We start from the raw sequence: 63,390 nt of genomic DNA on the forward strand, positions 1-63,390 counted from the left end.
CTCTTTCCCATTAGTTATTAGTTTCAGAATAAAAAGTTGATGTAATATTTACCTCCAAGGATGATAAATCAGGTTCTCTCCAATTCTTTTCCTCTGGTCTTCTTTAGATGTCTCTCCTCCATAGTCACATGGCACCCTATGTAGAGCTCTGTCACTGAACTCCAAGTGTTGCACTGTATTCATGTGTCTATCCTGTTAACTGGACTGTAAGTTTCATTTTTTTTCTTTTCTGGCTGCGCCATGTGGCATGTGGGATCTTAGTTCCCCGACCGGGGATCGAACCCAGGGCCCCTGAAGTGGAAGTGGGGAGCCCTAACCACTGGACTGCCAGGGAATTCCCTGGACTGTAAGTTTCTTGAGGGCAGGAACATTGGAGGCTCAGACTCAAATACACACAAAGTTCTCAGTGAAACTAGATTTCTGTTTTTTTCTTCATGCATATATCTTGCATAGTTTAGATAATAATTTATAATTTTTTTATCCTGCAACTGTTTTTGTCTTGGTTATCTTGATTTATTGACCTTAGACATGATTCTGTTTCCTATTTGATAGATGAACACTTTGCTCACTTACATTAACCCTTCTCTTCTCCTTCCCAATTTTTGATAGTAAATATCACCATTTAGAATTCTTTTATTGGTTACATTTGAAACTTTTACTATTTTAAAACCACTATTTCTTCATCAATTTTTGAAACCTTGCATTACTACCCATTTTTTAAGATTAAGCTTATATAATGTCTGCATCCTTTTTTAAAAAGGATTTAAGATATGGGGATATATGTATATGTATAGCTGATTCACTTTGTTATAAAGCAGAAAGTAATACCATTGTAAAGCAATTATACTCCAATAAAGATGTTTAAAAAAAAGGATTTAGCTTTTATTTTAAAAAAATATTTTATTTTATTGTTATTTTTTTGGCCGCCCCACGCAGCTTGTGGGATCTTAGCTCCCCACCACGGATTGAACCCGGGCCCTCAGCAGTGAAAGTGAGGAGTCCTAACCAGTGGATCACCAGGAAATTCCTGTCTATATCCTTTTTAACATACCTCTTTCAATACTCAACGATCTCAGATGCATCTTAATGAACTATTAGGCAAACAGAAGAACATATAAATATGTAGGCCCTGATACTCTCTAAAGCTCACTTTTCTGCACTGTCCTTCCTGAGGAGTTAAATGGGTCCCTGGTAGATAACACCACACAGCATCTTCCATATTCTGAAAAGTGGCACAAATTGGTGTGATTTCTCCTAGGTTTCTAAATACCACTTTACTGTTTTTTCAGGAGGGGGTCGTTCCAGGGGCCCTCCTTTTCCCATTAACCTTCACTCCTTGGGCCAGGGAACTGCTGTGGTGACTCTGACCACTGCTGAGGATACTTGTGCAGAGTTCCACTGGGCCTGCTGTGGTGCAGACTCCAGTCAAAACTCCACCCCACTTATCACTTGCCTCCCATAGATGCTCTCTTGAATAGCGGACCACAATGACTTTCTCATTCTCTGGTAAAGAATATTAGCTCAGGCACCTCCCTGGCGGTCCAGTGGTTAAGACTCTGTGCTTCCAATGCAGGGGGCGTGGGTTCGATCCCTGGTCGGGGAACTAAGATCCCACATGCCGCATGGCACATCCAAAAAAAAAAAACCACAAAAAACAAAGAATATTAGTTCAGAGCTAGTGTCCAATAATCCTGTGAGTATTCCCTTTCTTTATTTCACAGTAGCCTTAAGCAGCATCAGACCCTTTGGGGAAAGCTGAAGGGAAGCTCCCAGTGCACCCGAGATGTTCCTGTAGGATCCTTCCTCAACAATACAGAGTCTCCACTTCTTTCAAGTGGTGTAGAGTCTATGACCGGATTGTGGTCTGGAAATTGAGTGGGGTGCTCCATCATGATGGGCAGACCTCTGCTTACCAGCTTTTTGGTTATACCAACACAGCAGCCCTTAGTGATGATCCTAAGGACCCTGCCACCCTTGAATCACTGGTCAAGATCTCTGCAGGAAAGACCACCCTGGTTATCACGCCAGCCCTGCAGCCTAATGTGGTGACCAAGTCCACCTGGCTTGTGCTGGCTAATTGCCACTACTTGGCTTCTGCAACCAAAAGATCGTTTCCAGCTCCAATGAAATCAAGGACCCAAAAAACACTCTGAAATGCCTTCCTTTCATCTATCAGTCCCTTGGTTAAGGGGCTGGGTTCTGGGTCTTCTCCAGGAACTTGTGGCTTTGTGAGTGATTCTCATGTGATAAATCCACTCCAGCATTTCTCCTCCTAGATACTGGGTTCTTTCTTTCACATCACCTTAACTGGAGTTCAGAGTGGTCGACTGTCAAGTTCAGTTTCTTCAACCAGTAAAGCGAACAATTAAAATCACTCTTGGCTGCTCAAACCAAAATTCTAAATTCAGAATCTGTGCTGACTGAACCCATACTGATAGATTCAATCAGATCTGAAATCAGACTCTTTTCTTGGCTGATCACTGACATAATCCATTCCCACACATAGTTCTCAAGATACTGCCTGATACTCAGAATCCTCCAACCTCTCACAAATATACATATTTCGATAGTATGGATCCTACTCTACTAAATTTCCTTACCTTCACATAAAATAATCTTGGTGAATCTGTGAATTCCACTGATACAATTTGGCAACCTGCAGGATCAAATACTGAGTTTTGCTTTTGATTACTTTAGTACTGTGAATACAACAAATGTTTCTTTTAGCACAGTCATGGAGGATCCCTGGGTTTCCAATTAGCAGTCCTTGAAGTTCTCACGCCTTCGTTTTGTTGTACAGCAGCTGCAAAGTAGTTCCCCAATGTCTTGTTCTCACTGGACACTTCATTCCATGAGACCACAGACAATAATGTAATTAGCTGTTTCACCATCCAGTTAGCTGCTATTGATGCTGCTGCGATCCTGTTTTTTTTTTTTTTTTTTTAATTTTTGCTGTATGCGGGCCTCTCACTGTTGTGGCCTCTCCCGTTGCGGAGCACAGGCTCCGGATGCGCAGGCCCAGCGGCCATGGCTCACGGGCCCAGCCGCTCCGCGGCATATGGGATCCTCCCAGACCGGGGCACGAACCCGTATCCCCTGCATCGGCAGGCGGACTCTTAACCACTGCGCCACCAGGGAGGCCCTGCGATCCTGTTTTTAATGTCATCTTTGTGGTGCTCAAGATTGAAGGACCTGGGTGGCAGCAGCTGATAAACCAAGGCTAGTCAAGGGCCCACATGACGTCTGCCACCTAATGAAGAAAAGTAGCATCTCCCCACTTCGGTTCCTATAGCAGGAAGCCAGGGCCAGTCCCAAAACCAGGGAGGTGATTTAGATGAACATTCCTCCAAAGAACATTTGTTTGATGAATATCTTTTCTGTTCTTCTTCTTTTTTTTTTTTTTTTTTTGCGGTACGCGGGCCTCTCACTATTGTGGTCTCTCCCGTTGCGAAGCACAGGCTCCGGACGCGCAGGCTCAATGGCCATGGCTCACGGGCCCAGCCGCTCCACGGCATGTGGGATCCTCCCGGACCGGGGCACGAACCCGTGTCCCCTGCATCGGCAGGCGGACTCTCAACCACTGCGCCACCAGGGAAGCCCTGTTCTTTTTTGACAGGGGAATAGGATTTACCGGCGGGCAGGAGTAAGGAGGGCACGGTGCCAAGGCGCTCAGGAGCGCAGGGGCCGCCGTGTGTCCAGGGCCACGACTAGGGCTGCGTTCGACCCCACAGTCTTCCAGGGTCATGAGCTGCTTTTCAGCCACCATGTTTTCAAATTCATCCACATTAACCTTAGTATATCCCCGCTTCTTGGAGATGTGGATCTTCTGGTGGCCAGGGAACTTGAACTTGGCCCTGTGGAGGGCCTCAATCACATGCTCCTTGTTCTGTAGCTTGGTGCAGATGCACATTATGACTTGGCCAATGTGGCCCCTGGCCCCTGTGCCCTGGGGCTTTCCAAAGGCCCCGTGCATACCTGTCTGGAGCCTAGATTGGGGACAGCATGCCAGTCATGAATGTCCACTGGAAAGGGCTGTCTTCAAGGTACCTTAGGGTAACCTGTACAGGAAACAGGCCGCACATACTACAGAGGAGGCTGCTGTTTGAAGCTACTGCACGCTGGGCCCCCATGGGGAAAAGAGCACAGTCGGCTGAATTGGCTGCAAATACTGTCCTTTTTTCTTCTTTCTCTTCTTAAAGCCTTTTCTGTTATTTCATAGAGTTCCAGAGGAGACAAATTCCTGTGATCAGCTGTCAAGCTGACTGCAATTCTTACTTAAAGACTTTTACTTTAATTTTTGGAAATTAAAGTATTTAAAGATAAAAACAAAGAAAAAAGTAAGTATCCATATTTCTATCATGCAGATTTAGCCACTGTTAATTTCTTGATGTATCTGTCTTCATTTCTAATTTTCTTTTCTTCTAAAAGAAATAAAAATTGCAGGGTAACAGGGAGAGAGGCAAAAACTATACAAGATCATTGTAAAGTATTCAGACTTGGAAAAAATACAAAGACTCATTCACTCAATAAATATTTATTGAGCACCCATCAGGCACCAATACTGTTCCAGACAATGAAGGTACAGGAGTCAATAAAACAGACAAGAAAATCCCAGCTTTCATGGGATATACATGTTAGAAGGAAAAATTACAAATAAGAAAAGTAGTAAATTATATAGCATGTTGGACGATGATAAGTGCTACAGAGAAAAATAAAGCAGGGATTGGGGTATAAGGAGAGTCAGGACGAATTGCCATTTTAAATAGGATGACCAGGAAAGGTCTCAGTGGAATCCGAAAATAAACTTAAAGGACCTGAAAGAGGTGAAGAAAGGAAAAAAATCAAGCCAAATCTCACTACCCGTAAATAACATAATAAACGTAAGGTGAAAGTAATTCCAGATATCTTTCTATATATATGTACAGATATCTGAATGGTTATGATGAATGTACAAAAGATACAGCTGGGAGAAATATACTGTTATAAAAAATGAATTCACACTATAAAATATTTCTTTTCAATCATCAATAATCTGTTTATTAAGCACCTATTTTTGTTTCTGGAGACATACATATATACATACATATATCTGTATCACCCAGATGTGGGTTTGGGATTGCATTAAATGTAGAATCAATTTGATTAGAAATGATATATATATTTTAAAAATTGTTTATGGCCTGCGGGACCTTAGTTCCCCAACCAGGGACTGAACCCAGGCCCCTGGCAGTGGAAACATGGAGTCTTAACCACTGGACTACCAGGGAAGTCCCAGAAATGATATTTTTCACAAGTCTTCCAACTCATGAATGGGTCCCACCACTCCATTTATTCAGGTCTTCTTTAGTTTCTTGTGTTAATGTTTCGTAATTTTCTATGCTGAGGTCTTACACATCTTTCAGATTTGAAGGTATTTGATGCTTTCTGATGTTACTGCAATCAGTACTGTGGTTTTTTTTAATCAGTACTGTTTTAATTTCAATTTCTAATTGTTGCTAGAATATAGAAATACAATTATTTTTATTTATTAGCCTGTATCCTGTAATCTTCTTAAATTCAGATTCTTTCTAAGTTTATTAATTTGGATTTTCTACATACACAATCATGTCACCTGAGAATGACAATTTTGTTTCTTCCTTTTTAACACTGGCTAGAATCTCCTGCACAAAACTGAAAAGGAGTGGTGACAGCAGGCACCTTTGTCTTCTTCCTGATCTCTGGGGAGTTAAAGTTGTCAATAATTCACAATGAAGTATGATGTTTGCTAGAATTTTTTTGTTTCTTTAGTGGATGCTCTTTATTAAATTCAGAAGCTCTCTTCAATTCCTAGTTTGAGTTAAAAAAAAATCACAAACGGGTGCTGGATTTTATTAAATGCTTTTTATGCCTCTACGAAGATAACTTTTTCCCTTTATTCCTGTAAATGTGGTAAATATTAATTTTTCAATGCTAAACTACAGTCCTTGCTTTGTGTTGCAGCATGTAAACGGAAACTTGCTGGTTTCTGTGGCGTAAATCACTTCCACCATGGCAGGTGTCAAGTTACCAATGAGGTGACTGAACAGGTGGGCAGCAATGTGTAAACATGGTTCTTGTGAGCCAGTATCAGCCAGCTCTGGCACACTTGTGACTTCAGGTCCCAGGGATGAAAAGGTACCACAACTTCACTAGACCAGCAGGAACAAAGCAACCTCAAATTACCTAGTTTATTAAAAGTCTCACAGACAATCTAGGAAGTAGATAAAATATGGATATAACTCCCTTAACTTTTTCAAGCCTTTGTTAAGTACCTAATAAACAGTGTCTAGCACTATGCTAATACAAAGGAAAATATAACTGTTTGAAGAGCTTACAATCTAAACGATCTAAACAAAATTAACAGAGTGTGCTTGACACTTGGAGAAAAATCTTAAGATAGTCACAACAACTCAGTGCTAAAGAAATCCAAAGGTTGGATGGGGTAGTTTAGGAATTCTTCCTGGAAGAGATTATATGGGTCATGAGCTAGGTCTTAATGGAAATCATGGGATTTGGACTAGCAGAGGAAAGAAGAAAGGAGGCAGGAAAGCACCCGGTACCCGTGAGAGCGCACAAAGCTGGGCAACATTTCCAGCACTGTGTTGGGGAGGTGTGCCTCCATTTCCTACCTGTGCAGCTGCAAGTGGCTAAATGATACTTCACATTAGTAATCAAATACAATCATTCTGTCTTTCTGCATGTTGATGACAGTAAACTCAAAAACCGATTTTCTACTGAAATACTTTTATAATTAAGGTCCCTAGAGAGTTTTCAGACTGAGACCAAAAAATGTTCTTAAACATCCAGGGAATAGCTAGCTCATAGAGTTGCTCAAGTAGGGTTTACTTGGTGGCTCAGAAAACATCTACCCAAAATCATAATGGCCAAGGTGCAGACAGAGCCTGAACATTGTTTCCTCTTGAGTATTTATCTGCCCATAAAGAACACATGGAAGGGCTTCCCTGGTGGCGCAGTGGTTGAGAGTCCGCCTGCCGATGCAGGGGACGCAGGTTCGTGCCCCGGTCCGGGGAGATCCCAGGTGCCGCGGAGCGGCTGGGCCCGTGAGCCATGGCCGCTGAGCCTGCGCATCCGGGGCCTGTGCTCCACAACGGGAGAGGCCGCGATAGTGAGAGGTCCACGTACTGCAAAAAAAAAAAAAAAAAAAAAAAAAAACACATGGAAATGACCTATGCTCTACCATTCTAAAATAAGTCTAAAATTATTAGATTCTAGAAACAGTTTTAAAACCAGAAATGTGGAAAATGGAGCTATGGCTAGAAGTGACATGGATACTGAGGCACGGTTCTCAGAGCACATGTAAGAATTGAGTGATAAAGTATCCACTTATCATCAACACTGCACTTACACACTACTTGGCCAATTTAAGTAAAATACTTCCTCAAAACAAATTTTGGATTCACAAAAAAATCTGGATTTCAGCTATTATATAGTTATAATAATATAGTTATGTTAATTCTCCTAATGATATGATTCATAGCAATACTGTATGATTCTGAGGTGGATAAAGTAAAATGTCTCGTAAGACATCTGCAAAGAACTCGGTGTTGGTGTGCCAAGTTAATTCCCAACCCTCACACAGAAGTTACTGAAAAATAGAATTTTCATGCATACATCCTTAATTAATAGTTTTTAATGATTTCTTTGTATCTAATCAATTTAGATAATATTTTCTCCTATACGTAAGATCCCAAAATAAAGAAGCACACACAGAATATAGCCAATAGTAGGTTGTATCAATTTACTTCACGTAAGAACAGCAAATTTCAGGCCTACGACTTCCATTTAATATCAACGAAAACAATCTGTACAGAAAACCCAGACAACCATATAGCACAATATGTAAAATGTGCAAATATACTTTAAAATGCAAGTTATTCTATAGCATTTTCAAGGCAGAACTTTATAGTAAATTAAGGAATCTACTTCATTCTAGCTGACTTAATAATCCTTTGCATGTAGAGCCAATGCAAATGTACAAGGCACAACTTAGTGTTGCTGCTCAAGTATATAACACACACCCTCAGATTATTTATTTGAAGATATTAAAATGATACAATATCATGTTTGTATTTTATTATTTAAGGAGACATCAGCTCATTTCTAAAGCTTCATGAAACATTACACTGATAACATACGTGTGGCCAGGACGAGCTGTTCCCTGAACTTTAAAGGTGAAAGACAAGATTCTCGCTAACCTATATTAAAAAAAATTTATATATATGTACACACACACCGCCCCCATCACACACAAGAAACTTCCCATAATCCAAAGGGAGGCTGTTCCTTTTAGCAAAGGTTCCCATTACAGTATTTCATGGCAGAATTATTTAAAAAGTACACATTTATGAACCACCTGTTTTGGTCAATCTTGCTACAAAAAGACACTGAAATAGACAATTTTCTTCTTCAAGATAGAGACAATGCCTAATTTAGAGAGTCTTTCTCTTGAGATTGCACAGTAAAAGGTATTATTTAGTTAATATAAAAAAGCTTGCGGCTTTTATAGAAATTATTTAAATCTACATGGAGAAAAAAGCCAACCTACCAAAAAACCAATAAGAGCCTTGGCTAGAACACAATTCAAAACCTTTCAAACCCAATCAGTGCTCTTTGCTGTTTTACTGCCCATCCCTGAGAGTAAATAAATCATTTTTAATATTTTTAATAAAGTAAATAAATTTTACATTGACAAGAATGATGCTTAAGTTTTTTTTCAAAATATGAAATAAGCCCCACTTCATTTTAGTTAAAAAAAAAAAGAATGCTCTTTGCAAAGACCACTATTTATAACAATTTTAAATATTTGTATCTCAATTTTAATCTTCTTTTTACTAGGTAATTTCTGTGTTTTTGCTATTTATGTCACTCATTTGCTTATAACCCATTATTTTATAATTTTTGTTAACAGGAGGATTTAATTGGTAACGGAGCAAAAGTACATATAAAACTTAAAAGAATGCTGAAGCGAGATCTCTGTTTTCCTGCAGTAAAAGAGTTTTACTGGAAAGAATCTGACTGCCATCCAAGAAAGGCAAAAATACCTATGAAAGAGAGAACACACATGGTAAACGTCTTCCTTGTTGTCTTTGGTCTAGCCTTCTTGGCCAAAATCTTCTGTAAACTTCTTTAATTTCAACAAGTCATGTTCATTGACTGTGGGCTTTGTGCTAGATAGTGACCGTAACATATCCGACTGTCAGGAAAAAGAAGTGGGGGGAGTATTAGTAATAGATTTAATGGAATAAAAAACATTTCATTATCAACATTCCTAACTTTTGCCTACGGTTAAATCTGAAAATCTGCATCGTGCCATAAACTACTGACAATAAACTCTCTTGTTTTCCTGAAGGACATCTTTGACCAAGTTATTCCTTTGCTTAGAAACTTTCAGTTGCTTGCCTTGTCCCGACCACAACTTTCAAAGGCTCCTCAGCACCCTAAGGAAGTACAGTCCTCTTAGCCTGATGATCAAGGCCTCCAGAATTAAGTCCCCGATCGCTTTTCTGGCCGTATCTGTTTATTCCTAAACAAGAGAGCAGTTGTCCAAGTGCAACTCAAAAGGAATACAGTCATTCACTTATACTTATGTGAAACAGAATAATACCATTTAATCAAAATCAACTAATCAAAAATTTTAACTGTTAGTTAAAATTACAATCAAAGTGGTAAGAAAATATACAAATATCAAGGATTCATTAAAAAATTAACTTCTAGGCCATGTCTCCTATAAAACAGTATGGAAAACAGTCAAAAGAAAACTTTAAAAAATAAACTAAGGATTGCAACAAAAAAGGATTTCTGAATAATTTCTCAGATAAGCATTGTGGTTGATTAACACATAAATATATCTATGTTTACAGATATATTTCTCTATATATATGCATACAAACTTATATACATATATGTACATATTTGTCTATATATCTAGGTCTACACATCATGTGAAAGTTTCCCCTTTGAAAGTTACTGTTAATTTTGACATATAGATTTGAAAATCTATAACTAAAGCAGAAGATTTTAAAAAGTGACTGTTCATCAATAAGAAAACATAAACATAATAAATGTACCTTTTCAATCGCAGTAAGTTCCCTAAAATTAATATGGCTTACAAAATAATAAAGTCTTATGAATTATTTTATTTCTTCCAATAGAAACTACAGAAATGTAAATTTTATGAATAGTTTAATTCCTCTAATATAAACAGAAATGTAATTTTTTATAATAAAAATTTTGTTTTCAGAACTTTTTAAAAGAGTAGTGCATTATTTAAACTTTCTATGAAGCTTTGAGAATAAAACAGAAAAATAATATTATGAATACTATGATTCACACATTAGCGTTTCTGGATATTTTACAAAATCTGAGATTCAGGGAAAAAAATTTTAACCAATCCCACCATTTTGGTGATAATATCCCAGCTATAAAACCTATAATGTCAGAAGCCTGTATGTTTTTAAAAATAGCTTATTCACTTAAAATTTCCTTGAAGCCCAAGAAAACATTTTAAAGATAATTATTTTGTATATTTTACATTCAACTAATCTTTAAAACTTTTTAAGTAGTTAGTATTAACTTTTTTGAACTAATTTTAAAAAACTGAAAATTTTATCTGACAAATTATAAAATATAATTTTTTTTGGCTGCATGGTGCAGCATGCGGGAGGTTTAGTTCCCCAACCAGGACTCGAACCCGTGCCCCCTTCACTGGAAGCATGGAGTCTTAACCATTGGACTGCCAGGGAAGTCCCCACAAAATATAATGTTTTAAGATTTTTCTTAAAAGCAAACAAAATGTCAGACCATGCAAACAACTGGCTCCAAAAGTTTATCCCCAGGGACATCCATCCACGTCATCTCAATGGCACCAGGATCACCTGGAGAACAGGGTGTTAGCAGATCATCTACTATATTGTTAGGATCAGCTTGTGAAGGTCCGCGAACCTGGAATAAACAGTACAACAACAGAACAAATTAAATAAACATTAAGATTTAGACCATTATCAGGAAATCTGAAAATGTACTATTATTTTATGTTTTGTTAAAATGCTTACTTCTGAAAATAAACAGAAGGGTATACAACAAAAAGTGCAATTAGCTCTGGGTGATGGGATAGATTTTGCTTGATTTTAATTTTTTTCTTGGATGATTTTTTATACTTGAAATTTCCTACAATAACTTACTTAGATGATCATAGGGAGAAAATAAGTTAAAATAAAGAAACAATTACCTGTAGCTAAAATTTTCTTTTTTTTTTCTAATGATTATTAAGTGGTCATAACCCTAGAGACCAAAAATACACACTGCTATATTTAAAATAGATAACCAACAAGGACCTACTGTATAACACAGGGAACTCCGCTCAATACTCTGTAATAACCTAAATAGGAAAAGAATTCGAAAAAGAACAGATACATGTATAACAATCACTTTGCTGTACGAAACTACCACAGCAACGTTAATCAACTATACGCCAATAAAAAAAAAAAAAAAGACCTACTTAAAAATTCCTTTAAGTTACTCTGTTTTCCATAGCCGAGAAATTTCTGTGATCTTTGGGAGGTTTATTATTGTGAAATTACTGAATCTTTCTGTCTTTCCCCACAAAAACTCCTTCTTCAAATATAAGTACAAAATGAAATGCCGAATGTAATTTCAGTGCTATCTTACAATTCATAACTGATTTAAAAGAAAAAGTTTTAATAACATCCAGAAAAAGAACCTTTGTGACATACAGTCACATATAATATTTAGAAGGCAACACACTTGTATCAAACCAGGGACTGCTTTCATACTTAATACTTGTTTTACAATGATCAATCTTAAATACTGTCTCAGGATTGGGGCGGGGTAGAGAAATAAATATTTTCACTTTACTATGTGTATTTTAGTGTCTGTCTTTGCTCACAACAATTTCAGTGGCAGGGGTTTTGTGTTTTTTAACTATTGTACTCTGACCTACCTCTGGGCCCAGATTAGTACTTATACATTTAATAAATAAAATACACAGGCAAACTTGTTCTTGCTAACTGAAAAATGGAGAAGAGGGAGCCACAGAAAGATCTACTATAGTTGGTGATACAAAAGGCCTGATGTTAAAAGAGATTTGCCTGGGAACTCCCCAGCGGTCCAGTGGTTAGGACTCGCTGCTTTCATTGCCGGGTTCAATCCCTGGTCTGGGAACTAAGATCCTGCAAGCTGTGCAAGCTGTGCAGCAGAGCCAAAAAACAAAAAGAGAAAGAAAGAAAGAAAGAAAAACGAAATTTGGCTGCTTCACCTTTATCCTCCTAACAAGGGCCTGGCTTTAGGGTCATACAAGCCATCCCTAGTAGTTATACAGAGAACTGAATGGAAAGTTCTGAGTATGGAAGGACTGAGTTCCTTCTAAATGGCCAAGAGAATTTAAGAAAAAACACAATGGTTGTGGCATAAACTTGATTCTGAGCTAACTATATTTCTCTCAGTAATGAAATGGCTGAAGAGGAGATGAGTAATATTTACTGGGCTATTCAGGTACCATGACAGCTGTTTTATGAATATTCCTTCATTTCATTTTCATAAGAGCATTTCAAAGTAGTATTATCATCCTTACTTAAGAGATGATAAAAATTGAGACTTAAAAAGGTAATGCAACTTGGTCAAAGAGATAAAACAAGTAAATTGTAGAGTCAGGCTTCAAATCCAGGTTTTAATTCAAGCTCCTCATTTAAAAAAAATTTTACTGTGGTATATAACAGACATATATGTGTATCAGAGTCATGACATATTAGTCTGTCATATACTAATGGATTAGGTTTGCTAACAGTGTTTCAGGATTTTCACATCTACGTTCATGAGCATACTGGAGACTGCTGCCCTCAGCAGGAGAGCTGGTCCAAATTACCTAGTCTACTGTTACTTAAATTGAATATCCCAAGACCACGGTCTTTTCACAAAATTCTCTCTCAAACCATATACACTCAAGTCATTCACGCAGACCAAACAGTGCATGGGAGGAGCAGGAGAGGAGAATGGTTGAGGCTTCTGAAGTACACCTTACCTAGAGAAAAACCACACCTCCAATCCTCTCTAGCTGTACCTTGGCAAACTGTGTTAAAAACATCCAAGTCCCAGTTTAATCATGTTAGTCTAGGACTAACCATCAACAGGTGGCTATATGTACCTTTTGTAGAGCTTCTGTGAGGACCAAATAAAACAGGAAGATGATGGAGCAAACACAGTGCTGGGCACGTGAATATTTAAACAATATTAGCTATTATTATTTTTACTTTATTAATGAGGTGTAAACGTACCAGATTCTGCTCGAGGATATTCTAGTTACATCAGAGACAATCATAGATTTAAGTTTCTATATTTACATCAAAATAATAAATACTTCAAAAATCCCTGCATACAAAGTTTTAAAACACTTTGGGAGAACTTATTTTCAATGAAATGGAAACATAATCTTTTATGTAAATCTACTTATTATACAAAACTGAAATCTTCCTAAAATTCTTCAAAGACAAGTCAATCATGGTCTCAAAACTTGATTTTAAAAATATATGAAAAGATGGATAAAAGTTCCTTACCTTTTTAAAATGAGTGGCTGACTGTACTTTCCTAACTGGCTGCATAAGTGCATCACGTACAATGATACTTATGTCTGCCCCTGAATAGCCTTCAGTTTTCTTCCCAAGTTCCCGGACATCTGCTTCTGTCAGACTGTTCTGAGTGGTCCCCAAGTGCAGTCTAAACATTGCTGCTCGGGCATGGGCCTCAGGCAAAGGAATATAAATTCGTTTCTCAAATCTTAAAATGAAAAAAAAAATTACATCAAGAATATTACTATATAATACTATTTAATTTCTATTAAAAATTAGTTTTCCAAGAAGAAACAAGATATTTAGATATTCTCATTTATACAAAGTTAAGCTGAATAAATTAAATGGGCCCATATCCATCAGAGTTAAACAGATACAAATTCAGGTTAATAAAGGGAAAATATCCAGAACACATTAACAAAAAACAAATAAAACCAAAATAGCCAGGGAACCAGTCTGGAGTGCTTTAGTTTTTCTCACATGATTTTTGAATTATTTTAGCCAGAGTGTTCACATGTCTGGAATTCATGACACAACATGTCCTACAGGATTACAATTTCCTGTAGAATGACACTCTGAACTCCTGATCAAGGGATTAATATGATTAAAAGTGTGAAATAAGAGATGACAAAAGAAATTACCTAAATTCTAAAGAGTTAAATTACTCGAAATCTTATAATTTTGCTTGCCTTCTTAGAATTTCAGCATTTGGAGATAAGGTGGAAGCAATGAGGGACAATTTAAATGGGTCTGTGGAGGGGGCACTTCCCTGGTGGTCCAGTGGTTAAGACTTTGCCTTCCAATGCAGGGGGTGTGGGTTCGATCCTTCATCAGGGAGGTAAGACCCCGCATACCTCAGGGCCAATAAAACCAAAAAAACATAAATGGGTCTGTGGAGACATTTTCTTCTCCAGGTAATTATTCTCTGTGGCAATAAGAGGAATTTTTAAAGTTTCCACCATCTCTAGAGATGGGTTTAGAATTAGGCCGTTTTTCAAAAATAACCAGCACATTTCCTTTCTTGATACTGGATGGTAATCTAACATTCTGGCAAACCATCAAGTGAACGGGGTAAAAGCAGCAAAAACTGAAGTGTTCATTTTTACCATGCACAATTAAATCAATGGGATAGGGAACTGTGAAGCAGTGAAAAGTAAGAAGTCTGTATACCTTTCCTGTAGCTCAAGTTTCATATTCAGTTTAAAAATTATAGACAGAATTTTTTTAACTGAAACTATATCTTTCTTAGCATACTTTAACTTGTAGAATTGTCATTTTGCTAAAATTTTATATTTAGCAAAATGGAAAAACCTTCAATGGAAGGTTTTTCCATTGAAATATCAAACTATATATGTAAATTTCTGAAGCATCAGTGCACCTACTAAGCTTAATTAGAACTAAAGTAAGCATTAGGTAACATACTTTCTGATGTGAAAGATTCCAGTAGGTGTAAATCTTGGATCTTGAACACAGCAGGCAAACAAATGCCTGCCTCTCTTCCCCAAGGCAGGGGTCAATAGGGTTCGAGCACATTAAAAAACATTCTGAAGTTATCAGAATGCCTCCTCAACTAGACAGAATGGGAATTAACATTCACTTGTTATATTGTAATTAGAAATAAGATATTTACTGTCTCCTCATACCTTCGCCTAATGGCAGAATCCAGAACCCAGGGTATATTTGTAGCTCCCAGAACCAAAATTCCATCGTTGTCCACACCAACCCCTGCATCAAAATAGGTAATGTTTTAAATAATTTGTCATTTCAAGTGTTCTTTGAACATCATCTGTGTGTTCTCTTATGAACGTGGTACTTTAATGTTAAAATGCCTCATCTTGACACTTTCTCTCTGAAAAAAACTGTATTTAACCACATTTCTTATTACTAGAATATGATGCAAATATTCCCTAGAATCTCCTAAACTGTGGAAAAATACTATTAATATTCTTTTCAAAATATTTCTTGAAAGATTTAATTTGAAGTTTACATATTCCTTTTATTGATATTGTTTCTGGCATGTTATAAGTGAATATATTAATCTCTTCACTATTTATACCAACGAGATGATTACAACTGGGTAAAAATTATGTATGCATGTGGATCAGAATGAGACATGGCATAAGACTTGGCCTATAAGAACGGAGAAATTCTGCTTGAAATTTTTTCCATTACTATCATAATAATGGTTATACAATAAAGAGAAACTATTTTAAAAAATCAGTAACACTACCTTGCATTTGAACTAGGAACTCTGTCTTAATTCTACGTGCAGCTTCACTTTCATTTTCACTTCTTGAACCACACAGAGAATCAATTTCATCAATGAAGATAATGGAAGGTTTATTCTCTCTGGCAAGTTGGAATAAGTACTTAACTTGCCTAAAAATAAATAAAGGTTTCAATTTCTAAAAAAAAATAGTAAATGACACATGACAATGAAAAAACTAAAACAAAACTATATACCAATATTATAGGAACTCTACAGACCAAAAAGTCTCATCACGTTTTGATCTTTAAAATAAGATTACTACATTTGGATAATTCACTTTATGATTTACTAAACCATGCACATATCATATATGCTATCTTCTCCCTATGAAATAAATTCCAAACTAGGGACTAATCTAACAGAAATGAATACCACCTGTATTTATAATAGCACTTTTTTTGAATGTCTATTAATGATATAAGAAACCTATTACTTTATAGACTGAAATAGTGACTACCAGGCAAAGAAAAATTAAAAAAAAAAATCAATTTACTACTTACTTTTCACTTTCACCTAGCCACTTAGAAACAAGGTCAGAGGAAGATATTGAGAAAAATGTTGAGTTGTTTGCTTCTGTTGCTACAGCTTTGGCTAAATAGGATTTTCCTGTTCCAGGTGGCCCAAATAACAGGATTCCCCTCCAAGGTGTTCTCTTGCCTAAAATTTGCATTAGAAAAATAACATGAGATTTTCAAGACTGTTGACTTCAGTTACCAGAGACATCATCCACAGTGAAGAGTACCGTGAAGAGGTTTCCACTCTAAAGCTAGCCGTAGAATAAAACAAAATTTAAATAAATCCATCTAAGGTAAGTATGTCCCAAGTGTACTTTGCTTTTTCTAGAGACCACTTTGTCAAACTGTGTTTATATAGCTATAATCCTTCTAAGAGGAAGTTCATCTGCTTGCTCACTCATTCAACCACTACGTATTGAAACCACGACATGTAGGCAGAGAACTATGAATACAAGGATCTCTGCCTTCCAAGGCCTTCCAGTCTATTAAAGAGAAAAGAATTCAGTTAGAAGGTACTTCCTGATCATCTACTATGTGCACTGCTCAACATCAGAATATTGTAGGAGGAACTATACTCACAGGGGAAGGGCATCTAGAAATAGATTTTTTAAGTATTTATGACCTTTGGAGGAGTGAAACTAACACAGTTTGGATGACTCGTGAAGTTCTACTCAATTCCTGATTCCACAAGGAAGCACAGGTTATTTCAGGTGGCAGATTCCCATTCCAGTGCTTGGGTAATGATAAGCGGACTCTACCTTAAGTACTAGTTTTGCCAAAATATAATAGCAAGTGAACAAGTAAATTCTTTGTATCTCAATTCTGCTAATGAGAAATTATAATGCTGCCTTAAATAAACCAGGCTGGGTTACAACTGGCAATAAAGTATCAAACACACATTAAAAAAAACTACTAGGTGTAAACTGTGGGTGGACACACGGTGTCTGTAAAAGAATGATAAACAGATGACTGATGGCAAAACTAAATATCATGTTTATTGTTATGAAAGCCTCAACTTTTACTTGAATTCTATTTGCCTATTTTAAATGTCTGCAATTATAAATCAGTGTGCCCTTAAGTGTGGTACATATACCATTGGTGGCAATGAGATGCTTTTAGGTGGTATACAAATACTTTTCAATTAAGTAATTTTTAAGATGCATTCTATAAAAACACTACTTTTTCCATTTACAGAGATACAAAGAAGTCTTCTAAAATAAAGTTACTAAGTAAAAACAAGTGAGCAAAACAATCTATGGTATTAGAAGTCAAATATGGGCAAAACAATCTATGGTATTAGAAGTCAAAAGAGTGATTACCTCTGGGAAGGAAAGAGGCAGAGAGGGAGTTCTAGGTTACCAGCAGTACTTTTTTATCTGAGTGATGATTATACAGGTGTACTCTGATAATTTATGAAGCTGAACAATTATGGGTTCCTGCATGTCTTTGTACATTATGTTACAGTTTAATAAAAAGTCTGCTCTAAAAGTGAGTGATTTAAAGAAAAATATTTAAAAAATAATGGTACACATATATGGAAAAATTCATGAAGATGATACATATAGGACTCACGTTTGGGAAACACTGGTATAAGTAACACAACATAAAATGAGTTCAACCGTATTTTTGTACCTTTATAGGGTTATGATGTCAACTTTTACACTGTTAGTTTCATATTCCTGAAGTGAGGTTGTGAGTCGTACCTCGAAGCTAGGTGGACAATGGGTGGCCCACGGGTTCTCGCTCTTCATCACTGCTCTATACGACATCACTGTCTGGACCTGTTCAGTTTGAGGCCAATATCACAGATTTGCTCTCTACATAAACCAGCTTGTTTTTAAAAGGAAAAACCTCTGTTTCACTGTTAGACTGTGGGTATAGCCATATCACAAACACAGGCTATCAGTCACAAAAAGGACAATGTGAAGGAACGGTTCAGCACAGACAAACCACCTACTGCTAGAGCTGTAACTTCAACTGTACCCAGATGGTGGGTTAGCAATATTCTCCTTGCAGTGATAAAGAGCTACTAGAGGATATGCGCTTCCTATGAAACTGTTAAATAATTTTAACTCCTCTGTTTAAGAAATGGAAATACTCTATAAGACTAGTACATGTCCACTGCAAAAAAATTCAGATGAAAGTCAAAGGAGAAAGTAAAAATCACCCATAATCTCATCTCCTAGACATACATTAACATTTTTATGTCAATCTTTCTACACCTATTTCTCAGCACACACATTTATTTAACAACGTGGAATCATACTATACATACTATGTAACTTGCTTTTTGATCTTTACAATATAGGTGGACATTCTTCTATGCCAATTATAATGTAGATCTAAATTTCTTAATGTAGATGGTATCCTATACTCTAATGAGTGCACAGTATCCTACTGTATGTCCATGATTTACCCTATGCCCTACTGCTTGACATTTAGGTTTTTTTGCAATAAATATATTACAAGTATGTATATGCATATGAAATAAGTATCTGTGTAAAGGTATATCACTGCCTTACAACAGAATTAAGGTAACAACTCGTGATATAATGACAAGAATTCACAATACTTTACTTCAGTCATCAACACATTAAAAAAAAATCATCAAAAATAATTATTTAAAAGTTATCTCACCCGTAAAGAGATGAGGAAATTTAATAGGCAATATCACAGCCTCTTTCAGTGCTTCTTTGGCTCCTTCGAGACCGGCAACATCGCTCCATTTCACATTTGGTCGCTCTATAACAATGGCGCCTACAAAAAATTAGGTCATCTTTAAAGAGGACTATTCCATCAAATTTAGAAGACAACATGAAATAATGATGAAATACAGAAATGCATTATAACTTTGTCTGGAAAAGTTCTATGTATTAAAAACATTTCTGGAAGTGTGTGATGAGCACGAAGTTGTTAGGGAGCAGTGAGGGGGAGTCGGGACCTGGGGAGGGGAGCCAGGTAACCTGCGGTAAAGTCACTTAACTTTCCTATCTCCACTTCCTCATGGTGAAGTAAAAACAATACCATCTGCCCAAACTACTTAGACAGGTTAGTATAAAGATCAAATGATGTAATGAACAGGAAAAGCACCAAACGTTACAAAAACTAGTTGTAATGTTTGAGTATGCTGATTCTGGAACATCTCCTATTTCTCCTTTTAACCAAAAGAAACGGTGATCTAATGCTCTCCTTAACTACAGAAAGAAAATATACTTAACGACTTTAACTGAAGATAGACAGGCAGATGGATGGATGGACAGATAGAGGGAGAGGGGAAGGGAGGGGTGAGGAAGGGACGGGGATGATGGAGAGGAGAAGGTGTACTCTTACAGACTTGCAATACTTTCCCAAGATTTGCCAAATTTTCTATTCGGTTTCTAAATAGACCTATTTACAATTTTTGTACATTAACAAAGTCATTCAAATGATTTAGTTTTGGGACACAGTATATTCAAAAGCCATAGCAAACTGTTGCAGTAAGGAGAAGTAAAAATCAGTAAGAGTCCACAAAGATTTCTCTTACTATAGTGTGCTGGCAAAACTTTCCAGATCTTTCATCAAAATCTTTCCCAATTTTCAGTATATAGAAATTGCTCAACTACAAACTACAAAGTAGCCTGTTCAAAGGTGATGTGTAATTGTTTTAAGTATAATATCACCACTCACACAATCTACTATTATCTATGATATTACTTTTATGGGTATTTTTTTTGTTTTGAAAGATCATCTGTTATTCTAAGAATGCTATACTCTGCAACTTACTTCCCTAAATTATGAAAATCATTAGTTATACATTAAAATGAAACGAGGGACTTCCCTGGTGGCGCAATGGTTAAGAATCCATCTGCCAATGCAGGGGACACGGGTTCGAGCCCTGGTCCGGAAAGATCCCACATGCCGCGGAGCAACTAAGCCCGTGTGCCACAAACTACTGAGCCTGCGCTCTTGAGCCCGTGAGCCACAACTACTGAGCCCACGAGCCACAACTACTGAGCCCGCACACCTAGAGCCCGTGCTCTGGAACAGAAGAAGCCACCGCAATGAGAAGCCCGCGCACAGCAAGGAAGAGTAGACCCCGCTCGCCACAACTAGAGAAAGCCCGTGCACAGCAACAAAGACCCAACACAGACGAAAATAAATAAGTTTATGAAAAAAAAATGAAATGAAACCATAAACACTTTTAGCATTCTAAAAGTTCAGACTAAGTATAAATTAAGAAAAAAAGCCAATTCACTTTTTCTTTTCTATGTCCCATACAGAATAGTAACCCTACATGAGAAAAATATTACATCATCTGATAGGATTTTGTGTCAGTTAAACAAAAGTAAATTTATATATAAGCATTATCTGGTCAACTAAAATTTTTTGTTATGAATTTTCTAAATGTGTCACAATTTATCTTCACATTTAACTAATACTTTTCTCTTTAAAAGTTTAAGCTGGGGCCTCCCTGGTGGCGCAGTGGTTGAGAGTCCGCCTGCCGATGCAGGGGATACGGGTTTGTGCCCCGGTCCGGGAGGATCCCATATGCCGCGGAGCGGCTGGGCCCATGAGCCATGGCCGCTGAGCCTGCACATCCGGAGCCTGTGCTCCACAACGGGAGAGGCCACAACAGTGAGAGGCCCGCGTACCGCAAAAAAGAGAGAAAAAAAAAAGCTTAAGCTGGGTGACTTTGGAATGTTCAGTGATAAAAGACTATTTAGACAAAAGTAGTATCGATTATTAGACATTGATTGATTTTTAAAATTAAAAAGAGGGATTATTAGAAAATAAAAGCCAAATAATTTGATAATTCCCAATTGTATAAATTTATCCATTTTTTGATTATACTATTTATTATACTAATATGTTATTTAACCTCAAAGTCACTGAATATCAAAATTAACAGAAAATTCAAATCATGAACTTTAATTTTAATAATAAAATATTACACTTAATGTCATAACCTAAAACAGAAGTAAAAAGATTTGGAAAATTGTTTCAGGAAAAATGAGGAAAGATTCAAAAAAGGATATTATATGATGAAATCCATCAGCAAACCATAAAACTAAAAGATGGAGAAAAAGGACTCTCAGATACAAAAGGCTAGGACCCCTTCCTATTCCATTTCATCCTGAAATTCCAAATAAATTTCCTCATTTAAATGTTTTAAGCATCTGTATTTTTATACATCCCTGGGCCTTATCAGCACTCATAGGAAATGTAAAAAAAAATTCCTTATTAAAAATTGTACCTTTTTGAAGATTAAAGATACAATCCAATTTTTACTTCAGTGGGGCAGAACCAGAAAGAGGAGGAACAAAACCAAAAGAACAGATGGAAAAAGCTTTTTGCCTTACAAGTAAAATAAAGCCACTTGGCATGGACCACTGGGTTGCCCAAAAATACTTACTGAGGATGAAGCATGACCACACTGCTCGAGGCAGTGGAAACTCAGTTACTGCCCTTGGACTACACCCACCATTGACGCTGGCGTGGAAAAATACCCTCGTTAACTGTAGTGTTTTCAAAATACTATCCTTATAGTATTACCCTATACATCCCAGAGGGGTCGGTAAGACAAATATTACCAAAATGGAGATTAGAATAGCAAGATTAAAGGTCTGGCCAAGCTAGGTAAGTTCACCAATCACTAACTAAGGCTGAGCCTGTATAATGGATATCTTTCCCAGATATGTGTTCTATTCAGCAAGATTCAAATGAATAAAACACATGTTACCAGTGACTGAGCATAAAATTCAACTTGAAAAATCATTAGATAACATATCAAAGAACAATCAAGTCTCAGTAACTAAAGAAGCCAGCAATTAAATAGATGCCTTTTTAGATACACAGAGCTACTATTTATTGAGTCCCTAGTACTGTCAGATGTAATATTAGGCAGTTTTTACATTGTCATTAACCTTTTAATTGCCCTGAAAGTATTCTTAACTTCCATTTTAGAGTTGGGTCTCAGACTCTGAGAGGTTAGGGAACTTGCCCAAGACTAAACAGATTTAAGCAGCAGATCCCAGAGCAGAATCCAGATGTGAATGGAGCTACAATCTATGCCCTCTGGATCATGCCACTTCACTACAGTAGAGGAGAAAGGGCTTTTTATAGGTATGGAAGGTAAAAAACTGAAAGCGGAAAGAGGGAAATGTAAATGGGAATGCTGAAATAGGATAAAAAAGCAGATTAGGAAGAGCAGGTAGGAAACATGAAATAAATAGCATCAATGAATAAGCTACAGCAACAGCAATAAAAGCCAAGTGTGAGTCCTAATGCATTCTGTTCCTCTGACAGGAAATTTCAATACCATCAGATTTTATAGTAAGCTAATAGTATAACTGCTACCCTCTCCAAAAGGGGGCAAATAAGACAAAATGAAAGAGAGTAAGCTTTTTAAGGAAGATATAAAATGAAACTATTTTTACTGCATGGAAAAAAACCAACCCATTAGAGACCCTACAGAGCAAATCTTATAAAAATGGTCTCAACAAAGCCAGCATGTGACCACTGGGAACCAAAGCCAGTTCTTGAACCTCATTTAAATACAGGTGGGAAAAAAAACCCAATTCAAATAGACAATTCACTATGAGCTTTTTACAAATAAAATAGTAAATTTAAAAATGAAATCTAAAGCAACCTTGAAGTTGACTCTGTAGTTTCTTTTTTTCAGGATCATCAGATTCTCCTTCCCCATCACTGTCATTCCTAATAAAAAGAATTTAATATATTCAAATAATCACTCATTGCTATCAAAGTAAGGCAAAAAATAAAGGAAAAGATTAACCTGAAATATCCGTAATTTAAGTGGCAAAGTAAGACATTCACATTAAAAGTTAAGCTTATTTTATTACTTTTCAGAATATACTAAACAAAATAGTAAGCAGGCATATTACCCATCAAAATGGAATCATGAACAGGAAATGGACAAAACGATCAGAATGAAGTCAGGAACTAGCTCCAAATTCCCATGACATACCTATTTATGTACTGGTATTAATTCATAAATGCATGACCCACACCTCATTCCACAAAAGATTTAAGATGAATTACAGGAGTGTTGTAAACAATTAACAATAAAAAAAATCAGGACCAGGCAAACTATATATTAGAACAAGAAGCCATAACTAGGAGGAAAAATATCCCCCAAAACATCAACTATTTAAGGTACAAAGGTGCATAACCCTTAGCCCAGGGGTTCCAAAGGATGGATGAAGCTTTTGATGAAAATGAACCGACCCCAAAGAACAAGGAGATCAATGCACACATTTCATATCTAGGGATTTATTCTGAGGAAACAATTTTAAATGAGTTCAAGGATTTGACTACAAGGAGAATCATGCCCACATTGTTTGCAATAGGGAAAAAATTAGAAATAATGTATATTCAATTATAAGGATTAGCATGTGACAGAATACACTGCAATCTTCAAAGCAAAAAATATGGCATTACATTATTTTTCACATATAAGACATAAAGGGGAATAAAAAGATTGACAGGTTTTATCTCAGAATGGGCTTGCTTGGTTATCACAGGATGGTGGGGTCTATGGGTAAGGTGGAGACTGCAAACTGATTCACCCTGACATTCACCCCAACCTTCTTCTACTGCGCTTTCCTGTACAGTAAAGACTGTACTTGTTATAAAACTGCCCTTCCCAGGCTCCCCTGCAGCTGAGGCTCCACAGGAGACCAAAGTCCTGCTGGAAGGCAGAAGCAAGCAACTGAGGTAGGGGCTGCATGCGAGGAGACGCCTGTATGTGTCTGCTGAGGGCGCTGTGGCAGGGCCTGCTGCCCACTCCCCGGCACCGGAATGCTGGGCAAGGGAGCCGGCAGCAGAGGGATCCCTGCTGGAGCTACCCTGGTGGAGGGGGGCACTTCTCCTAGCCATATGGAATCCAAACTTGACTCCCTGGCCCTCGAATTCTGTAAGGGAATGCACTACAGGGATCCCTGCTTTCCCAAAGTTTGCTTTATGTCACTTTGCTTTTACGGAAGACCTACATTAGTACCTGTCTTCAGTAACTGAACGATATCCAAAGACGATCATCGCTTTAATGAAAGCAAAAAACGAAAATAGCATTTAGCGTTTGTTTTGCAGTGAGCTCTTACGCGGCAGCAAGCACCCTGAGCAGTGAGAGGGGCCCCGCCAAGAGCCTGCCGAGAACCACACTCCACCTCAGCACCAAGCTGCCACAGCTTTGAACTGTGTCTGTGAGCATCTGTGCTTGAGCTCCATTTATTTTTGTGCATCCATTAGCAAGAGGTAATTGCTTCTCTGCTTTACCCCATTTCAGCTTAAAGTGGGTCCCGCCATCCAACACAGAACTGGTATCCCCCTGCTAGGCAGACATCTTAGGAGGGACACTACACGGTCTCCAAGCAAGACCAGGTGAGGCTCAACTCCCAGGAGAGAGGACGTTTCTGCGGGCCAGGGGGTCTCAGCGAGATCTGGGGGTCCAGGTACTTGAGGTCAACTGATTCTTCCCAGCAGCTTTCATTTCATTTTCATCTGGAGTCCCAGTCTTACAATACATGCCCTAACTTTCACATAAGAAACCCAGTGAGGTTCAACTGATTTTGAAATCCAATAAGCTATGAGATCAGCTGGGGTCTAATTTTTGTCACGCCAATGCTAGAGCTGTAAGATACAATATTCTTAGGGTATCAATGGAACTCCCCGGTTCCCCGACCATGTCTTGAACAGAGAATATAAAACCTTGAGCTTTTAAGTTTTTTCAAGCTCTCCCATGTAACTTGAAGCAGGCTGTCAACTCTAGTTCTTAAAATGGCCTTTCGTAGTAGCCACAAAGCCCCCAAAGCACTGCCTTCAGGGCACTCCATGCCTGGTGACCACAGGGATTATCTAAGTTACTTGTACCACTGCTTACCATGAACTGTAAGTATTACATCCTATAATGCTAACCAGAATTTCCTGCCTTCATATCCATCGAGGCCAGATAACCCCACCCCAGAGTCTTGTTTTCTCAGAGTATGTAGTCACTTGGAACCACTTCTGGCACCAATCAATAGAATGATCAGAGGATCTGGGTAGAATATGTTCCCACTGTTCAGCACAGAGCCTGACATGCACACATTAGGTGCTGAATATATAAATTCTGAATCTGTAAGTGATATATCCCCCATCTAGGAAGACATTTCAAAAATGAGTTTTGATGTTTATAAATTATGCTGTGTCGCTTTCTTTACAATGATAAAGTAAAGCAAATCTGATGCAAATCCACATCAAAAAACTTATATATCCAAAATTTGTTTTACATTACCAGAGTTGTTTTTCATTTTGTCCGTGTGCTTAGTACTAAGTCAATACTACTAGTCAAAGATTCAATTCACAGATTACTCCTACAATTTTAAACTTCATTACATAATGGCCAGAGCGTAAAGAAGCGAGTAGCATTCCTACCAAATGTTTTTTCTACTACTACCAGGCAGTCAAGGAGAGCAATTTGAGGTATATTACCCCCGAAGCTTGGTAAACTAGGGGTCCACAAACTTTTTCTGTAAAGGACAAGACAGTAAATATTTTAGATTTTGTAGGCCATACGGTTCCTTGTCACAACTACTCAGCTTTGCTGGTACAGCACAAAAACAGCCACAGACAACAAGTAAGTGAAGGCATGAGGCCGTGTTCCAATAAAACTTTAGTTACAAAAGCAGGCAGCAGGTCAGATTTGGCCCATGAGTCACGGTTTGCCAACACCTAATTTAAACAAAAGAAATTTACTTCACAAATTAAATTAAATTTTATCCTGTAATTCGAAACAATACAATCTCACTCTAAAATACATACCCCTTCTCATCAGCTGGACTTGGCTGTCCCTCTTTCACTGGCTTCTGCGGTTTTTTCTCCTTCTTCTTCAGGTACTCCTTCAGTTTTTCTGCTCTATCAAGATACTCTGTACACTTTGCCCTGATGCTTTGCTTGGCTTTATCACCCTGTGCTTCATCTATTGAAGGGAAACGAGAGAGATTTTTCCTTTAGTACTCTTTACAGACAGGTCTAAAACCCCTAGACATACTTTTCCAACAAGGAAAATCTATTTTGGAGGAGAGAGAAAAGATCATCTCTAGCTCATCATAATCCATGATTATCAATCTTTTCTACTCCTTCCTCCAGCAGGGTTGGGGGCCAACAGTGAGTGTGAGTCAGAAAGAGTTCTGAGCAAGACACTAGGATATCTTAAGTTAATGTTAAAGAATAGTAAGAAATTATTTAATATTCTGTGGGCGTCATACTGTTCGCTTACATTCTGTGCAGACAGCTGAAAGCTGCTTATCTCATACAAAACCAATTATAAGACAAATATAAGTAAAGCAATATTAACCATTTCCATCAACGTCTACATAAGCTTTATTTCAGAGTATAAAAAGCGACAGAAATCCCATATATTATGAGTACCACCAGTACAGTAATTTTACTAAAGGCCCCTGTGAGAGCTATTTGAAAAGGAGACTTCAGCAATATACGCAGTGTATGGGATTAGCCCCACCTATCTTATATGTTATGATTCATTCTTAGTTTCACTTTAATGTGACAGAAAAACCTCAAAATTAAATAGGGAAGCTCAAAAGAAAATCCTAAATTATCCAACTGCTAAAATTTTAATTTAAAAAAAAAAACTATGTTTGCCAGAAAGACACTTTTTCAATGTTTTATTTCACATATGTTCAGCATTAGGTTTAAGATCCATGAAGGCAGGGGTCTTTATCCATTTCTTCCTCACTGCTGTATCTCAGTGCCTAGAACAGTAGCTGGCAGGTGGTAAATACTGAATACATATTTGGAAATACACAAAATGTCTCCCAACCTATTTTTGTTTGTTTCTGTTTTGGCTGTACCGCACAGCACGTGGGATCTTAGTTTCCCCACCAGGGATCGAACCCGCACCCCCTGCAGTGGAAGCGTGGAGTCTTAACCACTAGACTGCCAGGAAAGTCCCCCAACCTATTTTTAAAACATCTATTTCCAAAGAGATGTTTAGAAAATGAATAGGTCCAGATTACATAATCTGGGTACATAACCACTAAAATGAAAACTTTTTCCCACTGACTATATGGCATTTTAATATTTTTAGGTGTACAAAGTAATAACTATGACAGCTGTGCACATTTGTTGGCTGAGTACTTAAAAACTACTAAGAAGCTTTTTTGCAAATTGATGGTTTATAATTTTCTGGCATTGTACTTCAATTTTTATAAATGAAATAGAATAATCTTTTCTTTTAGTGTTTTTAAATAAAAAAACAAATGATGACCTTACATTTAACTACATGGAGAAAATACTGTACAGCGTGTTGGTAGAGTTGAAGGGCTTCCTCGTAGTTCCCAGCTTTGTCTTCCTGGGCTGCTTTGCTAGCAAGATCTATCGCCTTCTGTTTGAAGGAAGGCAAAACCATACCATCAAAATCAAAGCATAGCATAAGTTTGAAATAAATAATCACGCTGAACGTTTTCTTTAAAAATGAAAGCAACCTTAAAACAAATCTATCTTTTTTTTTCCTAAATCACAACTGCATTGTATTATAAATTATAATTATTTATAAAATGCAAATTACATTTCTTCTAAAAGGTAAATGCTATCTGAACACCTCTTTATCTAGTACCAATCACTGAGATTCTCACATAATTGTTCACTCAACAAAAGTCAAGCTCAGGGCTAGTAAGGAATAATCAAGTAACATGAAAATTCAAGTTAAAAGCATTTATGGAAATTCTCAAAAATCAAATGTCTAAAGCATATGACAACAGTAAAATTTAAATGGGGTAAAACCCCTGCAGAAGCAATAGGGCAATGAAATCCCAAGAGTCTGAAAAATACCCAAATCTTTTAACTCAGTAATTAACTAAAAGGTTCACTGAGCAAAGACAAACCAGAGAGGTCTTTTGAAAAAACAAAAACAAAACTTGAAAACTTAAATTTTAAATAGCAAAAAGATGCCACACAATATAAAAAGTAGAATTGTTAAATATTAAGCAATATTCGTAATAATATGGAAAAATGAATAATGGAAGTTTTTGAAAAGCATTATACAATTTTTACATATAGCATGAGATCAAGTATTGGCAACAACAGCAAACAAACAAATAAATAAACTTTTAGAAAGCACAGAAGAAAGATGGGAAGGAAATTTCACAGGGCTTATCTTTGATAAGGCTCAAGTATTTTCATTTCCTACTTCTTCACATCTTCCAGAAATTCCAGAATGAAATGGGCAGCTTTTGTAGTACTTTTTTTTTTAACTTTTTATTTTATATTGGAATAGAGTTGATGAGCAATGCTGTGTTAGTTTCAGGCGTGCAGCAAAGTGATGCAGTTGTACATATACACGTATCTATTCTTTTTCAAGTTCTTTGCCCATTTAGGTTGTTACATAATATTGAGCAGAGTTCCCTGTGCTATACAGTAGGTCCTGGTTGGTTATCCATTTTATTTCACTTTATTAAAACTTATTTTATTTGTTTAATTTTGGCTGCGTTGGGTCTTTGTTGCCGCGTGTGGGCTTTCTCTAGTTGTGGCGAGCGGGGGCTGCTCTGTGTTGCGGTGCGCGGGCTTCTCACTGTGGTGTCTTCTCTTGTTGTGGAGCGCAGGCTCTAGGCTTGGAGGCTTCAGTAGTTGTGGTGCGTGCGGGCTCAGTAATTGTGGCATGCGGGCTTCAGTAGTTGTGGCTCACGGGCTCTAGAGCGCAGGCTCAGTAGTTGTGGCGCATGGGGCTCAGATGCTCTGCAGCATGTGGGATCTTCCCGGACCAGGGCTGGAACCCGCGTCCCCTGCACTGGCAGGCGGATTCTTAAGCACTGCGCCACCAGGGAAGCCCAGATCCATTTTAAATACAGCAGTGTGGACATGTCATCCCAGACTTCCTAACTGTCCCTCCCCCACCCCCACAACCATAAGTTCGTTCTCTAAGTCTGTGAGTCTGTTTCTGTTTTGTAAGTTCAAAAGTTGTAAATAACTTTAAAAAAAAACAACACACACACAACTACCAGAAATAGATCCATACAGCTATGTCCAACTGAATTTTTTTTTTTTTTTTTTTTTTTGCGGTATGCGGGCCTCTCACTGTTGTGGCCTCCCCCGTTGCGGAGCACAGGCTCCGGACGCGCAGGCTCCGGACGCGCAGGCTCAGCGGCCATGGCTCACGGGCCCAGCCGCTCCGCGGCATATGGGATCCTCCCAGACCGGGGCACGAACCCGTATCCCCTGCATCGGCAGGCGGACTCTCAACCACTTGCGCCACCAGGGAGGCCCGTCCAACTGAATTTTGACAAAGATATAGAAAGGGAAGTTAATGGCAGAAAGATAGGCTTTTAAAGAAATAGTTCCATAGCAAATGAACATCCATAAGCCAAAAAAAAAAAAGAGAGAGGGAGAACACCTCAAACTAAATCTTGTACTCTGTACAAAAATTAACTTGAAATGGATCATGGACTTAAATATAAAATGTAAAACTATAAAATCCTTAGAAAAAACAAAGAGTATCTTCACCATCTAGGGCTAGGCAAAGGGTTCTTAGACTTGACACCAAAAGCACAATATATAAAAAGAAAAAATAAAAACAGTATATGGGCATTAAAAAAAGATACATAGATCAATGGAACAGAAGAAAGAGCCCAGGAATAAACCAACACATATGTTCTCAATTAATTTACCACAAAGGAGCAAAGAACGTATGATGGGGAAAGAACAGTCTCTTCAATGAATGATGCTGGGAAAACTGGACAGCCAAATGCAAAAGAATGAAAATGAATACTATCTTATACAATACACAAAAATAACTCAAAATGGATTAAAGATTTGAACATAAGACCTGAAACCATAAAACTCCTAGAAGAAAACACAGATGATAAGCTCCTTGACGTTGGTCTTGGTGATAATTTTTTGGATTTGATATCGCAAAGGCAACAAAAGCAAAAATAAGTGTGACTACATCAAACAAAAAAGCTTCTGCACAGCAAAGGAAATCATCAACAGAATGAAAAGGTAACCTACTGAATGGGAGAGAATACTTGCAAATCATATATATCTGATAAGGGGTTAATATCAAAAAATATAAAATACTCATACAAATCAAGAGCAAAAACCAAAACAATCTGATCAAAAAATGGGCAGTGGATCTGAATAAACATTTTTCCAAAGAAGACACACAGATGGCCAACAGGTACATGAAAAGGTGCTCAACATCATTAATCATCAGGGAAATGCAGATCAAAACAACAATGCGTTATCACCTCACACTCATCACAATGGCTATTATCAAAGAGACAAGAAATAAAAAGTGCTAGTGAGGACGGAGAGAACAGGGAGCTCTAGTGTACTGTTGATGGAAGTATAAATTGGTGCAGTTACTATGGAAAACAGTACGGAGGTTCCTCAAAAAATTAAAAACAGAACTACCATATGATCCAGCAATTCCACTCCTGGGTATTTATCTGAAGAAAATGAAAATATTAACTTGAAAAGATATGTGCACCCCCATGTTCACTGCAGCATTATTTACAACAGCCAAGATATGGAAACAACCTAAGTGTCCACCAATGGATGACTGGATAAAGAAAAAATATATATATCAAATATTATTCAGCCATAAAAAAGGAAATCTTGCCATTTGCAAAAACATGGATGGAACCTGAGGGCATTATGCTAAGTGAAATAAGTCAGACAGAGAAAGACAAATACCATATGATCTTACTTATATGGGGAATCTAAAAAAAAAACCCCAAAAAACAAAAACAAAAAATGAGCTCACAGACAGAGAACAGACTGGTGGTTGCCACAGGTGGGGGGTGGACGAAACGGGTGAAGGGGGTCCAAAGGTACAAACTTCCAGCATAAAGTAAATCAGTCATGGGGATGTCATGTGTAGCATGGTGACTATAATTAATAATACTCTCTTACTTATTTTTGAAAGTTGCCATGAGAAAAAAATTTTGTAACTATGTATGGTGACAGATGTTAACCAGATGTACTGTGGTGATCACCTCACGATATAAACAAATATCGAACCACGTTGCACACCTGAAACTAATATAACATTATATATCAATTACACCTCAAAGGAAAAAAATAATGATAAATTGGACCTCATCAAACTTAAAAATTTTGGGTCTGTAAAAGAGCCTGTTAAAAGGATGAAAAGACAAGCCAAAGAGTGGGAGAAATGTTTGCAAACCACATGTTTGGGAAAGGACTAGCACTTAGAATACAGAAAGAACTCTCAAAAATCAAGTTTAAAAACAACTGAAGTAGAAAATAAGCTAAAGACATAAATAGACATTTCACCAAAGAGGATATACAGATGGCAAATAAGCACATGAAAAGATGTTCAACATCACTAGCCGTTATGGAAATGCAAATTAAAACCACAGTGAGATATCACTAAACACGTATCAGAATGGCTAAAATAAAAAATAGCGACAATGCCAAACAGTGGTGAGGATACAGAGAACTGGATCACTTATACATTGCTGAGATGTAAAATGGTACAGTCACTCTGGGAAACAGGTTTGTTTTTTTTACAAATCTAAACATGCAACCACCCCATGAATCAGCAACTGCACTCTTGGGCATTTATCTCAGAGAAATAAAGACTACGTTCACACAAAAACTTGTACTTGAACATTCCACATGCCCTTCATGGTTAAACCATGGTACACGCAGACCAGGGAGTACTACTCAGTAACAAAAAAGAATGAACTACTGATATACACAACTTGGATGAATCTTGAGGGAACTAAGCTAGGTGAAAAGAACCAATCCCAAAAGGTTCCATACTGCATGATTCCATTCACATAACCTCAAATGACAAAACCAGAGGTGAAGAACCGTTTAGTATTGTCAGGAGACAGAAATGCAGGGGGAAGAGAAAGGGAAGTAACTGTGCTTATAAAAGGGCAACGAGAGGGATCCTTTGGGAGAGAACTCTTCTGTACCATGACTACGGCAGGGGATACAGGGATTAACTCGACGGAACTCTGTGCACAGACACACACACACACACTTAAGACTGGGGAAATCTGAATAAGACAGTAGAATGTATCAATGTCAACATCGGGGTTGTGATACTGTACTATATAGTTTTACAAGATGCTGCCACTGGGGACAACTGGGTGAAGGGTACACAGGCTCTCTCTGTATTATTTCTCCCAACTGCATGTGAATCTACAATCATCTCAAAATAAAATTTTCATTAAGAAAACTATCTTTAATATTTTAAAACATGCATACACATACAAATTAAGAACAAGCATGGTTTACTGAAACATTCCACCTGGATTAATTTAGGTAGTAAAACTATCCAACAGAAATAAGAGCCAGTAGAAAAAAGTAATCATGGTTATGCTATGTTAAAAATAAGCATACAATGAAGATAAGAAATTATTCAAATAATCCAAAAACTAATCATATGTTGAAAATACTATATTTTGAAGCAGTTGCTCATGGACGGCATACAGATGGGATAAATGGGAGGAACAGGCCTTCCCTCTGCTGTGGCAGGAGGGAAGAAAAATAAATGGTGTGTCTCAGAACTGATAAAATGTAGCAGTACATGTTTCACAGTTCAAACAGCCTGAACTTGGAGCTAAATTTCCAAGTTTGGTAAACTCAGCAGGATATAAAGGGCGGAGTCACAGCACCTGGTCAACTGGTGGTTTGCTGTACCTGGTCTTATAAAAATGCATCCAGAAGGCTCAGAGGCTAAGTCACGTAGCAGAAGTAAGTTCTTCCTTTTTCTGGCTATCATTTCCTTCTTACGCTATTTTGAATTGCTGTGTCACTCACCTCTTCAGCTATGCATTCCCCTCATTTGCTGTCAGCCCTCTTTTAGGAACCAAAATGACATTTGTTAAAACTCGTGCAGTCAGTATGTAAAAATCTAGCTCCAAATATGGTACCAATCACTCTAAAGCAGCCTTTCTCTGATGATGGATGCATCTGTATTTGCACTGTCCAATACGGGAGCATATGGCTTTTGAAACTTCTGGCTAATGTGACTGCAGAGTTTTAAGTTTTATTTAAGTAAAATTTAAATTTAAATTGCCATATGTGGCTACCATACTGGACAGCACATGTTAAACCTTTAATCAAAGATGATGATTGGGGCCTCCCTGGTGGCGCAAGTGGTTGAGAGTCCGCCTGCCGATGCAGGGGATACGGGTTCGTGCCCCGGTCTGGGAGGATCCCATATGCCGCGGAGCGGCTGGGCCCGTGAGCCATGGCCGCTGAGCCTGCGCGTCCGGAGCCTGCGCGTCCGGAGGCTGTGCTCCGCAACGGGGGAGGCCACAACAGTGAGAGACCCGCATACCGCAAAAAAAAAAAAAAAAAAAAAAAAAAAAAAAGATGATGATTGGAGGATATGCATCTGTTTTTCCCCTGATGAATGCTCCACTTCACCCTTGTTTCTGTTAGCATTTTTCGTTTGAAACAAAATTAACTGTGTCTTGCATGGTTTGGGAGTGCCAATTATTCCTTCAGAATATAATCCTGACCGTCTCCATCGCTACCACCCCAGCTCAATCCACTATCACATTTGTCAAACCTAACGCCTAGCCTCCTCTAAGCGGTCAGCCTGCTTCCACAGTTGATACGGAAGCCCACACAGCACCAGTGAAGGGCACCCTTTGACGGCTTCCCGCTGCAAACAATAAATCCCAAATGCTGGGTCGTGATCTACCTGGGCCCTGGCTCGGTCTGGGTCTCACCTGAAACCCTGTAGCCCTCCTTCACTCAGGCAGCCTGTGGACTAGCACCCCTCTGCCCACAACACTCTCCCCTGCTCTTTCCCCAGATGGATGCACAAGGGTCTCGTTTTCAGTCACAGTTCACGTGCCAAGTCCCCAGAGAGGCCCTCCCTCATCTCCTATTTCAAAGGCTGCACCCCTCCCCTGATCTCAGCTCTCCCCTCACCCTGCACTTCTATCCCATTGCTGTGTTTATCACTGTTCCCGTGTACTCACTTATTGGCCATCTCCTTGAATATACAGGGAAGGCCATCTCCCTTACAGGAAGGCCATCTCCTTGAATGTACAGGGAAGCTCCACAAGGAAGGGGACTGCCACCGCTGGCGTGCAAACAGCCCTCCTTTAGCTGTCCCTGACACTAAAACCCCCTTCGGCTTGGTCCTGTGTCTCTGCGACCTTCAGAACCCAAACCTCACCAGAGCGGTCTCTCCTCTTTCCAGTTCCTTTTTTTCTACTTACCCTTCAGCTGCCAATCTGGGCTGCTGTCCCTTATCTTATCAATAAAACTGCTCATATCAAGGTTCTCTGTGGTGCCAGATCCCAAGACCAGCTCTGTGTCCACCTTGATCTCTCGACAGTATTCTGCTACAGCATCACTCCCTTCTGGAGCGCTGCCCTCTGCCGAGCTCCCAAGCGCCACTTTGCCCGTTTTCCTCCCGCTGCTGACAGCTCCTGCTCAGTTTCCTTTGCTGACTCTTCTTCTTGAACCTGACCCTGAAATATCAGGGCTCCTCAGGGCTCGGGCTTCCTTCTGTTTACTCCCTCCCTATGTGAGCTGTTCTCAATGACTGAAGCTGATTATCTTCAGGCTGATGATTCCCAAATTTATTCAATTTTAAAACACTCCACTCTTCTGTTTAAAATCCTTCCAGTGGCTTGTTTCTGTGCATGTGGGTTTTGTTTTGTTTTGGCCTGTCCTCTCCCACTAGAATATAAGCTCCATGAGGACAGGAGTCATGCCTGCTGTACTGGCTTTTTTATATTCTGGAGTCTTGCAAAGAGGCTGGCACAAGACTGACTGAATCTCAGGGTCAGCCAGGATCCAGTCATCGATATGGAGGCACAAAGGCTAGGAACACCTGGGACTGTGCTTTTCAGATTAGGAGACCATGATGTGCCCACGCTAGAAAACCCTGGGAAACTGGGTAAATTCCAGACCCACCCATCTCAGGAGGGAAGATGTCCCAGCCCCTGTCTTTCAAGGCTGATTCTTTCCCTGGTGCTCTGGAGCCCATTCCTACCTTCCTCCTCAGACATCTAGGCCCCTCAATTATATCAGCTCAACTGTTCTCCCCAACCTAACCTTTCCCTTTTTGGGGAGCATTCCTTAGCATAAAAATGTATGCAAGTCCTATCTTAGACTCACAGCTACAAAACACCAACAGAAACACACCAGCTCTCCCCAATTCTAAGGTTCCCATGTAGCTACCATCTTATTCAATACTTGCCTCTTCACCTCCACAGCAAAGCCCCAAAGAGCACCCGAAGTTCATCTCGGTTTCTTGATTCCTCCCACGGCAATGCTTCCTGCCCCCTGACTGCCAGATCTCTCACTTATCTAGTTATGGGTAACTAGGTGAGCACTTAGCCCTCGTAAGAGACACCTCACATGGCCTCCTTTGGCCATCAAGGCACCATCCTCTCCAGGTTTTACTCTTGGCTATGTCACGATTCTTTTTCAGGCTCCCTTTTCTCTCTCCTTAAACGCTGATATTCCACTGGGTCTGCACCTTGGTCCTTGTCTTTCCTCATTCTATAAACTTTCCAAGACGGCCACACCTCTGCTACCATCCATATGCGACTAACTCCCAAATCCTTATTCCCAGCCTAGCCTAAGTTCTATACATATGTACCCAGCTCTCAATGGACAGTTCTACCTGACTGTCCCCACAAGCATTTCAAGCCCCAGAAGTTCAGGGCCACCCTGGCCCCAAATATGCCCCCTCTTCTTGTAATCCCCACTGTCAAGCTGTGCCCTGAACACACACAATGGTTTCATTCTAAAACAGAAACGTGAGCTTACTGCCTCCTCTGACTCCCCTCTGACAGCAGGATGGGGACCAACCACCTATGTGCAGCACACACTGCTCCTTGTCATGTGGCTTAACGAGGCTTGACCTCTCACCTGGCACACTCCGTTACCGTCACACCAAACTACAGGGACAACCCAGATGGCTCAGAATTCATACCTCTGTGTACAGTGTGCTCTCCACCTGGAATACCCTATCCCATTGTCTCCCTGTAAAACTCCAGCTTCTCCAACACTCAGCACAGTCACTGTGGTCCTCCAGTTGCAAAGTCCTTCCCAGCACCCCCAGGAGGCCTAGCCTATGCTTCCTCTAAATTTCCACTGCCTCTTGTACATCCTTCCAAAGGTCACAAAGTATCCTAGTAGTCCCTTTATATGTCTGATGTTTTCACGTCAGAATATAAGCCCTTGGAAATCAAGGATGATACATTTCTTTTATGATTCCCCAACATGTAGCAAAATGCATGGCATAGTAGACACTCAGAAAAGTAAATATTCAGGACTGGGTAAACTTTGAGGTCTATACACAATGAACTTGCAGTTTCTCTCAACCCTCTGCAAGGTTTATTACACTTCTAGACTGAGGCATATGTTGTTTTTCTCTGCTTGGAATGCATCTCACTTTCTTGTCCAAGAAGGCATGACTTCATAGTGAAAAAGCACAAACTTATAAGCACAGACCTGGATTCAAAACTAATCCAAGTCTTCAATACTAATTAACTGTATGTCTTTGGGCAAATCATAAACTTAATAAGCTTTGGTTTCTTATACTGTGAAACTGGAGTAATACCTTGAAGAGTTGTTTTGAGGACTAAATGAGATCACATAAAACACGAGGCAGACAAATAGTGTCAGTACCTTTCACTCTCATCTAAGCTCACATCATCTTCCCATTTATTCTTCTCGGAACATTTCTCATTTATCCTTGAAGAGTTACACAAGCCCTTCCTTTCTGCCCTCCCACACTAACCTTTAATTCTATTAGAGCATTACTGCATTATTTTATTTTGATATTTAGTTATCTGCATTCCTCCATTTGATTATAAGCATCTGGCTATGGGGATTTTGCCTTGTTCAGTGGGAAAGCTATTCGTTAGTTGAATATTCTTCATCCAAATTTCCTACATTAGAAGGTGGCAAAGGTTGAATGAGAAAGCACACCTGTGACCCAACCACTGATAAAAGTATAACTCATTACCTCTCCCTCTGTTTAACACTATCAGTTATGCCTTTAATATGGGTCAACCTCGAGCTGATTCACTGAAGAACATCCACAATCTAATTCAAATATGATGCAAAGGATTACAGAATGAAACTGCAAACGTTGCAAAATAAAAAAGATCAGTAAATAGATGAAAATTATATTGTAGAATGCCCAAATCACATGCAAACTCTTGACAAATAACAGTTGGTGTACTATGTATAAAATAGATGAGCAGCAAGGATATATTGTATAGCACAGGAAATTACAGCCATTATCTTGTATTAGCTTTTAATGGAGTATAATCTGTAGAAATACTGAATCACTATGCTGTACACCTGAAACTAATATTGTAAATCAATAAAACTTCAATAAAAACATTTTTAAAAGATGGTGGAATAAAACTATGCAGTTAACTGACAAACCAACAAGGATGAAGACAAGGCATTTCAAAAGAAATCATCTTGATCCTCAAAGGAACAGTTTTATCAAATGACCAATACTTTTTCCAAGTACATTTACCAAAAAGACCCCTTCTGAATGGGGCAACAAAAAAACTAATGTTAAGTGAAGACTGTTGCATCTTAGTTTAATGAAATCTTGTTGGAAAAAATACACATAAATCAACACATGACTTATTCTTTATTCTAAGAAATAAGTCACGTTGCAATTATATTTTGTTAAAGACATAAAACATTTATTTTCATAAATTTTGGGTTGATTTCCAAGATAAAAGTCCCAATCAAGTGCCCCACCTCCTTTTTGGTGAAAATTTGATCTCCATTTAAATCAGTCTATTTGCAGTGATTTTTCTTCAGGATGAATTATCCTGGGCTCCGTAGGTCCTCTATTAATTATCCCAGGTGCCTGTACCAGGCACTCAACAAAAGCCTTTTCAACTGCAAGATCAAGACAAAGATTCAATATAGGGATTCACGCTACTCTTTTGTCCCAAACTTGTCTAGTGGACTGGAGCTCTCGAGGTTAAGTCACATTCTAAACTCCACTGATGCCCCAGATCCATTCTAGGGATGGAAGACACTGTTTGAAAATTTTCTCACCTCCATGAATTCCATTCCACAGAGGTCTAACAATTAAGTCTAAAGTATCAGGATTACATGCTTTATGAACAAAACACTGAACTCACTGCGGTAGGGTTGGGAAAGTGAAGTTACAAAGGAGTTTAAGAAAACTCCATGATCTTATTTATATACTATATTTTGGGAGCCATTAGCGTGCACCTGAACGTATAGCTCAATGAATTCACGGATTCCTCAGATTCTGAGACTGTGCTCACGTTTCTATGCACCTGACAGCTCGAAAAGAAAGGCTTTGCTACACCAGCTTGAGGAACTAGGAGAGAACTCGAATCACCCTATTTTCAACTGGTCCAGAGAAATGCACTGGATACATTATATTCTTTCCTCTCTCCCTTACACTGACTGCAGCGTTCGTGCCTCTGTTCAAAGCTCTGCCCAGCTCGGTTCAAACTCGGCTGGTTTGAAAAGGAAAAAACAAAAAAGCCTCAACAAAAGTCAGAAGTCCCACAAAGCCAGTGGGCTTGGGAAACCCCGGAAGCATGCGGAAAGCGTCCGACTCTCCCACCTGCCTCTGGGCCGGCGCGCCGCCGCTTCCTCCCTCTTCCCCGCCCCCCACTTCCCACCCCACGCCCAGCGCCTCCCCTTGGCTTGGGCTCTCCAGGGGGCGGGAGGATGGCGATACCTGGAGGTTGCTCGAGGTGGATGCCATGGCGGAGATACGAGGCGGTTCCTCGAGGAGGAACGGGGGCAGAGGAAACCTACAGTGGCAACGTCGAGTCGAGCCCGGAGCTGCCCCAAACGTGCGCAGGCCGGTGGCTCTTGGACCTCAAGCGGCGGCCTCCTTTCCCGAACTTGTTCCAAAACAACACTACGCTCCAGCAGCCGGCAGCACCCCCCCTGACAAAACTTCCGCAAGCCCCAGCCCCTACGGGCTCTCATCCGGGCTCTCGTCCGGCCTCTAGCCTCAGTACTTCCGCTTTCGTCATCACCACGCGCGCCACCCAGTCCGGAACTAAGCCCGCCGAGGCCTGGCGGAAGTCAGGCTGCGCGCAGGCGCATTGCGGCTCCGGCCTAGGGGCAGGGAGACCGCATGGGATCGATCCCCATGCGCTTTTCTTCCTTTTGCGGAAGTCTTATCCTTTGAGATGAGTTATTGGTTCTGGCTTCTTTCACTTGACGGAGCATGGAGAGTGCTGTGTCAATCTATGGCTTTTGTGTGAAAAAAGTTATCTCGTCTCCAACACCCACTGGTTGGGGACTTTGGGTCCGTTACCATTTACTCCTGTGTAAAGTGGGGGTAATTAAAGTACCTACCTCAGGGTTGTGGAGAATGCTAGTGCTGCGCGGTTAGGCGCATTGCAGAGTGATAAGCGAACAGGAAGATCTCAGCACGCCTTAGCACTTGTTATTGCTCACGCTCTACACTTCATCCCACAAGCATTTTCCCAATGGTTATTGTGATGACTCTAGGAAGCCCCGAGAATTTCAATAAAAGTTATGTATGGCGCTGCCCTCAAGGAGCTTACGGCAGTCTGGTGGGGATGCAGGCTTCTGAACACAAGTCTCGTGAAACTGTTAGATCAGATATTATTTATTCCAGTTAACGTTACAGGGAAGGTTAATGGCTTGAGCAGGTGAGTGCTTTATGCAGGACCACAGATGTCAGGGCTTAGTGGCAGAACTAAAATAAGACCTTTTTCCAGCATTCTGTTGTTTGCGGGCACAGTCCTCTTTTTTTTCTTCCTTTCATAGTTTAGTTTCTCAAAGGAAAACAAAATAGATGTTTAATCACTCCAACGTTTTATTTCCCACTCATTCCCTAATTCTTTCCAAACATCTGGTGTCTCCTAAATAAAGAACTTCCCTCCCTCGCTTCTTACTTAGTATTGTCAACTACCCAGTTCTTGAAATCTCTTCCAGATAGTGTCCTAATGTCCTTTCTCTAACCTCTTCACTTTCTCCACTTCTTACTCTTAGGGCAGAATTTCCTCAAGAGTCTGACGTCCTCTTCTTTCTCACTACTCAAGCTCTGCTCATCTTATCCCCTTCCTGGGCTACAGGAGCAATAGAATAGAAATGGCTTCAAATTTAAATCTCTAGCCTGCCCTGTCCTCTGCCCAGCATTTATAGCTACCTCCCAGAGAGCTCCAGAAAACCATAGGGTTTTCCCACAAGAAAAATTCAACACATTAAAAGCCATATTAATTATCTTAAACCCCAAACTTCCTTCTCTGATCTCTCCTTAGAATAATATATCACCAAATCTCCATCATGCAGGCTCAAAGCTAAAGCCCTCTCTCTGCCTGCGTCTATCAATTCTCCTTCCTACCCACCCTGTCCCCTTCCAGTTACTGATAAAATACTATAGGGACTCCAGCCCTTAGAATATCCGCACATAATAGACATTTAATAAATATTAAACTATTTAACTGAGCTGCTTAAAATAAGTCGCTGGTTCCTTAATGACTTCCAAGCTTGATTTTGCCTGAAGATACAACCAGATTCCAATTTACCTTTCAATTCAATCCCTAAATGTTTACTGAACACCCACTGAAAACAAGTCTACTGGGCATTAGGAACCTACAAAGATGAATAAGGTGTGGTCTTTGCCATTTAGGATTTTACAATTTAGTGGAAGGCAAGACATGTAATAGTGAAAAGAGAATTCATTTGAGTACCACAGTTGAGTACCACCATGTGCCAGGCTGTTTTAGGTGCTGGATATGAAGCAAACAGTCAAAAATTCCTCTTTTATCACCAATACAGTAATAAGTCCTGTTGATACCATGTGCTCCCTGATATGCAATGAGGAGAGTGTCACCTGTGGTATCTTAAAAAATCTATAACCTCAGTCTCATCATGAGAAAGTACCATACAAATACAAATTAAGCTTTTTTTAAACTTCTACAAAATACCTAACCAGTGCACTTCAAAAATGTCAAAGTCATTAAAAAACAAGGAAAGACTGAGACACTTGTCACAGATTGCATGAGACTGACAACTAAATGCAATATGGGATTCTGGACTGGATCCTGGAACAGAACAAGACAGTGGAAAAACTGATAAAATCTGAATAAAGTCTGTATTTTAGCTAATAGTATTATACCGATGCTAATTTCTTAGTTTTGATAAGTACACCATGGTTATTTAAGTTGTTAACAGTAGGGGATGTTGGGTGAAGCATATATGGGAATCCTCTATATCTTTGCAACTCTTTTGTAAATAGTATTTTAAAATAAAATGCTTCCTTAAAAAGTTCTGTTCTTTGGGAGCTTACCTTCTAATGGAATAGAAACTTTTTACCTTTTACATGTGTGAGATAAATAGAAAAAATATATTGGTCTCTGCCCCTGGTTCCTGGCACAGAGCTCCTGAACCCTTGGAATTTCCTGGGTGATCGAAATGTCTTTTGTTCTAATGAGGTGACCCTGGGTGGGCTCCTGGATGGGGGCTGGTCACCACAAAGTCCAAGCCATGATTAGAAACTTGGAATTTTCAGCCCCCCCTCCATTCTCTTGAGAAGGCAGAAGGGCTGAAAATGGAGTTAATGATTGATCATGCCTATGTGATGTGATGAATCCTCTATAAAAATCCCCTAAGGATGAGGTTCCGGGAGCTTCTGGGTTGGTGAACGTAGAGGTGCTGGGAGAGTGAGCCCCAGGTGAGCCCTTGGAGCCCCAAGAGGGCATGGAAGCACCTCGCCACTTCCCAAATACCTCACCCTATGCATCTCTTCTATCTGGATGTTCAACTGTATTCTTTATCATAACCTTTATAATAAACCAGTAAGAGCAAGTAAAATGTTTTTCTGAGTTCTGTGAGCTGCTCTAGCAAATTAATTGAACCTCAGGAGGGGGTCATCGTAACCTCCGATCTATAGCCCATCGGTCAGAAGCATAGGTAGCATCCCTGTCTTGTGATTGGCGTCCGAGGACTGTGTGTGTATGTATGTGTGTGTGTGTGTGTGTGTGTGTGTGTGTGTGTGTGTGGCAGTCTTGTGGGACTGAGCCCTTAACTTGTGGGATCTGACACTCTCTCCAGGTAGATAGTGTCAGAATTGAATCAAATTGCAAAACACCCACCTGGTGTCACAGAGAATTGCTTGGTGTGAGGAAAAGCCTTCAAGTATTTGGTGACCAGAAGTATCAGAAGTGAAGGACGGCATGTGTAGGTAAAAAAGACAGGCAGGGAAGAAAGACCTAGCAGGGAAGAACTGAGTTTTTCCAGTGTAACATGTTTAAATCTGTAAATGTAAAAATGTTATATTCTCTATGGTTTACAAAGTATTTTCACATATATTTTCTCATTTCCTAATTCTGTGAAGTAGATCTTAAGTATCTCATTTTTACAGATGTGGAAACCAAGGCTGAGAGAGATAGAATTTCCCCAATACATGCAGCTCTTAAGTGGCAGAGCTGGAGTTTGAACCCAGGGAACCAGACTTCGGGTCCAGTATCAGAAGATGGACGGTGACAAGTGCTAGAACAGAGGCAGGACACACCGTGGTGCCACAGACGGGAGAATGCTGAATTTGGAAGGTGTGGGTAGGAATTTCTTAAGGAAGGTATCAGTTCAACTGAATCTTCAAATCTTAAAACTGATTTTGACAGAGGCTAGGCCATTTCAGGCAGAGGAAAAGCATGAATAAAGGTATGGAAGGGTGAAGTATATGACGTGTTTGAGGGATGACTGGAAAGTAGGGAGCCAGGGGAGCTGCGGGGAAGGAGTGACCAGAAAGGAAGCTAAAAAGGCACCCGTGGGCACTGCCAGGTCTTCAAGGCTTTGGAGATAAGGAGTCTGGACTTTGTTCTGCAGGGAGTAAGGATTCATTGAAAAGTTCCCCGCCCCCCCGCCCCTTTGTCCCTCCTTCCCTCCCTGCCTAACTTTGTTCCTTTTAGAAGAAAGTAGCTAGTAGAGTCCTGACTTGGTCAGATAACAAGTTTCCCCTGCTCTCCGAAAGCAGAGTATTCCTATGAAAGCTTCATAAGCCGACACGGCGTAAAGCAAAGAAACCATCACCTTAGGGCACATCTTGCTAACAGACACACAGAATAAATCGAGATAAAGCACAGGGGCTCACGGACACAGTTCAAAGCGATGGCGGCTCCATGCTGAGATGCTGAGTGTAGTTCTGGGGAAGGAGTTTGGCGGTGCCACTCTCCGTGGTGGAACTCTATAACTCACTGCGAAACAAACACTGAACTATAGTTTTTCCTGATTTTTCCATTAAAGCAAAAATCCTCTTCAGATGTCTTTCAGTTAGCAAAAACAGGTACTAACTCAGGTCTTTCGTAAAAGCAAAGTGACACAAAGCAAATTTTCAAAAAGTGGGGGAGACCTGTATTGGTTTTAGGAAGATGAATGTCGCAGTTGTTTGGGTAGGAGGGACCAGGGGGAGAGAGGAGGCAGGAAGGTGCAGCAGGAGGCTACTGCAACAGTCTTAGCTTTTAGAAAACAGTGTCTGCAGAGCCAAACAGCCAAATTTCCCCATTCCTGAAGCACAGCTGCAATTTGGACTTTAATTAAGACATCCTCCTTCCCTCAATCGCTTTCACCAGTTCAACCTGTTAAAATCGTACCTACTCTTCTAGTGCCTGTTCCAATGTCGCTTGCTCAAGACACCTGCAAAACCTCTCTGAACTCATAGCACTGTGGGACCTTGAATTGTCCTGAGATAATGCAGGCTAAGTGCCTAATACGGTGCCTGGAGCATAAACAGATACTCAGAAATTGTTAGCCTCGCCTGCATAGTGTTCCTTCTTTCTAGACTGTGAGGTCACCAAGGCCTAAGACTTCATCTTATTCATTTTTATAGCCCCCTCCGCCCGTCCCATGCCTCACTCCCCACATATACACACAAAGTATGCACTTAAGGAGCCATGGTGTGTAAACAAAATGAAGTCTCCTTGTGAATGATCTTTGGCTGGTAGGTGGCCCCTGTGGATTCATCTTTCCACAGGGTCTCACATCCAGCCCAGCCAGGACCAAATCCATGTCAGACCATCTTAAAGGAAATGCATAACCTTGAAGGCCTCACGGCATGAGTGGGCAACCTGCTCATGTCCACTCAGGAGTCAGGTCTCTGCTTGTTGTGTCACCAGCGTCCTCCCTGCCCTGGGACATAGCAGTAAGGAAGGCAAAGCACTGACAGGGCTGATCATGTGAAGGAAGTGACTCATCGGGGATCTCAGGCAGAAAACCTGTTCTCCGTATCAGGCAGCATACCTTTCTGAATGTGCTGGTCACCTGGAAGCCCAGCCCTTTCCCACTTATTGTTGTTCCTTTTATTCATATGAAGCTACAGAGAGTTCCGGCTTGATAGGTGGGTGTGGGAACGGACCCATCAACATCAGTCAGCACTGTGAGGATGGGCGCGTGGACTGAGGCATCCATTCTTCATCGTGGATTATCTAAGGTGAATATGCTCTAAGGCATCGGCTCAGAAGAAAAGGTGAGGCGCCTGCCCTCTAGAAGTTTGCAAGCTAAGTCATCATCCACCAGACTGTGACTCCTTAGACCACAGATAATGTACATATGTACCAAGAGTGGATTTCAAACACTTACCCCACTCCTGCTCAGCCCAAGTCTCTTCCTGAACATTTTCTCCAAGAATGTCTCCTTTGCTCTTGTGCTGGATTCAGTATTCAAGTGATATTGGCTGATAGTGTTCTGCTTGTTGAAGGAAGGTGGGAAAAAAAAAAAAAATATATATATATATATATATATATTTTTTTTTTTTTTGCGGTACGCGGGCCTCTCACTGTTGTGGCCTCTCCCGTTGCAGAGCACAGGCTCTGGACGCGCAGGCTCAGCGGCCACGGCTCACGGGCCCAGCTGCTCCGCAGCATGTGGGATCTTCCCAGACTGGGGCACGAACCCGTGTCCCCTGCATCGGCAGGCGGACTCTCAACCACTGCGCCACCAGGGAAGCCCAAGTTGGAAAATATTTGATCTCTTCTCAAAACTCCCTTTTCCCTCTCAGAGTATGAGCTATAGTGTTTTCAGCTTTCTCCCTCTCTCAAATTCCAATTACTTGATCTTTACCAATAGAATAGGAAACAGCATTTTATAGCCTTAGATATACTCTCTGATATATTTACAGATAAAATGACTTGCTTCGTAAAAATGCAGTGTAGCAGTGGGTAGGTTGGGGTGGGGGGAGGGAGAGTGTGTGCGTGTGTTATGAGTGAAACAAGAGATGGTTTGTTGACCATTGTAGCTGTGAATAAGTGCAGAGTGTGAGGGGGTGTTCACTGGACCAATTTCTCTGCTTTTCTGTATATTTAAAATTCTCCACAACAAGAGATTTTTTAAAAATTGCATTTCACATTTGTGTCGAACTCCTATTTAAATTCTTTGTCCTATTTTCTACTGTAGTGTGCATCTTTTCATCTTTCTCTTACTGATTTATTAGTCTTTTGTATATTAAGGAATTTCATCTTTTGTGATATGTGCTGTAAATATTTTCCCATTTTATTCTCTCAGTTATTACCTGTTTTTGGTATGAGAATGTAAGTTTCAGTATAGTCACATTTATCATTCTTTTTCTTTTTGCTATGTTTAGAAGAGCCTTACTCATTACTAGGTTACCTGAGACCACAGTACACCTGTTCTTCACGTACTTTCAGGGTTTCATTGTTTCATTTAAATCTTTGACCTCTCTGGAATTTATTTTGGTGTAACAATTAAGCTCAGGGTCTAGTTTTGTTGTTTTATTTTTATTTATTCCAAATGGGTGGTCAGTTCCCCCAATGTTATTTATTGAACATCCTTCTTTTCTCTACTCATTTGAATAGCTACCTTTATCATATACCAATTTCTCACAAGAATTTGTCAAAATCTTGATTTTTAAAAATATTCCTTTTCACCACCTATTCTTATGCCAGCAAAACTGTTTTTATGACAGTAGCTTTGCAATACAGTATCTTGTGGAGCTGCCTGCCTGATTCACCCTAAGCAGAATGGGAAACTAGCCAAGGGCTCAGGCTCTGATGCTAGAAGGCTTGGTTCAAATCTTGGCTCCAGCAAGTGTCAGGCAATTACTTAATCTCTCTAAGCTGCTATTTTTGCATCTATAAAATGTGGAAATAGGGCTTCCCTGGTGGCGCAGTGGTTGAGAGTCCGCCTGCCGATGCAGGGGACACGGGTTCGTGCCCTGGCCCGGGAGGATCCCACATGCTGTGGAGCGGCTGGGCCCATGAGCCATGGCTGCTGAGTCTGCCCGTCCGGAGCCTGTGCTCCGCAGCGGGAGAGGCCACAACAGTGAGGGGCCCGTGTACCACAAAAAAAAAAAAAAAAGAAAAAATGTGGAAATAGTACTACCTGTCTAATGGGGGAGTTAAATGAAACTAGCATATGGTGGAAATGGGCTTGGAACATGGTTAACACCCACTAAATGTTAGCTATCAATAATTTTCTAGATAGTTAAGATTTTCTCATATTTACTTTTGCATGTTAACTTTAGTATCATTTTGTCAAGGTCCACCTAAAAAGCTTATTGATTTTGTAATTGAATTGATAGATTAGCTTAAGGCAGATGGGGATCTTTAAAATACTGAATTTCCTTCAGGTTTCAAAAACATGTGATGTCTTTTTTGTCTTCTTGTATGCTTCTTAGTAGAGTTTCATTTTTTTCTTCAGATAGTTTCTGAACGTTTCTTTTAGGCTTATTTCTAGGTATTTTATTGTGCTATTGTTGCTATCATAAGTAGTATAGTTTCTTCTCATATTTTCTAGTTGGTTATGGTCTCTAAGTAGGAAACCATGGGATTATATGTAGGTTAAATTGCCAGACATGTTGTTTCTAATAGATTATCAATATATCCTCTCGGAGTTTCTAGGTAAACAATGACAACATCTGCAAATAGCCATGTCTTTGCCTCTTTCCCATACAATGTTGAAAGTGTCAAGAGTAGTCATCCTTGACTTTTTCCTAACTTTAAAGGAAATGCTAGTAGTGTTTCATAAATAATCATTTTAAATGTTATTGTGTAAGTTTTCTATTGCTGTGTAGCAAATTATCACAAACCCAGCAGCTTAAAACAACACACTTTTATTATGTCACACTTTCTATAGGGCAGAAGTCCAGGCATGTCCTAGCTGGGCTTTTGCTCTGGGTCTCACAAGGCTGAAATTAAGATGTAACCTGGGCTGTGTTCTCATCTGGAAGCTCAGTTAGGGAAGGATCTACTACTTTGAAGCTCCCTGAAGTTGTTGGCAGAATTCACGATAGCTCACTTCATCAAATCCAGGAACACACACACACACACACACACACACACACACACACACACACAAGTCTCGGCTGCTTCAAGTCTGTGACTCCAGGGAAGGGTGAAACCCTCTTTTAAAGGGCTTTCCTGATTAAGTCAGAACCACCCAGGATAACCTTCCTTTTGATTAACTCCAAGTCAACTTATTAGGACCTTCAATACATCTGCAAAATCCCTTCACCTTTGCCTTATTCTGTTGGTTTGAAGGAAGTCACAGTTTCTGTCTGTACTCAAGGGGAGGGGATTATACAAGGGTATGACTCATTGGGTGTCCCTTAGAGTATGTCCACCACAGTAATATTTTACAAGACATCTCTATAAGGGAGATAGGAAAAATTAATATTTTCACATAAGGGAAATATGTAAGATTTCATATTATAAATACTATATAAAATTTTTTGGTTCTCTATCTATCTAATTTATATTTTACAGGACTTTGATAAGTATTACATTCATTAAAATAGGTAATTAGAAAAATGGAGTGACTGACAGAGAAAGAAAAATACTGTATTTTATCACATATATGGAATCTAAAAAATAGAACAAATGAATGAATATAATAAAACAGAAGCAGACTCATAGATATAGAGAACAAACTAGTGGTTATTAGTGGGAAGAGGGAAGGGGGCGGGGCAGGGTGGGGAAGGGGATTAAGAGGTACAAATTACTATGTCTAAAATAGATAAACTACCAGGATACATTGTACAGCACAGGGAATATGGTCAATATTTTATAATAACTTTAAATAGAGTACAATCTATAAAATTTTTGAGTCACTATGTTGTACATCTGAAACTAATATAATACTGTAAATCAACTATATCTCAACTAAAAAAAAAAGAAAAAAAGTGGAGTGACTGAAGACAGAAGCATATAAATAAAGGCTTCATGAAATATCTCTGGCTTGGAAAATTGTATGGAGTGGAGCATTTGGTTTAGAAAGAGGAATCACCTCTTTGTTCCTCAGAGAGATGCTGACCAACACATATTCTAGCAGCAAAATTGGTTTAGCTATAGAAGCTCTTATTGTCCGCTGAGAGCTCCTTCTCCAGAATGACTTGTTCTTGTTGTCTTTTGAGCAGGCGAAATGTCCCAAGATTGCTACCACCAAATCAACAGAGATCTGGGGCGAGATTGTGGGGATGGAATCATTTTTAGTTCAAAAATCAACCTCCATGTACTTCTCATGGACTAGTTTTAGGAGAAGGATTTAGGAGAGTTTAGGTTCCATTTCTAATAACACCCAGCATGGGATAGCACGATTTCCCAAATAACAACATTAGCAACATCAAATAATGACTGTCTAGATTAGCAAAGGAATTTTGCCTATTGTTATCTAAGCCAAGATTTTCCCAAGAATTACAGTCTAATTTAGTTGTTCATTGTCCCATTTGATTGCTAAATTAAGTCAACTCTACAAGATTAAGCAGAAAGAAAATGAATACCCTATGAGAGTAGCAACTATGTGTTTTACAGGAGAGGGCTCAAATATGATCTCTGTTTACTAGCGGTTTTTTTTCTTCTGAAAATAGTATAATGCTCTCTTCACTCCTTTATAAACTCATTATTATCAACTTTAAGCAAATCTGTTGAGACCTTAAGCTTTGTTTCCATCTTCCTTTTCAAAGTGTGTAGACTTACATCTGCAGACATTTTCAAAGAGATATCATTGTGTCAGAAAAAAAAAACCGTTGTGGTTTTGTGTACGTGTCATGATTTAATTACTAGCTAAACAGTAAGTGGCACTATGGTAAATTTCTGAGTAATGATGAGAGTAATACTCTGGGTAGAGAGGGGTGTTGAGGCAGGATTGGGGACCCCTGAGTAAAAGGTCAACCTGACCACTGTAAGACAAAATAAGCTGGCAACTTTCTTCTTTGTGATTTATCTGTAATTAAAAACAGGTTTGAAAAGGATACATTTCAATGGTGAAATGAAAAACCAAGAATCGCCAAACCTAAAAAATGTTTTATTGGCAGCTGCTGTTTCAACGCAACTTGAGGTCAATATTTTAACTAGATAAGACATTTAATACTTCTGTTTCTATTCTATTTGTAATTGTGTTGGTCTTGGAAATTAAAGCATGTGGGATGGAATTCTTATTTATATGTGTAAATAAATGTAAACCCTGGGACTCTAAGACGAAACAATAGACTTGGTGATGTACCTATGTTTGAACCAATAGTACTTTTCAATCGCTCAGCCAACTGGTCCTGATTGAGCTCCTATGAAGTAGTCAGACCTGAATCTGATGTTTCAATGAATCCAATTGAGAAGTCAAACATGACCCTTTCTCCGCAAAACTTCTAATATAGTTGGAAAATCAGAGCAGTTACAATCAGAAAGCCGTCTTCACCGGGCAAAATGAATACTAAGTACAATGTAGACCTTATGAGTGAAAAAAAAGTGGTGAGAAATGTTGACTGCTGTGATCATAGAAAAGGTTGGGTCTGAATTGTGCCTAGAGAGGGCACTTTAGAAGCAACGGAGGAAATTACATTTGTTCCTAAAAAACACTCTGTGGGGCTTCCCTGGTGGCGCAGTGGTTGAGAGTCCGCCTGCCAATGCAGGGGCCACGGGTTCGTGCCCCGGTCCGGGAAGATCCCACGTGCCGCGGAGCAGCTGGGCCCGTGAGCCGTGGCCGCTGAGCCTGCGCGTCCGGAGCCTGTGCTCCGCAACGGGAGAAGCCACAACAGTGAGAGGCCCGTGTACCGCAAAAAAAAAAAAAAAAATTAAAAAAAACACTGTGCTACTGAGGAGGGTTGTCCTTTCTCATTATTCAAATTATAATTACAAAATGGAAGTCTTGAAAGCTCAAGTGTTTATTCATAATCTTGGCCAAATTCCACCTTGGAAGAGTAAGCATAGGTTAAAAACCACAGCCAATTCAATGATTTAATTTCACTATATTAAAGCTCAAGGTTGCCAAATGATCTCATTACCAAATTATATCCTAAGGTCATGCTGGGAAAATAAGCTATTCTATGCCAGACAAACTACTCCCAAGGGCACCTCCTGGCCAATAATATTTTTGAAGTTGCAAAATGGCTGTGTTTTTCATTGCAGAATTCCATCCTCCACCCCTGGTACTCTTGGAGGGTTCCTAGGCTTACCCAGTCTAGTGAAACAAAGCGCTGGGCCAAACAGTTATTTAAAAGACACACAGTAACACATGAATGGCAACTAGTAGCAATCTGAAAAGCAATTTTGTAATAGACTTTACAATGGGACAACTTAGGTCTATAAAAATTATAGGAGAAAGCAGCAAGTCGTAGCATTAATGACAAGTACCTTCCACATATTGTTATCAGCAGGTATTTACCGGTTGTTAAAACACTATAGTAAGAGATGTCAAGCTAGGGGAAATTACAAATAAAGATGTGAAAAACTGGAAAGTTCAGCTTTCTTTCTTCTCGTTTTAGGACCTGTTTTTAAAATGGTGGGACTTTGTAGAAGCAAAAAGTTCAGGTTCCCTCTTAAAAGAGAAAGTATATACCCCTATCAAGGCAAGGAATACCCCCAAAGAAAGTGGTTTTATTGTGCCAGTGAGAAATTCCAGAAAAGGGATATTATAAGAGCCCCTAAGGAGTAGATTCAGGTCAGGGGAAATATATACCTTGGAGAGAGATGGAGACATTAACTTATTTAGAAGCTGGCTCTCTTCAAAGACCCCAGAGTGTAAAGTATCATGTAATTGATCCAAGTGGACAATATGTCAATCAACAAATCTAAATTGAGTTGACTATTATGTGAAAGGCATCTAACCCTCCAAGCTCCTTCTAAATTTTCCGAATGAAAAAGGCCAGCATTGTGCATTGATTGTCTAAGTAATGGGTATTACGACACAAATGTGTTTGAGAAATGCCCACAGAGATGTTGTAATTTTACTGTGTAGTGTCTGCACATTGTCGTGTGGTAGAAAGAGCTCCCTCTGGGCTTGAAGTCTTGACGTCCTAGGTTCTAATCCTGACTCTCCCACTCAACAGCTTCATGAACTTTCTTAGAGAGTTAAGAGAAGAGTTTGGATGAAACTCGGTGTGATTTAATCAGAAGACCCCAGGTCTATACTCAGCTATGCAACTCCCTTGGTTTTTGACCTTAGGAAAATCATTATTAGCTTCTGTTGTTTTTAGTTTGCTTGTTTGTGACAAGGGTGAGCTAGATCATCACTAAAATCTCTTATTGCTTTGCACCAACCCTTCAAAGTGTAGCATAATTATATTACTCGAAATTACTGTGGGTGCTTAGAGATGTATCTTTGCTTTTATGCCAGATTGTTGAGGCACTGTGGTATAACATTAAGTATTAGAGATTTTGAGGTGAGACCCAAGGACACGCACTTAACTGCTCTGAAACCTAGTTTTCTTATCTTTAAAACTGGACTAATAATTCCTACTTTGCAAGGTCTCTGCAAAGGTAAGAGATAATGAACTACAATGTCTGGCCCATTGTGGACATTCAATAAGTGGTGGTGTTTTTTATCTTCACCTCCGTGAACCACTTGATGCCAAAGTGTAGCATTATTCCTGTGGGAAAATAAAATAGACTTCATAACAATCTACAGTTTCTAGGGGAGCTTTGTGGTAGACAGCATAATACTATCTTTTGTAATGGAGATGGTGATCAGATATGAAATTTTAGGAAAACTTACTAATGGACTACAGTAAGAGTCCATTACTTTTCAAAGGTATTGGATGTTACCTCTGTAATACCTTTTACTCAGATCTTACAGTTAATTCTGACACTTAATGCCCATGGTTTCCACAGGTAGTTAGCTCCAGCAGGCCCCAAATTAACTTAAAGGGCTACAACGCGGACTGGATGAATCTTCTCACCATGGCATTTTTCTTTATCATTCTTTTCAGGCTCCTATTTTTTGCCACCATTCCTGACATGTTGCTTCACCACTGCTCTGTGTTTCTACATTTTAGCCACATCTGGATACTGTTGGATGCTTCCTCTTTCTCGCAGGCAAACACAGAACAGCAGGCAGGTTTCTGCCAACCTCGCCACTTCCCTCCATCGTGTTTGGAGCAATAGTGATCCTTGTAAGGTGCAAAGTTAGAAACCCTTCACATTTTACACAGTAACGCTCGATTCTGGAATCAACTTTGAATTAATTAACTTATTCCACTTTTGAGCATCTGTCATTCTCTGTTCTTGAATCTGGGACTTCTTGTTGGTTCTCATAAGTAAGCGCTGATTTGTACTTGCTTTGATGCTTTCACTGGCAACTCCCTGTATAAGGCACGATCCCTGTTCTCAGAGTACATAATCCATTGCAGTATGGGGAGATTAGGAGTAGACAGTCCCGAGAGACGAGTGTGAGCTGAGTGTTACAGGCAGCAGATGCTGCAGGCGCGAGAAGAGATTGCTCTGGGCTGGGCCGGGCTGCCTACTGAGATTCATGAACTCTTGAGCTGGCCCTTTGCAGCGGGAGAGGAGAGGCCCGGGCCAGGCGTCGGGGCAGGATGGTGCCGACCACATGGTTTGTGCACAGAAGTTTCACAGAAGATTCTTATTATGCAATCAGTTCATAAACTCATCTCTGCTGTGGACATTCTTCTTAGCCTAACACAGGGAAGAAAATTGGGTGTCATGTACTGGATACATGAACTTGGTTGGATGATATGTCCATGTAAAGTCCAATTTCTTCAACAGTTACAGCCAACATCAAGGGTTAGTGGCACATTTCAGATGGAACACATTACTGGAAAAGAGCAGCGCCTTGGTATATGTGACGTGCCACCTCTCCCTCTGCTGCATGTAAATATACGTATGCGACGGGTGGGTTTGGGTCATATTTATCTCTACAGTGTATTCATTTTATGTAAGAACTTATTCACTAATTAATTCTCCTACTTATGTGAATAAATCCACATGTAGTAAATCTGTAGATTTCCTGGTTGTTTGTTATTTCTGGAATATTTCTGTGATGGATTGGAAGACGTTAAAAAATAATTTTAAAGAAACCTTGTCAGATGTCTAAGCACAGAAAGCAGGAGATTGTGTCTGGGGCTTCTGGCGATTCAGCTCCCAAGCTACTCTTTCTCGTTAAGGGGCTCCCAGTGTTTTAGTGTCCTGGTGCTGCTGTAACAAAGTAGCTCAGACTTGGTGGCTTCAAGCAAAAGAAATTCATTCTCTCACCATTTTGGAGGCTGGAAGTCCCCAGTCGAAGTGTTGGCAGAGGCATGCTGCCCCTGACGGCTCCAGGGGAGGCTGCTTTCTTGCCTCTCTTAGTTTCTGGTGGTTGCCTGTAACCCTTGGCGTTCCTTGGTTGGTAGACGAATCACTCCAGTCTCTGCCTCTGCTGTCACATCATGTTCTCTTTTTTCTTTTTGTTTTATATTTATTTATTTACTTATTTTTGGCTGCGTGAGTCTTCATTGCTGCACGTGGGCTTTCTCTAGTTGTGGTGAGCGGGGGCTGCTCTTCTTTGTGGTACGCGGGCTTCTCATTGCGGTGGCTTCTCTTGTCGCAGAGCACGGGCTCTAAGGTGCGTGGGCTTCAGTAGCTGTGGCACGAGGGCTCAGTAGTTGTGGCTCATGGGCTTAGTTGCTCCGCGACATGTGGGATCTTCCCGGACCAGGGATCGAATCCGCGTCCCCTGCATTGGCAGGCGGATTCTTAACCACTGCGCCATCAGGGAAGTCCCACTTCGTGTTCTCTGCATGTCTGAACCACTGTGCCCCAATTTTCCTTTTCTTATAAAGACCAGCCATCTTGGATTTAGGGGCCACCCTAATCCATTAAGACTTCATCTTAATTTTTTTAAAAATTGAGATTTATTGACATAAAACATTATACTAGTTTCTGACACACAACATGATGATTTAATATTTGTGTATATTGTGAAATGATCATCACAATAAGTATGGTTAACATTTATCACCACACCTAGTTACAACTCTTTTTTTTTCTGTGTACCTCAGCTTAATCTGATTACATTTGTAAAGCCCCTACTTCCAAATAAGGTTGCCTTCATGGGTACTGAACACATCTATTTTGGGAGGACAAAATTTAACCAACAGCCTGAAGGTTGTCCAAGCAGAAGAGGGGGGGCAGGGCCGTGCTCCTCCACATGGAGGTGGCTGGCAGGTAGGGGCACAGTCTCCCTGGTGGACACAGCATGTGAACTTACAAACTCAGCTTGGGCTTTCTTGTTTGAGTTTGGCATCCTAAGCAGGTGGCCCAAAGCAGCAAGGTCGGACTCCATAAACAGCCAGCTGTGGAGTGAATGGCCCTGTGTGTAGCTATGGCACCCGGGTGGGTGGGTGGGCATTTCCTCTGGTCCCTGCTTAATTCCTGAGCTGAATTCTCTGGGCTTCCCTTCAGTTCTGTCATCGTCTTTATATCCTTTCACCTAATTCCCTCTCCTTTGTTTAAACTAGACAAAGTCAGTTTTTCCTGTTTGCAAGCAGGAACTCTGAGTAATAGCAATATCAAATTAAAGTAAGTTATTATCCAAACATTACCAGAAGGTTCCAAGGGGCAGCAGAATCCGGGGACAATTAGCTTCAGAAGAGTAACTGCCATTAAGAACATTAATTGTGGCAGGACATTAAATATTGACTACCAGGTCACCCTTTTGTTGTAAATATTTTATACAAATGACAAAGGACAAAGCTCCTTTATAAATAAAGGAGTTACATCAGGAAATTTCAGAATTTTACTCTTCAGTATCCAGAGGTCTGAAAGGGAAATTCAAATCATTTTAAAAATCGTAATTCTAAGAGTTTATGGAATCAGTTCCCCAATGGCAGGTCCATCTGCAAATTATAAAGAAATTCTTCCACTCAATATGAATTAATTAATTTTCTTAGTTCAACCAATCTATCTGTTAATCAATTAACAATCTGTTAAAATAATTGATACTCCAAACAGATTTCCCAGTTTTTCAGTCCTAAGTGTGGTAAGGGGTCCCTCTACTGGCTACTCATAGAAGCTACAGCTCTCTACCCATGCGCTGTGACACAGGAATTCAAAAGTAAGCAGTTTACCTTTTGTTGTAACCCCCTCGAAAATTGTCTGAGGTAGTAGCCTCAGGGCAGGAATAAGAAAAGGCACTGATTAGGAAGCCAGCTGTGAAGGAAATCTTGGCCTACGGCTCTCTGAAAAATGAAAATGAAAATGTAAAATGCATCCCTATAGAAGAACGCTCTTCAGTAGAAAATATTGCAAAAGCCACAAGTGTGAGCCATGTATTCATTTTTAAATTGCTTAGTGGCCACATTTTAAAAAGAAGTAGGGCTTCCCTGGTGGCGCAGTGGTTGAGAATCTGCCTGCCAATGCAGGGGACATGGGTTCGAGCCCTGGTCTGGGAAGATACCACGTGCCGCGGAGCAACTAGGCCCGTGAGCCACAACTACTGAGCCTGCACGTCTGGAGCTTGTGCTCCACAACAAGAGAGGCCACGACAGTGAGAGGCCCACGCACCGCGATGAAGAGTGGCCCCCGCTTGCCACAACTAGAGAAAGCCCTCGCACAGAAATGAAGACCCAACACAGCCAAAATTAAATAAATAAAGAAAGAAAGAAAGAAGTAAAGCAAACCAAGTAAAATTCATTTTAATTATGTATTTTTATTTAACCCAATATACCCAAAATGTTATCACTTCAGCTTGTAATCCATATAAAAAATTGATGAGCTATCTTGCATTCTTTTGTTGCACTTAATTCTTTGAAATCTGGGCTGTACTTTCCACCTGTAGCACATCCCAGTTTGGACTAGCCACATTTCAGGTGCTCCATAGCCCCATGGGGCTAGTGGTTGTTAATTAGACCTCATGGGACCAGGGAAACTCCAATAGCAAGGACAGGAACTCAAGAGATAAGATATTAGCTGTTTCATAATTTACAATTCATAGCTCAGGGTGACATCTCACAAGCTGTCCAAAACCCGTTTAGAAAAGGAACGTCAAAGACGAATAAACTGGCTGTCAAGAGCTTAAAGGTTCATGTTTTCTTTGTATCGTTGTTGGTGACACTTGGTACAAAGGGCTCTGCATAGTGGTTTGACGTCATGTATCCAGAGCTTTCAAACATTCAGAACTTCCAGACCAGGGTTTACACCTGTGGGAATGGTAGCAGGGGAATGTGAGCACAAGCCGGCTCTGGGTATTAAGTTCCTGCTGGGCAGTTGTTATGGCTCTTTGTCTTTCCATCTGGGACGTCTCTGTGGGCTCTCAGGATGGCTGCAGCCCTCAGGGGTAGAACTCTACCCATGACCCGCAGGAATAGCCTTGAGACTGCCCGCCATCACACTCTTGGCTGGCTTTCCTTCCCCCTTCTTGTGGAGTCTGAGGCTGGGTGGGCTAACAAAAAGTAAGATGCATACATAAAATTAAACTGATGAATTAATGTATATAATTTAATTAATTAAAATAAGTGTATAATTAAATTAATTAAATTTACTATTGATTATGAAAGTCTTTGTCCTCAAGGGCATTTTTGGTGGGTCCGATTAGAAGGAGCCATGGGTTACAGTGGAAGAGCATGGCTTTTCCAGTGGAGGTGGTCAGAGATGCACCTAGATTCCTGGATGAAGCTGTCCAACACGCCCGACATTATTAGGGAAAAATGGAAACAACTTATTCAACAATAGGCAATTACTTAACAATATATCTCCATAGAATGGACATTATGCAGCTTTCAAAGGAAGGTTTCAATGATTGCTTTTCCTCTTTATATTTATTTTTCGGTTTTGTCAGTGTTACCCAAGCTTTGTATGGTTTGTTGTGAAACTTCGGCCCCGCCCACCGTTTCCTTCCATTTTCCTCTTCCCACGGGGGAGAACAGGGGAGATTCACCTTCCACTAGAGAAGATTACAAGGGATGTGGTGTCAGTGGGAAAAAGGCAAATTCCAAGTAATTTCATGTATGGAGCTAGAACAGGCATACAAGGAAATGTTTGAAGATACAGGGTAAATTATGCACGTAATGTGATGAAGTTTCAAAAGTCAGACATTAAAATTGTAACTATTTTGACAACTGAATTTAGCTCTAAATATAGAGAAAAGAAAATACTCTGGCTCTTATAAGTCAATTCAGCTACATTCAGTAATCTGGAGGGGACATTACTGATTGAAAACTTTGTCACACTCAGAACAAACTCAGGCACATGCAGGGAGTGTCCTGGGCGCTCTTCCGTTCCCCAGGATAGATACTAGGCTGAGATGGCTTTGTATCGCAGCTGTGTAAGGTCCCCGGAGGAGGGAGACCACGGCAGTTCAGATGCCCTCCTGTGCCTACACACACTCTCAGACTGCCGTTTCCCCTGCAGGGCTGCCACAACCTGGTAACCCCAGGGAGAACCTCTCTGTGGGGCCTGCTCTATCCCTGGGCCTCCTCCAGGGTTTGAGGCCCCGGCCCTGCCTGACCCTGGATTCTGAAACTTCGAGGGAGGCTTTATCTCCCTCTACCTCGCAACGACCTGCCGCGGGCTAGAGAGCTTGTGGGATTCCCAAGCTGAACGTGACCTGCTTGCTTCCTTTCCTGACCTCCCTCCTTCTTCCTCCCAAATGAGAGGGTCTTCATTTTACTGGAGTAGGGGTAGGGCCTAAGGGGACTAGATATGCTCTATGATTTCTGTTTTCGCATCTTCCTGCCTTACTCCTTTCAACCGCTTTGTTCTCTAGTCCAGGCCATGCTGGGGCTGGTGGGAGGGCCAGAGAATGTACATGACAGATGCACAAGAGCGTGGGAGCCACATGCAACGACAGCTCGCAAATCTCCCCCTCCCCTCCTCTGTTCACCAAAGCACAGGGATTCTGAAGTGACCCTGCGTGGTAGGGTGGTGGGTCGGGTGACCTGGGTCTTGGGGAGCACTGGAGCTAGTCAGGACAGAGAGACCAGCCTGGGAAGAAATAGGGGCAGGAGTGTGCACCCTCAGCGACGGCAGGAGTTGGAACTGAGTCAAGAGAAGCATCGGGGTAGGACAATTCAGAGCAGAAGGAACTTAACCTACGTTTAGGGACCATTTGTCCCAGGGTTCTAACAGTTTATTTCTCCTTCTTCTTTTTCATTTATTTAACTTAGAAAGTGTTGTGGTTGGAAACAGATGGCTTATTATTTCTTGGGCATTAAAACTTACTTTCTTTTAACCCTGAGTAAATGCCTAGACACTTGAAAATGCAATAAATTAAAAGCATGTGCTGGCTTATAGAAATATTCTCTCTCTCTCTCTCTCTCTCTCTCTCTCTCTCTCTCACACACACACACACACACACACACACACACGTGCACACACCCCCAGTATGTCTGAGCGGGTCAAGTTGAGGGAATGTCTCTCCAAAATGAGCTGTCTGACTGAGGTGGCAATGATATCACTCACTGGCAGTGAACTCATGGGGGCCGTCATCGAGGCTGACAGGAAGTTAGAGAAACGAGTCCCCAGGGAAACCCGTTGCTCTGTTTCTAGTTCCTTGAGATGTAAATATGTCTCCGAAAACGAATACGTATATGCGTTCCCTCTTATCACCACGTAAAAATGTATCCCTGAGGTAGAGTGAATGTCCTGATGGATCTGTGTACTCAGCATTCCTTCCTCAAAGGTGCAGTTCAGGACCCTCATTCCTGGGGTGGCTGGGGACCTGAAATGTGATCTTTTTTAAAAATGTATCCCCAACTTCCTTCCCCGCCCTTCATCAAAGTGTGAGCTCATTGTGTTGAGCCAAGATTCAATAAAGAGAGGCTTGCCCCACACCCTGATGAAACGTTCTTTTTGAATGTGTAACAGAAACGCAATCATTTCTAGAAACTGGGAGCCGGTGATTCTCTGGGAGGCGCTTGCTGGGGTGATCCTTTATTGGAACAAACCTCACTGGGAACTGTGCCCAGTCCCTGGGCAGAAAAGCTGCCCAATCACACTTGCATCCCAAAGCCAAATATCTTGTCTTATCAGGAAATGAATAAGGTCTCCTAGACGTTTTTTTTTTTTTTTTTGCGGTACACGGGCCTCTCACTGTTGTGGCCTCTCCCGCTGTGGAGCACAGGCTCCGGACGCGCAGGCTCAGCGGCCATGGCTCACGGGCCCAGCTGCTCCACGGCATGTGGGATCTTCCCGGACCGGGGCACGAACCCGTGTCCCCTGCATCGGCAGGCGGACTCTCAACCACTGCGACACCAGGGAAGCCCCTCTACAGTTTTTAGAGAGTAGAAATTATGATAGTTAATATTTACTGGACATTTATTGGTGGCAGGCACTATTCTAAGCACTTTACATGTATTATCTCATTTAATCCTCATGAGGCGTTGCTAATGTCACCCCCATTTTACAGATGAGGAGACTGAGGCAGAGGGAGATTTAGTAGTTTGCTCAAGGCCATGGAGTCAGTAAATGGCAGAGCTGGGATCCAGGCAGTCTCAAGTCAGAATCAGCACTACTGGGACTTCCCTGATGGTCCAGTGTTTACGACTTGGCACTTCCACTGCCAGGGGCTTGGGTTTGATCTCTGGTCAGGGAACTAAGATCCCACAAGCTGTGTACTGCTCAAGGCTATTGGATGGCCTCTGTCGGTGTGTAACCTGACAGAAGCCTGTAATTTTGAAAGCATGAGCTGTGAACAACCAGTTTTGAACCACTGGGAGGATTTCTGATTCCAGGGCCTAGACCCATCGAATCACAGTCTCCAGGGATTTGGGTCTGGGAATGTGCAATCTGATCGTACTTCCTCTCCTGATTCCCCACTCCCCACCCTTACGTGATTCTGAGGCACGATGATGTTGAAGAACCAGTAGCATAGATATTTTGATCTAATTGGGTAAAAAAGAAAACTTTGATTTACCTACTATAATTTTTAATTCTTTACGTTCCTAAATATTCAAACAGCAACTTTCTTTCTTGGAAGTGGACACCATTTCCTTTCATAATGATCACTGTCTGCACCATACCATTGTTACAAATACTTTATTGCTTTCTACTACTAGTTATCCTCTCATGTGTCTTTTTAAAAATTTAAGATGTTTATTTAATGTTTAGTGTGCAAAGCACTGCGTGAGTTCTAAGGGATATGTAGATAAATAAAATGTGGTCCTGCTCTCCATGTGGCTCAGGGTCTAGGGAGGGACCAGGCTCAAATGCACTTAAGAAGTGGGTGTGTATGAAGGGGTACAAGTACAGAACGGGGCACAGTGAAGAAACGTCTGGTCTCAAGTTTTTCATTGAATGGATTTGGGGCTACAACAAGCAAATCACAGAGTCCTCCAGGTGTGGGAACAAGAGGACACTGGATGGAAGGAATCACCCTTAAATCCCATCTTAGCAGGTAGAGACCAGGGCTTAACAGTTCTCATCTGAAGAGCCTGCCATGGGGCCTTACATACTATACAGTGTAGGTTGATTCATACATTTCTTCCTCTTCCCCCAAATTCCTTGGAAGCCTCCTTGAGAATTTCCTCTCGTTCCATGTGAAGCTAGTTGACTTCACGTTTTTGAGACGTGTGAATTCTTACATTCTCTCTCTCATTTAAGCGGTCCTGTCATCACATAGGACTAATGCTTATTACAAGAAGGAGTATTTCTTATATCCCACATAATACAGCCCACACTCCTCATTAAATGGGTACATTGAATCTCAAATTAAACACAAGACTATGGTATTTAATACAAGTGTGCTTGTTAAGAGCACTCCCTGGATTTAAATCTGATTCCATCATTTACTAACGTTGGGACCCGGGGGAAGTTACTCACCAGCCCTGTGCCTCTGTAGTTTTTTCCTTTTCAGTTATAAAATGGAATAAAAATAGAACTTATGTAAAATGGTTATGACAAGGCATGTAGTTAAAGGTCTTACTCATATCGCTTTCAAACATGTGCACACAAGACACTGTGGGCTTAGTTTTCACCAGGTGCAGACAAGGGATTTGGTTATTTGTTTATTTATCTATCTATTTATCTTTTGGTACCACCTTTATTGAGATATAGTTCACATACTGTACAATTCATCCATTTAAAGCATACAGTTAAGTGACTTTTAGTATATTCACAAAGTTGTGTAACCGTTGTCATGATTAATCTTTATAACATTTTCATCACCCCAGAAAGAAACCTCATGCCCTTTAGCAGCACTACTTATTTCCCCCAGTCTCCACCCCGAGTCTAGGCAACTGCTAATCTACCTTATATCTCTATAGATTTGTCTATTCTGGATGTTTCCTTTTAAAAGTATATTATGCTTCTTTCACTTAGTATAGTATTTCCAAAGTTCTTCTACATTGCAACATTTATCCGTAATTCATTCTTTTTGTGGCTGAAAAAATTCTACGGTATGGATATACCATATTTTATCCATCTGTTCATCAGTTGATGGACATTTGAGTGAGACAGGGATTTGGACTTGGTCACAGCCAGGTTTCCTTCAGAGTTGACCATCGCTTCTCCTTGAATGCTTTATTGCATCAGGTAGTGAGGCAGAGATCACAGTGGCAACTGAGTCAGCATGTGGGCTGGTGCTGTGGAAGAGGAGGAAGAAGGAGGAGAAAGAGGGCCAGGTGTGCCCCACCTGTGCTCCCTTCCTGCTGGGGGATCCTGTGCCCCAGACCCTCGGGCTCCGTCTTCCCTGACCTGGCTCATCTTGAAGGGGTCGGGGTTGCTTGCTGGTCTGGGGTGTGACATCAGCTTCTGCTGGGCCACTGAGCAGTCCTAGACCTCATCAAGGGAAACTCTGGAATTACTAACTTCTTAAGAAGCACAACTTTTTTTTTTAAACCTGTGTAACCCTTTATTAACAACTAAAACAGAAGGTATCTGTTGTACAACACAGTAGTAATTGGCTGATGGGAGATTTATTATGTGACTGCCAAGTTGTGGCAGACAGCTTTTGGAAAGTAACTTGTCAAGAAACATAACTTTTGACATATATACACTAATATGTATAAAATAGAAAACTAATAAGAACCTGCTGTATAAAAAATAAATAAAATAAAATTCAAAAGTTCAAAAAAAAGAAACATAACTTTTTAGTCATAAGAAATGACATATGATGACTGTAGGAAATTTGGAAGATACAGGAAAGTATAGAAAGAAAATAAAAATACTCTTTAATTTCATTAGCCAGAACTAACTACTGTTAAAATTATTTTATGCATTTTCTTTGCCTTCTGAGTACACACACACATGTAATTTCTTAATATAAATCATACATGTATGTATAAATCGTACAACCTTAAGTGCATTATGGCGTGAAACAAAAGTTTCCATATACATATTTAATATATATATATTTAACCTACTCTTAGATGACTTAATTTTGCGAATATTTGTCTTAGAAAACTTTTTTTAGTTATTTGCTTACTGATGGACATTCAGCTAGTTTCTAGTTTTTCTGTTATAAATAATACAAACTTGGACATTTCTGTACATTAATCACTGACCTTATCTGTAATTATTTCCTTAAGAAAGACTTCTAAAAGCTGTATTATTGGGTTGAAGGAGATGATTACTAATAAGGTAACATATTGCTAAATTATTTCCCAGAAGAGTTGACCAATGTACATTCCTACCAGTTGTGTTGAAATTCTTATTTCTATTGGATATTTTGGAAAGGTTGCATTTTGATTCTTCTATTTGTTCCTTTTGTCCTGTAAGAATTATATAAGGAAAGAAAATGATAACATTGTGTATACATGCAAATATTTGAACAGCTGAATGTGAAGTCACCAGATCATATAGCTCTGTTACCTAATGAATTAAAACCCAGT

The 63,390-nt window shown here is 40.0% G+C and overlaps 1 protein-coding gene and 1 non-coding gene across 2 annotated transcripts; both read right to left on the minus strand.

Annotated features, from left to right (window-relative positions):
- Positions 1-4,030: 4,030 nt before the first annotated feature.
- On the minus strand, positions 4,031-4,165 carry LOC132503367 (small nucleolar RNA SNORA70). The gene has a single exon (XR_009534607.1). It is a non-coding gene; the product is annotated as a small nucleolar RNA SNORA70 (small nucleolar RNA).
- A 3,588-nt stretch (positions 4,166-7,753) lies between these two features.
- On the minus strand, positions 7,754-39,390 carry VPS4B (vacuolar protein sorting 4 homolog B). Its single transcript, XM_060119370.1, has 11 exons — positions 39,103-39,390; positions 27,672-27,783; positions 26,202-26,358; positions 23,032-23,099; positions 19,041-19,160; positions 16,389-16,545; positions 15,850-15,998; positions 15,263-15,344; positions 13,608-13,827; positions 10,840-10,980; positions 7,754-9,232 (listed from the first exon to the last, which is right to left on the minus strand). Exons 1-11 carry the CDS (start codon positions 39,127-39,129, stop codon positions 9,131-9,133), a joined length of 1,335 nt encoding a protein of 444 aa, XP_059975353.1. The 5' UTR covers positions 39,130-39,390; the 3' UTR covers positions 7,754-9,130.
- Positions 39,391-63,390: the final 24,000 nt, after the last annotated feature.

Source organism: Mesoplodon densirostris, chromosome 15 (genome assembly GCF_025265405.1).
Source record: "Mesoplodon densirostris isolate mMesDen1 chromosome 15, mMesDen1 primary haplotype, whole genome shotgun sequence".
In the NCBI taxonomy this organism is placed as follows: Eukaryota; Metazoa; Chordata; class Mammalia; order Artiodactyla; family Ziphiidae; genus Mesoplodon; species Mesoplodon densirostris.

Bases quoted from the DNA above. Each gene is read 5' to 3' on its own strand.
- VPS4B (XM_060119370.1), bottom strand. From the start codon at position 39,129: ATGGCATCCACCTCGAGCAACCTCCAG. The intron at 26,359-27,671 runs GTAAGGTCATCA...TCCCTTCAATAG, and splicing joins TTTTCTCCATGTAGTTAAAT to ATGAAGCACAGGGTGATAAA. The intron at 15,345-15,849 runs GTAGTGTTACTG...ATTTTGATGCAG, and splicing joins GTTCCTAGTTCAAATGCAAG to GGGTTGGTGTGGACAACGAT.